Here is a 72,089-nt window from a genome sequence, read left to right on the forward strand (position 1 = left end):
TTATCAACAAATAATTTTTAAAACTATTATACGCTTAAAACTTCGCCTTGAGGATACTTTCATCGGTACTACCAATAATAAATAATAACACCAATGGCAAGACAAGGCAACACTGATTAGAAAACGTGATCATTCACAAAGAAATTTCATAAACATTTAATTAAAAATTTTCAAATCTTGTGCAATGACTAAAAAATCAGAATTGAAATGCCACGAAGATATTGAAACATTTCAATAAGAGGAGTGCAAGTGGATTCCAGCTTTTGATGTCATGAAAGCAGAAGTAGTTTTTATCAGAATCTAAAGAAAGAAATACAAAATGCTGACATTAATATTTCGAATATGTCATCTTTAAGAAAATTGTCATTCACTTCATAGAAACTAAATGAAACAAAAGTATCAACCACTTGTTATGATTACAATATATATGTTAGCCATGTTTTGCCAATAAAAGTGAAAAGAACCTGAGGAAAGAGTGTTTCGTTTCTGAGACAGCTTAAGCTAGAGATAAAGAAAAGTAACAGGAAGAGATTCTCCTACGTGAACATGGATCGGCTATTCTGTGGAGCTTCTCTCCGTTGGCTCATTTTGAAAGTATATTAGCTCCAGATTTTTTCACACTAATGGTGCCTCTTGGCTTTTGGAACATTGCTATGAGAATTATCCGGGTGTAATTTTTAGAACAGGCTGCTACGTTAAATAGGGGAAATGTGTGTAAAGTGGACCCTACGGAAAATGATGTTTTTCCCTGATATACAATCATAGATAAGTGTACGAAAAATAGATGTAGAAACAGTATACATTCTGTAGTTATAAATAATTGCACTATTATTCAGTTCCTCATTTTGCTGTAGAAAAGAGAGCTCAGGAGAAAGTCTGCAAAGAGGTCACTTTGCCTGATAGGTAGTACCAAGTGGCGAGAGACAGGGAGAACGAAAATTAAAACTGAGAAGATATGAAATCTGGATGTCTCTTCCTAAACTGTCACCCAGTCCTTGCCTGCCTTATTTTCTCTTTATTAAATGGCTGCGGTACATTATTCTGCTCATCAAGCTAATATTCTACCTGAAGTAAATCACTTACTTATATGCCATATCTTCGTTCCATGTTAAAAATATGGTTCGAAAGTTCTTCCTCTACCTCCTAGATGAAACACATGTGAAGTACCCAAGCATTTTCTTGTCATCAGTACCATCTCGTTCTTATTTTTTTATTTTTTATGAACTCTTATTTTAAGTGTGTATCTTGAGATACTGAATAGTTAGGCTGTTGTACAAATGGAACCTTTCCTTTTCTTACAGCTTCCAATACTTGTTGCACACCTTTGGAATCGCATGATTGATGAAGTGTTTTTCTTAAATAATCTAATGTCATCTTAGCTCGCACTTCTAATCAAAAGACAGCTTTTAATCAATTTTTTATACACTAATGCTTTAGTATACCTAATTTATGAAATATCTGTTTCTTATTATCAATTTATTGGCCTTGAAACAAGGTAAATGCGTTACAAATAACTGTTTAGATAAAGTGGCCACTCGGCTACTTTGCCTGTACGGCGATTAGCTACTTTGCTAGACTGGACGCGATTACGCTAGATGCCTTGTGAATACTAAATTATGTAACTCATAATCACGTGGTTTCTAAGGATAAAGTATAGAGTTTTACCAGCAGTGTAGCAGTTAACTGTCACACTACTATTTTGTTAATACATGCAAACGAATATGTCACGTGACTTACAACAGAAGAATAGAAAACACAAAATGTTTAACTGCAGAGGAACACACGCAGCTATCTCAACGAAACTAGCTGACACAACAAATTAAGTGTCTTCGAATAATTTCGAATATTAAACACTAGTCTAGAGCAGTCTCCAAGTAAATAAAACGGAATTTCCACTACACCCAGCCTGCCCATGTAGCCATCCTTCCTCTACTACAGTATTTGCGGGCAAATCTGACACCGTGGACACTGTTTATTTTAATTTCATATGTTCTTGGGAGCTACTGACAAGTTTTATAACGCTTTCGAAATAACTCCAGCACAAGGTGAATAAACATCTCACCCTTCCACTATCACTGAATAACTTGTATAAATCGAATAATCTTACAGGAACCATTTCAGTTGACTTGAGGCCAATGAAATAAACGAAAAATCAAATCTGATTCATTGCTTCCATAAGCCTTTCAGTATCTAAATCACAACAACAAGAATCGTTTTAGATGCTTTCTTCGCTAAGTCGAGTTCACGGTGAGGAGCGACCGCCACCCGCTACTATCGCCATTGGACGTGCGACGCCGCATGCTGTCTCTCCACATGACGCAAGCTTGCCATTACAGAAAAAATTATCAGCAGTGCCTGGATCTCTTTGGTTCAGTTGTAATGAGATAGTTTAGTTACGGTAACATACTTAACAAAATCGATGTCTTTCACATTCAAGAAATGTTAAAAACGAATGATTGACTTGCACCATGAACATCGAAAGGAAAATGGCGGGTCACAGTGATTCCAAAGGTTCACGCCATCAAGAACGAAGGTGAACTCTTTGGGAGTTACAAATCGTGCAGGACGTTCAGCTAGACGTCTAAATAAGGTACATAGTATCATATTGGTATAATGGGGTGATGATAACTGATGGAACGTCATGGCATGGTACCGAATGAGAAGTAGTGTGTTCTGGAGATTATCGTGAAGCAGGCTATTCTTTAATACGTACCTACAAGGAGTGTGATGATAAGTTTTATAGCCATGAAAGAAACAAGGCTGAATATGTCCAATGGTTCCAAGTGGTAAAAAATTGCAATGAGACACACTTTCCAGAAGGAATAGTTCGCACTCAAAGAGAACGATTCTTATACGCAGACTAGGAATCAAGCAAAAGCAAGTTAATTTGACGAGCTATCGGCAAAAAGCTGTGCTCATATCATAATTCTAGTTATCTTACACCAGTTTTCCCATCATTGTTTGCTGTGACGCAAATATTCCCTACTACCCTTGCAAGATCACGCACACGAGAAAGAATCGTAGTCGGCAGAGCACCTTCAACTTCTCGCAGCACAATAAATAACTTTCCAGCCAATTTACCATTCAGGTTAACAGTCGGCGTAATTGTATACGAATGCGTTAAGGCAGCGATATTAGTTGATGTTGATAAACTCACTTACTATCTCTGATTTCCACAGTTACTTTCACATGCATTTCCTCTTCATACCTCGATTGGTGGGACTTGAAACAAATTCCTTACTGAACTATGGGCTAAGTTTGTTGATCTCATCTAAAAGCTTTCTGGCCGATTCCACAGTTTGCTGTGCATTCTCAAGTTGACACTTTGTTTGAAGTTTCGTTATCTTACGTCTTGCAACTCTCTAGCAGTGTTTGATATTATACAACCATTCATTGATTCCCTTGAAATCACTGGAATTTATGTCGCGCGCAATTTCATATGCATGACGTGGTAGGTCACTATCATGCACATACTGTATATTATATCGAGCATCCTTGAAACGCCCAAACACCAGATTCTCTAACAAGTGCTCCTTGTCCTTTCTTGATTATCCGTAGTTTTTCTTATGCACTACAGGATTATATTACTCCGCACCTACAACAAATCTCTCCATAGTTGCTTTTTTATCATGCAGCGGATGTTCTTCCATGTACGTAATTACGTTTAGTACCCGCTCCTTGGACAATGATTGTCCTTTACTACGTTTCACTGGAGACAGAATTTGTTGCTCCCTGTCCGACAAAGACGATGACCTACATGGCTATACAGCTATTTCAACATTACTTTCACTTTTTAGGCTCGTATCGCCATCGTTATACTCCTAACGTACATTGTCCGCAGAGTATACGTCACTACACATTCCACTGACTCATGTTGCAGAAACGCTGATAATTCATCTGCCGTTTCTTTCATACTTTACGAAATTTCTCGGGTTCCTTTCTGATGAAATGACAACTTTGGTAACTGTTGTTGCAGATATAATACAATGTTTGCTTTGTTTATCGTTGCCATTGCCCTGCTTTGCATCAACACTACTAGCATCGTAACACTGTTGTGAGTTGCTTCTCGACTAAGCGTTTCAACTACGCTACGTAACTTCACGCTGTGCTCACCATTGGATACCTCCAGTCCAATATTGTGGTGGCACAGTAGACAATATGGGGGGCGCCGAATGCCGTAAACACCATTGGCCTTTTGCGACCTCGCACTCAAGGGTTTCCTTGTAAGTAGCTAATATACACTGAGTTAACAAAGGTCATGTGACAGCGATATGCCCATAGATGGCGATAGTACCAAGTCTCAAGGTACAGAAGGGCAGTCCGTTGGCGGAGCTGATATTAGCATTCAGGTGATTCATGTGAATGGGTTTCAAACGTGGTTATGACCTCACGACGGGAAAAAACAGGCTTTGAACGGGAGATTGTAGTTGGAGCTGGACGCATGGGTCATGCCATTTAGGAGATCGTTAGGGAATTCAGTATTCAGAGGTCCTCGTGGTCAAAAAGGGGCTCAGAATCCCAAATTTCAGGCGTTACGTCTCACCACTGACAACGCAGTGGCCGCGGCCTTCACTAAATGAAGATCTTATATTCGTCAGTTTATTGAAAGGGTGAAGGTTCAAAAACAAGCTGCATGCAGCTTGTGTGAGCGATTCTGTGGCACAAGTGGAGAAGTGGTCTTCCATCCACAATCACTTGAAATGTATTTGGAGAAGCCTACAGTTTGGAACACTTAAATTAAGGTAAAATAAATAAAGCATAAGATAATTTCCAATGGTAATTTCACGTGATTGTCGTCACTGCTGTATCACCTCAACATAGAGTCCTTGTGGCGCTCTTCCATTGCATTCAGTGAACCCAGACATAAATATAGGACAACTGTTCACCAGGAAACCTAACCATACTGTTGTGCATCATTCTTAACGTACAGATAACACTGTCCTAAAAACAAACTCGAGATAGGACTGCGGAATGGTGAATGGGAATTTGAGAACGAAGAGTGATGTCGGCATTACTGTAGACAGCAGCAAGAACTTCGAGTAAATGGAATACGTCTTCACTTTAACAAGATACATAGCACGTAAGGTCAAGATTGCATCGTTATTGAGATATTTTCAGGGCAGTAGAGAAAGAGAAAGAAAAGGTGATAAGAGATCACACTTACTTCAATGACTTTGTAACGAGACACTGGAGCATAATTGCCCTTGATACCAATATACGTTGAAAATATCCCAGAAAATACGAAGCATGTGAAAAACTCTTGCAAAGCTTGATATGTGGTTACGTTTCAGCAGTGATCACGTGTTCAGAAATGCGTTCTTTTTGTTCTTTGTACAAAAATCTGAGAAAGAAGTTGGCGAACATTCTTAGATTGGACCCTGTGAGGCACTAAAGAGAAAGATGGCGTGTTTTTGTCCAGTATTGTACAATGTAACGGCCGCATCATGGTACTACCGAATGGTTGGGGAACGATTGTTCCGGTCTGTAAGGGCGAGTAGCCATTCTCCCTTCCAGGCGTTGTGGTTTCCACGCTGGTAGTGCAGGGCGGAAACCATTTAGCAAGATGCTAACAGTTAAGGAACATTATTTATTTAACACTGTATTCCCTACCTGCCAAAAGACGACTGTGCGCTCCCGTCCTGCGCGCACAGTCAGGCACCATACTCTAGTTTGGGCTATGCAGGGCCGCGCTACGGCGCACAGCCAGGGTGCATGGTAGTGGCTTGTGTAGCTGACTCAGCTGGGCGCTGAGTGGGCAGCTGGCGGTCACGCCACCCGCGGTGCGTCTAGGGCTTGCAGCGTGGGCCACACTAATGAGAGCAACGCGGTGGCAGTGCGGCACGGGTGGCCTCGAACTCTAGACGTCAGTATAGAACTGACGGACTGATATGTCCGTGATGGGTAAAAATTACATGATCCTGGGCATGGAATCCAATGCTGCACTGTGCTATATTCCTACGAGTGTTGTAGGATATGTTATATGTCAGCGTGACTTCTTGTTGCGTTTGGAAAATCAAATGACGTATACAAAATGCTAAAAGGAATCGAAAAGTGATTTACTATTTTTCACTCATGTGTTTACTTTTTGAAGCTTACAAAGAACAAGTTTAAGGGCACAAGCCTAATCAATTCATACATATAACGATCTTCTTATACATACATCATGGAGCTGTTTCGTCCAAGCGATGGACGTTTGTCGAAAGGTGTGTGAAAAATTTCGTTCACGAACTAAGCGGCAGCGTTTTAGGAACCAGTGTTCTTCGTACGGGGGTTAGCAGACTGTTCTATACTTTCCCTTTCATGTAAGCATCGTATATGCCTCCTCTGACAGCTGCGTGCAGCAGTCATTTCCAGCCAAAGGTAGGTCCCAAAGGCCGATGTCCAGAACTATAATCTTTGGCATTAATTATTGTCTGTACAGTTCGGCAAACAAAAAAAGGAAGAGGAATTTTAATCTACAAATTGCACATTTCCATATACCTCAAAATGTTGTCCTGCATGCAGGCCTATGCTGGGTACAGGAAAACGACACCAAAAGCCTTTAAGGCGTTGTAGTGAGAGCCTTAAAGAACATACTGAAGTTGGGAAGCAATTTATAGCTACGATATCCACTACAAGCGTTCAAACCCGTTAACAGAGTAGATCATATTTCATTTCTTCCTATCTATCGCCATGTGAGTCACTATTCCTGTAGCAACTTGTGACCTGCTATAGCTATAATAGAATATTCAGCTCATCACCGTGTTGCTAGACGAGTGCCATGAAGCTTGTTCTGTGAAGTTACTGCAGTTACGAAACTCGTTGAAGCGCTGGTAATCTCCATGCCTGTTTTTGTCTTCCTTCTCCAATGCAATTGCAAAAGACAAGAACAAGATTTGGTAAAAAAAAACTTAAGAAAATTTTTGCATTCGTGCTGCATTTGTTGTACAACAAACAACAGCCTTCTGCTAGGATGTCACAGCTTCCAGTAATAAGTACCATGTTTCAGTCAATAATTGATTTATATGTCGGTCATGGTGGAGCTGGGAAATGGAAACATTGGACTTTCGCTTGACAGAGTACTCGATTGAAACGAGAGTTCTTAGCACCCAGAGAAATGCAGACCAAGCTGATTGAATTCAATAGTAAAGTACAGGTGACGAAAGTCGTGGGATACCCCCTAATATCGTGTCAGACATCCTCTTACTCAACTTAGTGGTGCAATTCTACGTAGCAGGGACTCAACAAGTCGATACAAAAATACTGAGCAATGCTGCCTCTATTGCCGTCATAAGTGCGAAAGTTTGGCCCATGCAGGCTTTTGTGCAAGAACTGACGTCTCGTTTATGTTCCATGAATGTTCGATGGGGTTTATGTCAGGCAATCTAGGTAGCCAAATCATTCCCTCAAAATTTCCGGAACCAATCATGAAAAACTGCGGACCCGTGATATGGTGCTTTGTCACCCATATAAATACCATCGTTGTTCGGGAACATGAAGTCCATGAACAGCTGCAAATGGTCTCCGAGCGGCTTACATAACTCCACTGGAAATAGTCAGTGATCGGTTCAGTTGGAGCAGAAGACACAATCCATTCCATGTAAACACTGCCACGAGTGTATTTATAAAATACCATTTTCTTGTTTGAAATTCTACTGCTTGTACTGCTGTTACGCACTGAAATTAGCATACTTAAAACATCAACATTATTTAAGCAATGCAAAATAGAGTTGAAAGTGAGAAAAAGATGAACATTTGTGACATATTGCTCAGTTTGGGATTAATCGATGGGCGAAGGCAGTGGAGGGAACTCGGAACTTCTGTACTGTGTATGGAGCCAGTGATCTTCGGGGAAAAGGCAGTAAAACTGTATCTTTCAGTGTGAAGGAAGATCGCCTTGGAATGAACGATTTTCCACATTCAGGATGTCTCGATAACTGAAATATGTGGTGAAATGTGACCAATTCACCATAGTGCAACATTTGAAGTCAATACGTGAACTTTAGAAACAATTTACGAGTACCGCCGGCTTTAATTCAAAGCAACAAAAATGAAAGTGGTAAATATTATTGCACACTCGCTGAAACGTCATCAATTCGCGCATTGAGCATTCAAATGGTTCAATTGGCTCTGAGCACTATGGGACTTAACTTCTGAGGTTATCAGTCCCCTAGAACTTAGAACTACTTAAACCTAACTAACCTAAGGACATCACACACATCCATGCCCGAGGCAGGATTCGAACCTGCGACCATAGCGGTTACGCGGTTCCAGACTGACGCGCCTAGAACGGAACGGCCACAACGGCCGGCGCACATTGAGCATTCCAATAATATATATTGTTACCGGTGAAGAGCTATTATGTGTTTATGTTAATCACTTCATAAAAAGTTACCCAAGCATAGGTCAGAGTGAGCATGATACACTGGTGTCCAAAATTTATGTAACAAACGGAAAATTGGGAAGGTTACTTTATTTTGCTACAGAACAGTATAAACAGGTGATAAGGTCGAGCATTATCGTCCATTAGTACAGCAGCTCGCAACAACCGCAAATGAAGTCCCAAGATCTCGTCAAGATACATGACAGTAGTTAAACGTTGCCGGTCCACCTTTACAATTTCATCAGCATTGGTTCCACTGGTAAACATAATCCCTGCCCACACCATTAGGGATCCTCCTTCATATCGGTCTCTTTCCACAATGTTTGGGTCCCGAAATCGTATGCCGTGTTCCCTCGATATGCGAATCCATTGAGAATCTCTCTCCAGACTAAATCGAGACTCATCTGTGAAAACCAAATTGACCCACTGTTTGACCGCCCAGGTGGCATGTTGATGTCTCCACTCTAGACGTTCCCTTCTGTGAGGACGCGGCAGAGATTGACGTACAGAATGTTTCCGACAATAAAGGCCACTCTGCCGAAGCCTTCTGCACACCGTTTGCCTCGATACAACACGTCCAGTGGATGCTGCGAGCTCACACGCCTTTAAGGCAGTACTGTCGTGCCCATAGAGCCAAATGACGGTACTGTCTGCTGAAGTCACTCGTGGTTGGTCCAGCTCTGATCTTCGGGACACAGTTTCCGTCTCTATAAACTGTCGTCACACCCGAGAAACAACATTACGATTCACACTAAGCCATATCAGTTTGCGACTGTTCTGATTCCATTCTTTCTATGGCCCTGCACCGCAGAGAGTCAGATAGGAATCCTCTCTATGCCATTCTGCACCGTCTGTGACTGTGTACACAGTGATTGTGATCGAGGGACTTCCCCTCCAAGCACTATTTCGTTTCGTACGTGACCTGGCGTCATCGTTGGCATGGTTGTTCGTCGACTGGAATGCAATCTTCTGTGCATAACAGGATCGTACAGACATGTGGTTGCCAGTTTGTATGATTACACGGTGAATTAGATACAGGACAGGGATATAAAAGTTTGTTGGTTTAATCTTGGACACCTGTGTATTTGGCATCTGGTGGGTCAAAAAGGGTATATTTATTGTGAAATCCGAAGCAAGGATGTGTCTACGGCAGCCGCTTATTGTTGCCAACAAGTGACACACATATCAGTCGCAGTGTAAGATAAACGGCCAGCGAAACATCGTCACTTGTTGATACTAACGGTAACGCACTCTGATGATTCCACAAAGAAAACAATTGAATGTTTTATTTGGGTAGTCATTCATCACGAACTTATTATTCAGATATTATGCTATCAAATGTTCACCTTTCCCGTTCCATATTGAACAACCATCAACAAAATTCCTTTCTGGACGAAAATGCAGCTCAAACCTGGTTTGACGATGTCTTTAACCGCAGGACCAGTAGGTTCCTTAAGGTGTGGCATCTGAAACTACCTGAAGATTTTCTGAATGTTTTACAAAATGTGAAAGATTTTATTATTGACGTTTACTGCTGTTTTCAACAAAAATGTTAACGCCATTAAAGTATGCACTGCGCTACCACAAATTAAATACAACGTATCACCAGAGCCTTACAGTGAAAGTATATATTAATAAAATGTAAAGTACTTGTAACACCAGTGTGCCTACATCATCATGAATTAGTAAGATATTACTTACGTTGGACTTCAGAATGATCTATGTTTACTTACTGTTTCGTGTCATATCCAGGTGGTATGGAAGTGTGGCATTTTATAAATAAAATTGTGTATATACAATTGGCAAAAATGAAGTTGAATGTTCAAATGTGTGTGAATTCCTAAGGGACCAACCTGCTGAGGTCATCGGTCCCTAGACTTACACATTTCTTTAAAATAACTTATGTTCAGAAGGACACACACACCCATGCCCGAGGGAGGACTCGAACCTCCAGCGGGCGTTGGCGCGCAATCTCTGACATGGCGCCTGGAACCGCGCGGCCACTCCGCGCGGCAATAATGTGGATGAAGCAGAAAGAGGCATTATCATTTGTGAAGTGTCATAGGTTTTCACCCTTACGCAATGGTGTACTGGAAGTAACGAGACTACTTTTGATGGAAAAATGTCCTTAACATTTCCTTATTGATTTTCTATCAGACTGCTTGGAATTCTGTTACAGAACGACTAAAATTGTGACCTTCAACCTTACCAGAAGAGGGACCAAAAGGATCTTCAATTTACAAGTTATCACGTTGCATCAGAGCTGCCTAAAAGCTACTGTATTCGTCTTATGTCCGACTAGTGGATATGATAGACAAAATGCAATGTTAAGGACGAGATGAGTAGTAACGTCCAGGTATGACGACTTTCCTCCATTCAGAATTATACATTGAGAACCAAGTGCCATACGTTAAGCGAAACACACAAATATTATTCTAAGGACATGTTACGAAAAATCAGGTAAATTTAGCATGACAATTATCTACTAACAAGGAAGAGGCTCGCAGGTTACAGAGTTGGACAATATACACTCCTGGAAATTGAAATAAGAACACCGTGAATTCATTGTCCCAGGAAGGGGAAACTTTATTGACACATTCCTGGGGTCAGATACATCACATGATCACACTGACAGAACCACAGGCACATAGACACAGGCAACAGAGCATGCACAATGTCGGCACTAGTACAGTGTATATCCACCTTTCGCAGCAATGCAGGCTGCTATTCTCCCATGGAGACGATCGTAGAGATGCTGGATGTAGTCCTGTGGAACGGCTTGCCATGCCATTTCCACCTGGCGCCTCAGTTGGACCAGCGTTCGTGCTGGACGTGCAGACCGCGTGAGACGACGCTTCATCCAGTCCCAAACATGCTCAATGGGGGATAGATCCGGAGATCTTGCAGGCCAGGGTAGTTGCCTTACACCTTCTAGAGCACGTTGGGTGGCACGGGATACATGCGGACTTGCATTGTCCTGTTGGAACAGCAAGTTCCCTTGCCGATCTAGGAATGGTAGAACGATGGGTTTGATGACGGTTTGGATGCACCGTGCACTATTCAGTGTCCCCTCGACGATCACCAGTGGTGTACGGCCAGTGTAGGAGATCGCTCCCCACACCATGATGCCGGGTGTTGGCCCTGTGTGCCTCGGTCGTATGCAGTCCTGATTGTGGCGCTCACCTGCACGGCGCAAAACACGCATACGACCATCATTGCCACCATGGCAGAAGCGACTCTCATCGCTGAAGACGACACGTCTCCATTCGTCCCTCCATTCACGCCTGTCGCGACACCACTGGAGGCGGGCTGCACGATGTTGGGGCGTGAGCGGAAGACGGCCTAACGGTGTGCGGGACCGTAGCCCAGCTTCATGGAGACGGTTGCGAATGGTCCTCGCCGATACCCCAGGAGCAAGAGTGTCCCTAATTTGCTGGGAAGTGGTGGTGCGGTCCCCTACGGCACTGCGTAGCATCCTACGGTCTTGGCGTGCATCCGTGCGTCGCTGCGGTCCGGTCCCAGGTCGACGGGCACGTGCACCTTCCGCCGACCACTGGCGACAACATCGATGTACTGTGGAGACCTCACGCCCCACGTGTTGAGCAATTCGGCGGTACGTCCACCCGGCCTTCCGCATGCCCACTATACGCCCTCGCTCAAAGTCCGTCAACTGCACATACGGTTCACGTCCACGCTGTCGTGGCATGCTATCAGTGTTAAAGACTGCGATGGAGCTCCGTATGCCACGGCAAACTGGCTGACACTGACGGCGGCGGTGCACAAATGCTGCGCAGCTAGCGCCATTCGACGGCCAACACCGCGGTTCCTGTTGTGTCCGCTGTGCCGTGCGTGTGATCATTGCTTGTACAGCCCTCTCGCAGTGTCCGGAGCAAGTATGGTGGGTCTGACACACCGGTGTCAATGTGTTCTTTTTTCCATTTCCAGGAGTGTATTTTGCGTTGTGGCCAAGATTTAGTTATACTACCAGCAGGAAGAATACCAGCTGATATGTTCGCTGAGTGACCTGGAAGTTACTATTGCTTGTGCCTCAAAGATGGAGTTGCCGAGTGTCGGAATACCAAAAGAATAAGACAGGGAGTTTTACTCCCAATTCTGTAACTAGGTTTACGGACTAGAGCATAGTTACTAATTCGACTCAGATATAATGCCTGCAAAATGAACATCATATATCAATAAATGTCACCGCTACTTGTATTTTTCTGTGTTAAGTTTGCTGAAAACTGAAAAGTTTGTTCACCAAGAAGACCGAAATTGTTGGAGCGATCCAAGGACATACTGTAAACATTACAAGCAGGCCACAGGAGTTTTGGCCATTAAAGATTTAGAAACAATTTTTCTTCAGAACGCTGTCATTGCACGTATCCCCAACACACAGGAATACAAATGAGCAGGTAACAACACAGCATTGACTGCTGAACGTGAATATCCACAGAGAGAGTTCCTAAGTTATGAAGAACTTAAAGCTACAAATGAAGGAAATTTACTGTGGACGGCAGCCATACACCATGGCCGAAAATGTGAGCTGAAAACGGAGTGGGGGAAATCAAACAAGCTAACATGAAATAAGAACCAGTGGCCACTAGAATGTGAAACAAGGAACACAGAACTCTGAAAGTAGTAATTACAATAAGTTACCCTTAAGCAAAACTCTCACTCAGCCCAAGAGAGCCAATAATTATCTAACGCTTTGTAAATAAAAGCAAATGGTTCCTGTGGTGCAGAGCTTTTCTACTTATATTTTAGACAGAGGGAACTAAGCTGAGTTGGTTGATTTGGGGGAGGGGACTGAACAGCGAGGTCATTGGTGCCATCGGATTAGGGAAGGAAGGGGGAGGAAGTCGGCCGTGCCCTTTCAAAGTAATCGTTCCTGGATTTTCCTGAAGCGATTTAGGGAAATCACGGGAAACCTAAATCAGGATGGCCAGCCGCGGGTTTGAACCGAATCCATTGTGCTGACCACTGCACCACCTCGCTCGGTAAGCAAGCTGAGTGTGGTGCTAATTTTTTATTCATTGCTTCATACTCGGCGCAAAGTGTTATTAATTTAGTTGGTTGGTTGGTTTGTGGGATTAAAGGGACCAGACTGCTATGGTCATCGGTCCTATTAATTTAGTTCACTAAGTTTTCGTACGAACTATAACTCTAGAATACCTCAATATTCATATGAGAATCATCGAGGTATTACGACACATGTTGCAGTAAGTTGTATTCTCTCACGATCCTGATGGGAGCAGTATCATGTCAGGGAGTGGTGACATTGCCGTATATTGTAACCTCCCCCTTACAACTCGGCCTATCCTGGTTGCGATATAAAATAAGACCGTGGATCGCTTCTATAACTAATGGATTTTTACTAATTGGATAAGGCTACCTTTCCAGAGGAAATAATGCCGATAAGTAGGAGGAGAGTGTACAACAGACCGTTCTGATGGAAAAGTCTACTAAAAATAAAAAGTAATTGAACCGAACATGATTATAATTTGGAAAAATAAAAGTATTTTCTGCATTCACTCAATAACAACACAGTACAGAAAAGGGGGTACCATTGATCATGAATCCAAAAGTTACACTAATGAACAAAAAGGAAATAATTAATGGTCGCCATCACACTAGGATAATTTACATCCAAAATCCTGTACAAGATGATGGGAAAGAAAAACATGTGTTATTAAACACTGACATGACTGCTGAAGCTTGTCACTTTTTTTGACACTAACCTTAAGTAAGTATGTAATGATAAAAAAAACTGAGAAGTCACTCTTACGTTATGTTTGTCATTAAATTTTGAAAAAAGAAAAACAATCGAGTAATTATTTGAAAATATGCAATTAAACTGTATGTTAGTATTGAACTTCGTTACATGAACAATGACTTTCAGTGGACTCAACGTAACGTCATCAAAGAAATTTAGAAAAAACCAAGCACTTATACTTTGCAGTTACTTATTTGGCAAATTGGATATCAGATTATTGTCTGAATAACTGAGCCTTTTGTACTGACTTGAACAGAAATAAATAATAAAATACGTACCAAACCGAATAGCTATGTGCTCCAAGCGATATGTAAAATAAATAAAAATTCCACACTCTTAATTTGAGCATTTCTTTAGATTTGGATTTTTTCCAGTGATTGCTTCTCATATTTTAAAAATGAAATTGCTTTACTTTACTCATATACTGAAGCCTATGTTGTACAACAGTTAATTGAATGTAGACTGAGGCTAAAATTCTTAAAAGTGAAATTATCCATAAATAAGCTGGCTGTAACTGTTCAGTTTGTTCCTTATGACACTTTGTTAGCATATAAGGAAAAAAAAAAGGAACAAGGACCCTGCTTGGTAACAATGTCTGAGGACAATGAGGACGCAATCGACTTGAGTTTAACTGATTATTATTTACATAGATTTTTTCAATCAAATCACATTCAGCTCTGCTGGTGGGTTAGCCATTAATACTTTTATACCAATGAACAGTCTTACTTCAGTGGTGTGCATACGACGAAACTCGGAGATGACGACGAATCTGTGTTGCTGGAACACGGCTTGTGGAGCACGGCTAATTACATGAACGGGCAATCGTAATTAATACAGCCTCTTCCGCCCGTCCACAGTCCTTACTCCTGCTACTAGATCTCTAGCCCACGCGCATGCATGATACCGCCAAAATTGTACACTCTATTACGAGAGCATTAACACCACACTTCCGCACACTACACGTGCTGAGACCCGTCTCCCTCCCTCCGCGCGCTCCGGGCAATAACTCCCTACCCAAAGATTTTACAACACACAAGCACTGCTATTATCGTTGCTACTCGATGCAAATAACAATTCTTTTGGCTTTTCCCCAGAGCTTGTAAGTTCCACATTAAAACACAGATAAATACAATGAAATGTCAACAGACTTCTACCTAAATTTACACATACAGTGAAGCAGTTTTCAAAAACTATGACAAGGCGAACAGCAAGAATTACAGGCCTAATAGTCGTTTACTTATATTTTATGAACGGCTAACCAAAGTGTTACGTATCGCCTCAGTCAGAAATTTTACTTTTGTCAGACAGTGGAAAAGGTGGAATTCAGGGAAAGATTCAGTCCTACCGATCACGTCCAAGCAATACGCACACTGATAAATAATTGTGCCCCACGCCGCATGGTTACCATAAATTACCAGAAGAGCTTCGGCACAATCGAAATCTGGGCCATACTGAGGACGACGAAAAGAGCTCACTGTGTATACAGATACACCAAATTTATCCGCTGCATTGACGAGACTGCTACTCTGCTTGTAAAAATAAAGGAAGAGTTGATCACTGGACAACTTCTAGTGACAAGAGGCGTCAGACAAGGAGACATAAACCTACCTAAGCTATTCATCTTGCATCTAGAGGCTATTTTAAAGTGTTTATCCTGCACACGGAAAATTATCAGCATGGGAAGCAGTGACACAAACGGTCAGTCAAAAATGATCGGAGAACTCAAAGACGCTTCCCAACGTCTAAGTAAGCGTCCAAAGTCAAGAACCCTGTCAGTATTACGGCCTGCATCGAAAAATCACGCTCTGGAAGTAGAAAAGGCATGTTTTGGGCTTTTGAATTTATTCCTGACCACGTGTATTGCCCAACGTCCCTCCAGTCTCGCTAAGATTATAGACCCCCGTTCTTCTCCTAATCTCTTAATTCATCATCGTGTCTCTACTCACTCCAAACATTCCCCCCTCTATTACCCTTCGAAGATTGGGAGGTGATTCGCTCTGATTTTGTAACTATTATAGTTTCGTGCCAGTATGTGGCAACTGGCAGGAGGCATGTGTAATATAACTTCCTTTTTGATGTGATTCTTCAGTTTCCCCTGGCGTATTTCTTGCTCGAACTGTTCACAGATGTACTGCTGGTCCACAGTGTCCCACGGGCACAATATTTCGGTGATCAGGCATGTCGCCATCGTCTGGTGCGCTGACGAGCTGAGCTTGCTAAATGACGAATCTTACAGGAAGATTAACGCTGACCCTACAAAGAAGGTGGAGAGCAAGACTAGAGCTCTTCAAAGACCTTACTGAAGATGGAGGTGAGGCAGATGGGACAATAGGAAGAGATGGCAGAAGGGGGTTTTTTGGGTTTGAGGAATAAGATGACATGGGAGGTCTTCCACAGGTCAGGGTAGAAGCCGGTAGAGAGGATGATGTTATAGAGATGGGTGACGACAGTCAGGAAGGAATAGGGGCTTTCTCAAAGGTGGCGGTAGGTGACACAGTCATGACCAGGGGCCGTGTTGTGTTTGGACTGGGGCAACTGCCCCAAGTACTGGAGACTAGGAGCAAGTGGAGCGACCGAGGTATCGGCACGTTCCATGACAGTGGGGAAAAGAGAATAATCATACTGGGGATCATCTGGGATGGAGAAGATCTCGGAAAGGTAGGAAGCGAAGCAGTTGGCCTTACTGAGATTATCAGGAAGGTGGCGATCGTTATGGAGAAGGGGGAGTGAGGAGCGGAAAGGGAACCAATAAGGCGATGGAACACGGACTAGTACTTGGACTAGTTGATAGGGAGGGTGGCGTTGATTCGTGTGCAGGTCTGGCGCCAGTCTCACCGTTTCGCTGCTGTTATAAGGTCCCGTACGTGTAGCGGCATTTACAGGTGGCATAGGAGTGTATCCCTGTCACGAGTGTGCAGGAAGGAGCGATAGAGGCGGCGGGATTCATGGAGGACGAAGACAGCCCACAGAGGGAGAGTGGGATGGTGGGGATGGAGGGTTTTAGTAGGAACACAGGCCTCCAGGGCGTCAGTAAGTACCTTCTGAAGGAAGGACGAGGCGTGGATGATGTCGTCAGGGTGGCGATAGGTAAGAGGGTGGCTTTCGAACTGGGTCGTGATGGATCCCCAGTAGTCATCCCAGTCAGCACGGTGGTAGTCATGGACGACCTTGGGAGGGGGTGCAGGGTGGGGAGCCGGAGGGTTGCGGTGAGCATACGTTATGGTGAGAAGGTCGGGGAGGTGATCGCTACCTGTGGGGTGGCGACAGCGATACATCCAAGGAGGTTGGCGGAGGCAATGACAACATCTGGGGTTGTGTCACTTTCTGGTCGGGTGTGCTGGGGAAGGGGAACAAGGTCACCTTGGATCATGGAGAGGAACTGATGCCACTGCCAAATGGCGGCAGGATGTTGAGGTCAGCGGCAATCACGTAGGAGGAGAAGGTGCGGTCAATGTGTGAGATGAAGTCATAAGGAAGAGGAGCGGACATAGATGGTGGCACAGGTAATGGTGAGGGAGGGGAAGAAGACACTGCGGATAAGGTGTTCAGTGGGGTTATTGAGGAGAGATTGTGGCTGGATGGGGATATGCTTAAGGTGGCCATTCACGACTCCACCCTACGCACGAGGACCAGGAGCGTCAGTTTGATGGAGGATATAGGGAGAGGAGTGGATAGAATGATGGGGCTGGAGAAAAGTTTCGTTCAAGAGGAAGGTGTCGACCTGGTGGTGGGAGAGGGTGTGCATGAGTGTGCATCTGTTGGAGCAGACAGAGCGTATGTTCTGGAAAAGGATGCGATCCTCGTGGCACGTCATGGCGGGAAGAGAGGGGGGAAGAGAGGGAAGACGCTTAAACTAGGGTGTCAAGACGGGTGAAGGTGAAGTGGACTTGGTTGTGTGTGTAAGTTGCAAAGGTGTTCAGGTGGAAAACGGAGCGAGCGGCAAGGGAGATTTGATGGAAGGTGTGGGGGCACTGAAAAGGGTGAATGTTTTGGAGTCCAACGGAAAGGAACCCAATGATGTCCTTGGCCGTGGGAGGGTGAATGGAGGGAATTGTTGGGGTGGACAGGAGGATCAATGGGATGGACATGGACTGTAATCTCAGGGGTGGCTCGAGGGGTTTGGCTTTACACTTGTGGGATTAAGTGGGATGGGGGCCATTTCAGATGTTACAGGAAGGAGGAGCAGCGAGGTTGCAGCAGTTCTTAAGAAAGTGGGAGGCCTTACAATGGGGACAGGTTGGGCGGGATTGCAGTTGAGGATCAGGTAGTCATTGCACATCAGGCACCGCTGGCAGTGCTAGGACTCGGGAGGGGTTTGGAGGATTCAAGAGGGTGGCGACGGTGGTAAATCAGGGCACCCTGAGTGAGGAGATGGTCAACGGAGGGGGCGGACTCAGAGAAGACCCGCATGAAGTAGGTGGGACCACAGACATTGTGGATATGGTGGGCAGAGTGGATTTCTAGGTCTGGGTGTGAGTTCAGTTCTGGCAACACCTCATCCACCATAATCACTGGGCTGATCTAGGTGATCACACCGGTGTAGGTGGGGGGGAGGGCGACGGGGAGGCTGGGGCTGATGAGGAGTGGAAGAGGAAAAGAAGGGTGTCAGAGACGGCAGGGGGCCAAATATAACTCGTGGGAGTTTACAGAAGTGGTCCGTGTGAAAGGAGAGGGACTGAGTCCCTGCGAGGAATGAGCTGGGAGTTGAGAGCACCAGGTAAATACTTTCGTATCTCCATGGTGAGGGTACAGGCATCAAGGAACTTAGGATCAGGATTTCACAGGACAAACGTGTGGAGAGTGGGGGCCAGGGTATGGGTGGCTGGAGGAGGAGTTGTGTCCATGGAGACGACAGGAGGAGGGGAAGTGGTGTTGACTATTTGTGGTAAGTGGTGGGAGCAGAGTCAATAATGACACGCTTACAGCGTGTTTTGGAGACTGGTGGCTGGGAGGAGGGGAGAGGCGTGGGGAGGAGAGGGAGGTGGTGGGTGGCAGATCCCTGTGGCATAGAGGAGGTACCAGGAGAGGTAGCCGGTTCAGTGGTGGCGATGGTGACTCGATGTGACATGATGTGTGTGGGGGATGCAGATGATGAACTGATGGGGTGGGTGAGAAAGGGGAAGCTGACCACCTGAGGGGTGGCAGCAGAGGCGGCAACAGATTCGTATGTGATGGCCAGGATAGTGGTGGGAGCTGTTGAGGGTGTGGAGGCTGGAGAAAAGGTGTTGATGTGGGGGTATACAGCAGGGGTGGAGATAGGGGAATGGGTAAGTGGGGGAAGGGTAGGTGAGGTGTAAGGAGGAAGGCCAGAGGTGGCACTCCTGGAAGTGACTGTGGAAGATGGGGAGGGAGAGGTGTAGATGACAGTGGAGGTGGAGTGCTCATGGTGTACGATCGGCGACAGACGGACGGAGAGTAGGCGGCGTCGGCGGCGATGGACGATGGCGGTCGGACGGCAACGGATGGACAGCAGGCAGCGGCGGCGATGGACGGCGACGAACTGACGGACAGACAGCAGGAAGCGGCGACAACGACGACGATGGATGGCGAGCAGGCAGGCAGACAGGCAGGCAGATGGACAGACATCAACAGCAGCAGCAGGCGACAGACAGACAGACAGACAGTCAGACACTAAACGTAACAGCAGCAGCAACAGCAACAGCAACTAGCGCTTCGAAGACATAGATTACACCCTGAGGGTATCCTAGGCTGTGGAATCTTGTGCCTTCGAAGGAGGGAATCCAACCCTCTATATCTCCTATAATGCACTCATTCATTGTTTTTCAGTTGAGAATATGATGATCGTACACATTTACGTAGTTAAAAATATTTAAAATACTTCACAATGCTATAAACGAGGTATGTACGCATGTGTGGCTTTTAGTGATACTGTAAGAATGGACATCATTCAACAGTTAATATATTTTCAATTGAAGACATGCGGAGAAAAACGGGCTAACAACCAAGTGTAATAACTTAAAGATAAATGTTGCCATCTGTTGCTGGGTACGGTAAGTATCAAATTGCCACTGGTCTTACCCCTAAGTGATATTTACAGCTCAGACCAGTCTAAGTTTTGATAGTTCCAACAGCAAGCCACGGTGGCCGGGCAGTTCTGCTGCAGTCCAGAACCGCGGGACTGGTACGGTCACAGGTTTGAATCCTGCCTCGGGCATGGGTGTGTGTGATGTCCTTAGGTTAGTTAGTTTTAAGTAGTTCTAAGTTCAAGGGAACTTATGACCACAGATGTTAAGTCCCATAGTGCTCAGAGCCATTTGAACCATTAGATTTGTGCTGCAGTGGAGGATCGCAACTAAACTACTTCATGGTAGCCATATTTCACCCCTGATGTTCTGCAAACCCAACAAGCCTCTGTCTGATGCCTCTTCCTATCGTCCTATCTGTCTCACATCAGTGTTCAGCAAGCTCTTGGAATCCATCCTTTCCCGGCGCATCCATCACCACCTCCGCTAAAACCACCTCCTCCCCAGCACCCAATGTGGCTTTCGACCTTCCTTCTCTGCCAATGACCAACTCCTCTGCCTCACTCATCTCCTCTCCCTCCAGCTTAATTCCCGTCGCTCTGCCATTTTTGTCTTCCTCGACCTCGAAAAGGCCTACGACCGTGTCTGGCATCCCAGTCTCCTGTTTAAACTCCAAACCTTTGCCCTTCCCATCAACTACATCCGTCTGATGGCCTCCTTCCTCTCCCACCGCCCCTCCTATGTTACCATCCATAATGCCAATTCCCGCAGCTTCTACCACTCTGCAGGTGTGTCCCAGGGCTCTGTCCTCTCCCCTTTCCTCTACCTCCTGTACACAGCAGATATGCCCCAACCCCCCCCCCCTCCAGTACACCTCTTGCAATATGCCAATGACACTGCATTCCTCGCTCTCACTCCTACCCTCCAAAGATCCCAATGCCTTCTCCAGAATCACCTTGAGCCGTTTACCACATGGTGTAACCAGTGGCTCCTGAAAATCAATCCTTCCAAGTCCCAGGAAATCATCGTAGGTCGTACCACTCGCTCCTTCTGGCTCCTGGATTTCTCCCTTACTGTCTGCACCCGTCCTGTCCACCTCACCCCACCCTCACCTACCTTGGCCGCACTATTGACCGTCACCTCACCTGGATCCCTCATCTCCGCTCCATCCAATCCAAATCCCACAACTGCCTCCGACTCCTGAAACTCCTCTCTGGCCGGACATGGGGGTTGCACCCCTCTACCATCCTCCACACCTACAAATCCTTAATCCATCCCATCCTCTGTTATGTCAGTCCCACAAGGATAACTGCCTCCCCCCCAAATTCTATAAGTCCCTCCAGATCCTTGAGCGTCATGCACTCCGCCTCGCCTTCCATATACACCTCCCATCCCCCACACGGATCCTCAATGACCTCATTCCTTTTCCCCATCTTCTCCTGTTCCTTGAACATATCTGTATACTCTACATCTCCCGCCACCTTGATCCCCCTCACCCCCTGGTTGCTCCTCTCCTCTCCCATCCCCATCCCCTGCCATGCCTTCACTGTTGTGTCTCCCCTACCCTCCATCTCTACACCCTTCATCTGCTTTACCAAGGTGGCTTCCATCAACTCCCCCTCTCGGATGATACCCTCTCTTCCTCCATCTATCTCTCCTATCAACTCTGATCCCCTCCTGCCCTCCTTTCCTCCATCCTTTCCCTGGGCTCCCTCTTCCCCCCCTTCCATCATGTATTCTCCCCACCAAACCTCTTCCTATCTCCCTTCCCCCCCTGAGTCCTTTTGTGTATCCCTCCTCTGCCTTCCTCACTCTCTGTTGCATCTTCCCAGTACCCCCCACCCCTCTTATGGGTCCTCATCCTCCATTGGCTCCTTTCTCGCCTCCCCCCTTCGCTTTTCCTCTCCCTCCCCTTTTTTATTTTCCCATCATCTGTCCAGTTACCCCCCCCCCCCTACTAGCTCTCGGCTGTGGTATGTCATATTTGCCAACATTTTAGTGCAGTGTTTCAGTGATTGTTCAGTGTTGTTCGTCTTTCTCGTGTTGCGAACAGAAAACATGCTGTCGCTAGGTGTGAATTTTATATCTTTTGCGAACAGAAACCAGACTGTCGCCGTGTTTTTTATTTGTCTGTCTATTGTTTTACCTGTCTGCTTTGTATGTAATTTATCATCCCTCTGTTCTTTGTTTTAAGTTCCACGATTTTCTTTTTGCCATGTTACCCGTTAAGTATCCGCTTTTATCGCCTGTTTTTATTATTTATTCTTTTCATCTTTTTAACAAAGTCTGTAGGCTGAAGAGCGGCATACTAAGCTGCTGTCAGCCCGTCCCCTTCGGGGGGAATTGAAATTGAATAAAGAAAAAAAAACATATTTCACCATTTTGCGACGCCGCAATTTTAAAATTTGCTCTCACACCATATCAGGCTTTCTGCCGACTATCCTCATGCGTCAACTCTTGCTTCCTGGGGGTCCTGCCGTCGGGTCCTCGCTTGTCGAGGACCGCGTGGCTAGCTGTGAAAGCCTTGGCTATCAGCCTTCACCCCAGCCCCTTCAGCCGAACCTTCACTTAAATTCTAAATATCATCAGTCTGATACCTCACCAGCATATTCGTTTCGTTACAATTCCCTAAAGAAAGACCGTTGAGGTTCTGACTTTAATCAGCAGGAGACTTTAGTTTTCACATTCACAGAGTCCCAAATTCATCATTATCTGCAATTCGACGTTCAAGACGCCCGTTGTGCCGACAACTATTGACCTGTGTGCAATAATAAGGCCGTTTTCTGAGTTATCTGGCTTATTAGGCTTGGAATTTCATTTACTGGAGTATAATTGTCTTCAATGATAAACCTCGCTTCAAACTGAGCGCCAGTGACCAGTGGAGACGTGTCTGAAGACGCTCCGAACTGCTGTTGGGTATGAACCGTACTGTCGCCCGCCGTAAAGTCCGAAAACCAGCAGTGATGGTCTTGGCTGCCATTTCGTTTCCTAGCAGAATCCCTTTGATCGGCATTCTTGGCACCCTTGCAGCACAGCGATACGTCGAAAATATTCTGTGCTCCGTTTTGTCGGATTTCATCACAAACATTCCTGGACTTACATTTCAACTACATATTGCCCACTCACGCATAGCGAGAGTTTCTATTGCTTGTCTTCGTGCTTCCCAAACCCTACGTTGACCAGCAGGGTCTCTGGATCTCTCCTCAGTTAAGAACTTTTGGAGCAATATTGGCAGGCTCCTCCAACCAGCTTGAGATTTTGACGATCTAACGCGACGATTGGGCAGAATTTGGCACGATAATCCTCAGGTGGACATAAAAAAACTCTTCTAATCACTGGCAAGCTGAATAACTGCTTGCATAAGCTCAAGACGTGGACCAACACATTATCGGCTTGTTCTGTTTGTGTATCTCTTTAAGTCGAAAAATCATCCATTTTTTCTGAAATTTTAATCACTTGTTTGTCTGTATGTGTAAATGACATCTAGGGATTTCCGTCATATTCGGATAATTCCTTCGTGGTTCGGCGATTTTTTTTTAGAGTTCATTTACCTTGTCTAAGCGAATCCAACTTTATCAGCATGGTGTTTCCTATTGAGTTGAAGCACGTGTACACATTCCAGCAGCAAAATAAATGCGTCGCTATTAATGTGTACAGTATCCAGTATTCTGATTATGTAGAACTGGTTGCTGGGGAGGAAGAAAAGGAAGAGGAGGAGGAAGAAGTGCAGGATCGTGAACAGAACTTGAGAACCGAGAAGGGACCGACAATACAAAGGGCATCATGGTTGTTCCATTATATACCACAAAATATAAACTTGGATAACATGTAAGAATGCGAACGCTAGAAACTGCTAATAGACATATCTGTCGTTTCTATTACATAAGGATTTTCGAGGTTCATGCATTTTAGATTCACTGTTAATCATAAGTCTGTCATAGTATGTCAGTGTTGTCTTCGTTGCTTTCGTTCAAAAGAGAAGTTCACAGATCACCTAACTGACGGTTTACAGTTTATACCAGTTAATAGTATAATAACTGGTGCGAAAAACGTATATGTTTCAGAAACAAGTTAAAGGTGCCCTTTGTAATGAATGAAGACCCTATTAAACTTTGAAATCAGAGGCCAATTCTGCCATAATTCAAATTACTGTTCGTATCTTGCCCAAGTACATGAAGATACACCTTTCAGTATAGCGTATTACTTGCATTGTAGCTGTTGTGGTTGGCAGAAGTGCCAACACAGTGTTACTAGAGGAGGCCGAAATGCACGCGTTTTAGCTCACGCACGCTGGCGTGAGGTCTGGAACATGACAAAGAAATTAGAATTTTGAAAAACGGAAGTAGCTGATGGAATACTTAACTTTAATCCATTAATGATGAACGTTGTTCTTCACGGTGCATGATTCACAGTACCAATAGTAACGGAATATGGCACCGTGCTAGGTCGTAGGAAATGACGTAGCTGAAGGCTATGCTAAACTAACGTCTCGGCAAATGACAGCGTATCTTGTCAGTGAACCATCGCTAGCAAAGTCGGTTGTACAACTGGCGCGAGTACTAGGAAGTCTCTCTAGACCTGCCGTGTGGCGGCGTTCGGTCTGCAATCAGTGATAGTGGCGACACGCGGGTCCGACGTATACTACCGGACCGCGGCCGATTTAAAGGCTACCACCTAGCAAGTGTGGTGTCTGGCGGTGACACCACATTCCTCCCCCGCAAATCGGCGCACGGTTATGTTATAAGGCTTCCGCCCGTCGTGAGGAGGACCCCATGTTGACGTATGCGACGAGGTGGGGAGCCTAACAACAGGCGAGGCTGTGCCACCCGCACCCTGCCATTCGGACCGCGGGGAGCTAGGAAACGCCTGAAAACCTGCTCGAGGGTGCACGCCAACATGCAGTGTACGCGCCCGCAGAGAGGCGGGAGGGGCCGAAGGGTCGACCTACATCGGGCCGGGGCACCCGACGGGCGAAGACGACATACGACCGTATGTCGTCTTCGCCCGTCACACAACGCAATGAGCGGGCAAGAGTTCCATGTCGGAGGACAACTGGTCACGGTAAGCGATCGGCGGCGCGTGGCCCAGGGAGGCAGCCGGCGGTTGCAGCGACGCGTCCACTGCGGGCGTCACCGGCGGGAGAACAGGCGGCGGTGGGGGTGGCGGAATGCAAAATGGAAGGCAGCATCGGTAACACCTGGGGCTGAGGCGAGCCAGTAGATGGGTCCCCAGGGCGCTGACCGGACGGCACCATCGCTGAAAGCAGACGGGGAGCGGCAGATCCCGTGCGACGACAGAGGCGCAGCTGAATGAGATGCCGACACACCTCACCAGAAGCCGCAAAAACCAGATACATAGCGCGTCCGAGGTAGCGAAGAATGCGCCCTTCGAGCCAACGCCGTGAACCTCGATAGTGGCGATAGTAGACAACGTCGCCTGGAGCAAAAGCAGGTGTCTGCCGCTGCACTGGAACCTGATGTGGCGGATGTAGCGAAGATATCAAGGTTCGATGATGACGACCGTGGAGCAACTCAGCCGGCGAGCGACCATCTCGGAGCTGAGAGCGATACGAGGACAAAAAGAGAAAGAACGCGTCCTCCCGAGAATGCGACTCTTTCAACTTCAACATCTGTGACCTGAAAGTCCTGACCAATCGTTCAGCGGCACCGTTTGACTGTGGCGAAAACGGCGCGGACGTCAAATGTTGAATACCGTTGGCCTTGCAGAATGACTGAAATTCTGCGGACATGAATTGTGGGCCATTGTCGGAAACAATAGTCTGTGGAAGACCTTCAATGCAAAAGATAGCGGATAACGCTTGGATGGTGGCAGATGATGTCGTGGAAGACATCTGGACAACAAAAGGAAAAATACTGAGTGAATGTATCACCACCAACCATCGAGCATTCCAGAATGGACCAGCAAAATCGATGTGTAAGCGTGGCCAAGGGGAAGTGGCTTTTGGCCATGCAAAGAATTTCCGCAGTGGTGCTGATTGTTGTTCGGCACACACCATGCAAGAAGAGCACATATTCGTAATCGAGGCATCGATTCCGAACCAAGTACAGTGCTGACGAGCAAGTTGTTTCGTTCTCACTATACCCCAATGTCCTTGGTGCAGAAGCTGTAAGACAGAGGACTGTAACGAACGTAGTGCCACGACCTGGGACTGATCATTATCAGAACGCAACAGCAAAACACCACGTCGTACAAACGTCTCTCCTGGTGAGCAAAAAATCGGCCAACCAACGGATCCCTGATCTGTGACTTTGACAAAGGCCATTGCGTAGCAACAAAACCCAGAACTGTAGCAAGGACAGGGTCGGCAACTGTGGCTGCAGCTACACGAAGAAAATCAATCGGAAACGATTCGACCACATCATCGGTTTCCGAATCAATGAACATGCGAGCAAGTTCGGAGAAATCGAATGCTCTATCCTCAGCAACAGGCAAGCAGAACCACGCATCGGTGTTTCCGTGCTTAGCAGTGGACCGATACAAGATATCGTAGCGGTACTGCGAGAGGAAAATAGACCAGCGAATGAATTTCTGCGCTGCACATGGAGGGACAGGCTTGGTCGGATGAGAAAGCGATGTCAAAGGTTTGAAGTCTGTGACTATGGTAAAGTGACGACCATACAAGAAATCATGAAACTTTGTAACACCAAATACGAGAGCGAATGCTTCTTTCTCGATCTGTGAATAATTTCTTTTCGCAGACGAGAGCAATCTGGACGCAAAGGCAATAGGGCGATCGTGCGATCCATCTTTGTGCGCAAGCACAGCACCGATCCTGCAATCCGATGCATCCATCATCAACAAAAGGGGCTTCTGGGGAGCGAATGGCGTAAGGCAAGTATTGGAAAGCAACGCCGATTTCAACTGGCGAAAGGCGCGTTCGCATTCCGTCGTCCAGACGAACGGCACACCTTTACGGCGTAAGCGAAGAAGCGGAGCTGAAATGGAAGAGGCATGTGGTACATTTCTGTTATAGTAATTTATTTTTCCCAGCACACTCCGTAGATGCTTCAAATTCTGCGGCGAAGGCAAGTCTTGTAGGGCATGAAGGTGCGTGCCACAGGGATGTATGTCTTGTGCGTTAAGTACATGTCCCAGGTATGGCAAATCACGAGCAAAAAAAACACATTTGTCCTTCCGCAAGCGAAGACCATTTTGTCACAAGACCTGAAATAATGTTCTGAGATTGGCTAAACGTTCTTCTTCCGTAATTCCGGATATCACAATATCGTCCTGATAGTTTGCTGCAGTAGGGACCGAAGCACAAACAGTTTGTAGATATTGCTGAAACAATGCAGGGGCAGATGCACATCCGAAAGGCAGTAGTTTGAATTTATACAAACCAAGATGCGTGTTAACCACCAAAACGCGCTGGGATTCTTCGTACACCGGTATTTGCAACTACGCAGCTGCGAGGTCCAACTTCGAAAAATATTTACCCGGGCACAGTTTGTCAAAAAGATCTTCCATGCGGGGTAAAGGAAAAGTTGCAATCACTAGTTGTAGATTCACTGTTGCCTTGAAGTCCACACAAAATCTCAATTTTCCCAAAGGTTTAGGCAAAATTACTAAGGGTGATGCCAAGAGAGAAGCCTGCATGCGTTGAATTACACCTTGTGATTCCAAATCGGTAATGTTTTTGCGACCTCATTACACAATGCATGGGGAACATTGCGCGCTCTGAAAAATTTCGGTTGCGCGTATACCTTAAGTTCCAAATGTGCTTTATAGTTCTTAGCGCAACCAAGGCCCAGTGCCAAAATGTGTGCAAATTCTTCACATAGACGGTATACGCTGTTGGAAGGCACAGTCTGGTTCACTGATAGGACCTGATTTACTATAGACAAGTTAAACAACTGAAATAAATCGAAACCAAACAAGTTCACTGCAGAAGAAGATCGAAGGACTTAAAAGGACACAAGTATTGTTTGTCCCTTGTATGTTGCAAGATTGCTGCACTGTCCTAACATAGGGATATCTTGACCTGACTTAACATTTGCGGCCCGCACCGGAGGTGTGCCCAGCTGTTTGTACGTGTCTTGACTGATCAGTGAAACTGCAGCTCCGGTATCGAGCTGGAATGGTATCACTTTGCCGTTAATGTCCAAGTCTACAAAAAGTTTATTCTCCTGCTGACGACAAGAGCGATGGTCTCACACAACGTGAACTGACACTGGTACATAATCACTTGCGACTTGACGGGATTTCCGGCGATGTCGACGCACACTATTGGTGGGACGAACACAGTCACTGTTAGAGAGAGTGGCACTGAGCGGAGTGCAATGAATTACATGAATTTCCATGGGCGAAGTTTCACGAGCCTGAGTATCCTTGGTTCGAATCTGGTGTGAAGCAAAGGGCCTGGAATGGTTGTGAGATTCCGATCTGAGCTTCTTCTGGCAAACACTCTGAATATGTCCTTTTTTATTACAGAAAAAGCAAATAGCTTGGCGTGATGGGCAATTCTCATGCAAATGTCTAGCAGCGCACCAAGGGCATGATTTTAGCACTGCATTTGCTTGCCGGCGTGGCACACGTGGCTGGGAGCCTGGCGGCAGTGGCGTGGCCGGGCGCGAGGACTGTTTACTGTTCAGTGCAGCTCGCCCGGTGGGCCGGTTAACCTGACACATGGGTGGCGAAGTTTCAAATGATTCCTAAGCAAAGTCAAGTGTGTCCTGGCGACCCAATATGTCCATCACTTGTTGAAGGGAGGGATTGACTAGTTTCAAAATCTGTTCCCTTATACGAACATCAGAAACGTTCTGTGCAATTGCATCACGTACCATAGTATCTGAATAAGGGCGTCCACATTGACACTCAAAAGCACAATCCCTCGTAAGTCCTTGCAAGGTTGCAACCCACTCCTGATTAGTTTGACCTGCCGTATATTTTGTACGAAAGAAGGTATACCGTTTCGCTACTACATTGACTATTTCTTTGAAATATGCATCCAATGCAGACAAAATTTCTTCGTAGGACAGAGTTGCTACGTCGCGTCAGGGAAATAATTTGACTATCACATGGTACGTGTTCACCCCGACTGACGATAACAAAAAAGGCTGCAGCTCGTTACCTTGGATTCTGTAGCCGGCGAGATGGAATCCAAATTGGCGTGACCACTCCGTCCAGCTTTCCAGTGCAGCATCAAAAGGTCGAAAAGTTGGTGCTACTGCGTGTTGTGGCTGCGTTAGTGGTGGAGCGGCTGCTGCAGCATCGTTTTGCATTGCACGTTGACACTGGATGAGCTGTCCAAGGGCAACCAGAAAGGCCTGCGTCTGCTGATTCTGTAAGCGATAAAATTCGGACAGTACATCTGGAGATTGTGGCGAAGCCATTACACAAGTAAATCAGGGCAATATCGATAAGAACGCGGTTTTGCATCGTCGCCAAAGTTGTGGTTGGCAGAAGTGCCCACACAGTGTTACTAGAAAAGGCCGAGATGCACGCGTTTTAGCTCACGCACGCTGGCGTGAGGTCTGGAACATGACAAAGAAATTAGAATTCAGAAAAACGGACGTATCTGGTGGAATACTTAACTTTAATCCATTAATGATGAACGTCGTTCTTGACGGTACATGATTCACAATATCAATAGTAATGAATATGGCGCCGTGCTAGGCGTAGCAAATGACGTAGCTGAAGGCTATGCTAAACTATCGTCTCGGCAAATGAGAGCGTATTTTGTCAGTGAATCATCGCTAGCAAAGTCGGTTGTACAACTGGCGCGAGTGTTAGGTAGTCTTTCTAGACCTGCCGTGGGATGGCGCTCAGTCTGCGATCACTGATAGTGGCGCCACGCGGGTACGACGTATACTACCGGACCGCGGCCGATTTAAAGGCTACCACCTAGCAAGTGTGGTGTCTGGCGGTAACACGACAGTAGCTACGATGATGAATATTCAGATTTTAAAATATACTGAGGTATTGATTGTATAGTATGGTTCACATAATTGCTAAGGCTGTGAATCGACTCTTGATGAAGAATAAAAAGATGGACATAGATGGTGAAGAATACCTAGAACTTCAGTCATCGAAGCTTTGTCATATTTGCTATCAGAGGTTTCAAAATGACAAAATAACACACAGAGATCGCAGCCTTTTTATTACTGCATGTGGAGGAGCAGCACATGTTCCCTGTAACTGGAACTACATACGTTTTGAACTACCCACTGTATTTAAACATGTATGTAGCTGTGACGATAGATTGTAATGAAGAAGTGAAAATAAATGAGGGTTGTGTTTCGTTGGTACCATAGAGCATGGTGTAGCGTAAGTCATTAAAAAAAAAAAAAGATTCTCACAGTACATCAGAATGGTAACTGTGGTGTAACGTTCCAAAGCCTGCCTAGACTCGTGTCATTTTTCTGTACAACACTGTGGATTTTACGCAAAAGCAGATGATGATCTTAGGATAATAAGGAAATATTTTCCAAATGAAAGACAGGTTATTCCAGTTAATTAGTAATGCTTATTTCCATACAATTGCGTGAGTAATGGGTCTGTTTCACTAGAAGAGGATTTATCTTCAATTGCGAAATGTAAAAGTTTATTAGCAAGTGAAACTGTCACAGAAAGTAAATACCAAGTTTCATGCAGTGTATCTACGGCATTCATTCAAGAGCAAAGTAATAGGAGAATACTCTGACCTTTATTGCTGATGTATTCAAAACATGTATGGCCTGTGTCTTAAAACATATGAAGTAAATCCTACTCATTACATTACTTCACTTGGCTCAGCATGGACTACTCTTCAGAAAACGGCTAGAGCAGTGTTACAGTTTATTACTGACATTAAAGTATTTCGGTTTATTGAAAGAGACATTGTAGGTGGTGTTGTTTATTGCCCATATAGATATGCTGTTGCAAAAAATTGGTTCATGGCTACTTATGACGATTAATGCACAGAAACATAAGAACGAAGTATCATGATTATGAGAAGATTTTTCATACATATGAATAATAGTGTGTTTCGTAAGACAATGCAGACTGTATTAAAATGATTGATTTCAGACTTGTAGCATCATCAGAGGATTACTATGTTGCTGCTGCATTGATTAATGAACTAAAATTTAAATGTAGTATTATAGTTAAGAAAAATCTTGCTGCTGTGAAATCAGTTAAAGTTAACGTTGTGTTTCATAAGCCAATAGTAATAGGTACGCTTAATTGACAAGTTGCAAAGACTCATTTAGTAGATTTTCACTATGACTATACATTGAAAAGTTCTATTGATCTATATTGAAATGTATGGTACTGACAATGACTACTTATCATTTTACAATTCCAGATAATTATGAGGATATTATGAATGCCACACTCAAGAGGTTTGATACTTCAGGTTTCACTGAAAACGCCTAATATAACATTCGCCTTATAAATAAAACGATAGTGGTGTTAATGACTGAAGCGCTATATTCAGAATTTACAGCTGAATTTATTGGACTAAGAGTTGAAATACACTGGTGTCCAAAATTAAAGTAACAAAATGCTATTTCTCCGTCCTGTGTGTAATTCGCGATATAATTATACAAACTCTCAACAGACGTCACTACGATCGTGTTCTGCACGGAAGATGGCATTTTGTTCAGCGGCCAATCAAACCAACAATAACGTTAGGGTACCAATCAAGCGAGGTAGTGTTTTCAAGTAAGTCCAACATCCACAAGCGCCGTGTAGACTGTCAGAGACGGTGCAGAATCTCACATAGAAGACGCCTACTGACTCTCTGCTGTGGAGGGTCATATGATGTGTTGTATCCTGCCTAGTTTTCAATGATGGGGTGTCTAAGAGACCTGTTTCTTAGATCGCTAGACAACAATTCAAGCAAGTCGTAATAAAGAGTTTATTACAGAAGATAAATGAGTATACCTAACTTTGAGAAATACATAGACGTGTCGCAAGCAAAGGGCGAAATCCAACATAATCAATTCCAATACAAGTGAAGTAATACAGTGGATGCTTCTATACAGGTCGCTGGGATTGACGCTTCTGTAGAAGTGGGCAGTGACCAATCTCGAGCAGCGCTCATGTTCTCTTCGCCTAGAATCCTCAACTGTCGTGTTGTCGTCCTAGAGGGGGAGGGGGGCTCATTCAGCGTGTTATTGGTTGACGTCGTCTCACAGCCCTCTGTGCTCTAACGTTCATGACCGGCTTGCTGGAGCTTGACTTTACGCCGGAACGGGAAGAAAGGAAGCTGAAGAGTCGCAAACTAATGTCGGCTGATGGCTAATTGTGAATTGTTCTGTTGTCTCATTGATGAGGCGACAGTTTATAGAGAGCGGAATTGTATCCCTGAGATCAGGAGAGGGCCAGCCAAATGTAACATAACAAGGAGTTGACCGTTATTTGGCTGTAAGGGCATGACGATACTGCTTTAGTACTGCACCGCAACAGGCATCCGACCTTACAGCATCCCTGGACATGTTACATCGAGGCCACCGGTGTACAGAGGGCTTCATCAGAATGGCCTTTATCGTTGGAGACCTGATGTTTGTTTAACTCTGAAGTGTATTCAGAGAAGTGGAAGTCTAGAGTGGAGTTAGTGGAGTTGTCAACATCCCACCTGGTCAGGCGAATAGTGAGTCAATATTCTTTTCACAGATGAGACCCCATTTGGTCTGGAGAGAGATTATCGACGGATTCGCATCTGGAGGACACGTGCTACACGATTTTGGGTTCCTAACATTGCGGAAAGAAACTGGTATCTAGGAAGATCTCTAGGAAGATCTCTAGGAACACCTCTTCGTGAAATTGCACGTATGAGTCAGCAAAGTGTAAGTGCGGTCCATGCGCGGTCGTTGCGAGGTGCTGTTGCGCATACTGCGTATTGATGGAAAATAATCTTCGATCTCATAGAGCAAGGGTGGATGAGGACTTTTTTCTGTACTCTGTACATTGTTTCTGCTTTAATATCACCTGTTTAAACTGCTTTGTAGCAAAATAAAAGCAAACTTGCTAAATTTCTGTTTGTTTCTTCGATTTAGGACACGAGTGTATATTCACTGGAGACTGAATCGTATCATGTAATGCAGACAGCAAAAGAAGTGTCATGAAGTTCTATAAAAGACCTCACCATTGAAGATTATAATGACTGCGGATTAAAAGAAAATGTTAAAACTGCTTCCCAGTATGTTATTTAGTTGAAGAGACATGTAGGTGTCACTGTGTGACAGTGCAAGATAGCATAGTTAGAGGAAGATGACGGACATATTTTACTGGAAAATAAAGTCAATAATGTAGCATGAGGCCACTAAACAGGTATATATCATATGGATGGTAGTTATTTTCATTACGATAAAATAAATAAACTCATAACGATTAATGTTGTTCTTTTATTTTCAACAAAATATCGCTTTTACATTCTGTACAGTGATTGTTAATAGGAGGTGAGCCATCACTATGACACCGCACAATCATGATTTACGAAATTCCAGCATCCGGGAATAATAGAATTTCAGTCATCGAAGCTTTGTCATATTTGCCATGAGACGTTTCAAAATGACAAAATAACGCACAGAGATAGCAGCCTTTTTATTACTGCATATGGAGGAGCTGCACATGTTAGCTGTAACTGGAACTACATACGTTTTAAATTACCCACTGTATTTAAACATGTATGTAGCTGTGACTATAGATTGTGATGAAGAAGTGAAAATAAATGAGAGTTGTGTTTCGTTGGTACCATAGTGCATGGTGTAGAGTAAGTCATTAAAAAAAAAAAGATTCTCACAGTACATCAGAAGGGTATAAATAAACTCATAACGATTAACGTTGTTCTTTTATTACCAACAAAATATCGCTTTTACATTCTGTACAGTGATTTTTTAATAGGAGGTGAGCCATCACTATGACACCGCACAGTCATGATTTACGAAATTCGAGCATGCTGGAATAATTGTAGGTCAGCAACTTCTGTTAACCAATACAATGGATAGCCAGGAAAAGTGGCAAATTCACTTTTTTTTATTCACTCTATCATTAGTTTCGGGGTGGGACCGATTTGGAAATCATAGTAACAGTCAGCCAAACTGCTACTTCCGAAAATGTAGAAACCATGACATAAACGAGGAAATACCAATTCCACTGTCTGTTCCAATGACTTGAAAATGGATCCCGGCCCAAAACTAGTCATCAGGTGAATAAAATAAGTGAAATTTGAAACTTTGGCTGACTTTACATTGTACTGATCGCATTTTCATGTTGTAATCCTCATCACAGCGCTGATGTTGAGAAATAAAGTCATCAGTATAAAAACCTAAGAGCAACTTGCGAAAGTTTAGTGAAATGTTGTTTATGTTGATGATCATCCAGCTTTAGGGCACTCAACATCGGGGACATCAGCGCCCATACATTGACTGCATGAGAGGAATGGGATATATAATGCGATACCCCACACGTCGAGAATTGTTACAGAGTGGCTCCACAAACACTCTTGTTCACCAAATTCCCCAGACATGAACATTATTGAATATATCTGGTATTTCTTACGACGTGCTGTTCAGAAGAAATCTCCACCCTCTCGTATTCTTACGGATTTATGGACAATCCTTCAGGATTCATGGTGTCAATTCCTTCCAGCACTACTCCAGACATTAGCCGAGTCCAGGCACGTCGTGTTGCAGCACATCTGCGTACTCACGGGGGCCCTACATGATATTAGGCAGGTGTACCAGTTTCTTTGGCTCTTCAGTGTAGTTTACGAATGGAAGGATGCTCTCTCATCCACAGATGTACCATCTCGTTGTACAGTGAGTGAGTGTCGTGTTTGATCTACTGTGAATAGCTGCACTGGGTAGACCCGTAAAGGTTGCAGCACCAACCGGCAACTCACATATGATTCCTAGGTAATATTTTATATCCGATACGTCAATTAGAATACGATACGTAAGCTGCAATTCACCCACTTTGTTCCCGTATACCCTTGTGAAATTGGACGAATTATTTCGAACCGCCTGAAAGCCCTGTGATAATTCTCCTCTATCGAAACAGATGCTTTTCAGTATTATGATTTTTACGAAGAAAATTGAATTCTGCTAGAGAACTTTTAGTTCGATAGATGAAATTCTGCGCACCGACTTAGATAAGCAGACAGTTACGGTAAATTGAAAATCCATAGCCACTCCCGAGAGTAGAATTAAACCACAGAAATTCCATTTAGGATGGCGTGATGCTTCTGAGAACAGGAAGTTAAGCAGTTTGTGTTGAAATACAACTGAGTATCAATTCCTTTTATGAAGGGTGTCGAAGGGGAAGTGGGCACGAGTATTAGCCAGAGCTAAGAAGAGCAGCTGGGCCTCACAGTCGAACGTGGAAGGTTACCTGCTGCTGACTGAAAAGCGAATCATCACGTTATTGTCGCAACTGGCTGGAATAAGTCAATATCTCCAATTTGAGTGGCACAGCTAAGATAGGGCCAGTGTTCTGGTCTTTATCTTAAAACACAGACCCAGGTTATTCTTCCATAAAACAAAGGCAATACATACAGTGTTTGGACCTAAATGTGGAAACACTGAAAAAAATACTAGAACCCAAGTGCAGACGCTACTTTGTGTGTGATTGAGTTTATGGGCTATGGGTGTTTAACGACGCGATTATCAGCGCCCTTACGAACTTATTACAAGCTAATGCTGTTATAATGGAGGAGATGCAAGAAATTTGTTAAAACTCACTCTGAGATAAAACGACACTCTCTCACCGATGTTAATCTGCACTGTCACTCGAGCTCACATCACGAAAGAAATCGTTCTATTGTCTGTCACTTCCAGCCACTCTTCTTCCCATCAATGCTTGACTCTGTACCTCAACAGTGAGGCGACCTCATCATGCAGAGGGATGGCACACTGAACTAACTGAGGATTGTGACACACCTCCTTGGTTGCTACATCCGCCCTTTTCTTCCCTGCATTACCCATGTGCCGTGGCACCCAGCAGGAAGATGCCACCTTCTCCAGCCTCTGTAGTTGTTGAAGGGTGTTTTGGATATTCTGGACTATGTGCTAGGTACAAGCATTGTAGAAACTGAAGGGAACTAAAGGAATCGGAACAGACAATGAATTTGGCACACAAACACATCTCTTCTGCTACAGTGCCCGCAAGATCCCGTATAACTCCTCGCCAAGGGCAGCGAAGTCTAGAGGCAGTGGGACCTAGAGGACACGCTCAGCGAAACAGCGGAGCAACCAGCGGGGTCCCGCTGTTTAGACCAATCCAATAATACAGTTATGGAGTTGTGGTGCTAAGCTACAATGTCAAAAAATAATGTATAGAAAACAGATGCTGGAGTGCAGCCTCTCCTGTACTGCACTAAATCTAAAATTACTCAAGGCCTCTGCACTAGCCAGGGGGGTGGGTAGCTAAAAACCTGGAGCTGGGATTGTACTTACTCTACAAAGTGTGACTCCAGCACGTACTACTTGCGAATCCCAAACGGCTTTGTCGGTCGTGGACGTAGGAGAAAAGGCGTTCCAAAGACTGACAGGTGACAGTATAATAGGCAGGTGAATTCGGAGCAATGAGGAACTTACATGCATGAAGCACCACGGAGAGCTGCCGCCGAATAGTCAGTGACGGTTCCCCAGCATCAGTTCAGAGACTGAGTAGAAGGCTAGTCCTGTCCGTGGCCAGCCTAATCCCCCCATGTCAGCATCAGTACTCTCCAGATAAGCCCTCGCTGATCCATATGTTGTAAAACCATAGTCTTACCGCGAGACCATGGAAGACCTGTAAAACTGGAAAAGACGCCCCTGTCCGCTTCCCAAGACATGTGTCTCAGGCACTTTAAGATGTACAATGGCTTCTGTGTCTTGGCTTTCAGCTGTGGTAACCATAACAATTTGGGTCGAAATGAGTTCCAGAATCACTGAGTAATATGAAATAGTGTCCCACATTGGCAAATCAGGTATATTTAAAATACGACGAAAGCGATGACAATAAGAACACACACTTATGCAGGAATCGGTAAACCCGTTTTTGTAGACCATTCGTCTTAACCTTGCAACTGACGAGTCGTTGTTCCAATAATAGAGGAGGAATAGAAAACTGCACAATCATCCACAAATAAGGAGCATAGTACCATGTGAGCGACATGTGGGTGCTATTCTGTCATTCTGCCCAACGGATTAATCTGAGATGTACCCTTTACCCTGTGACTCCTGCAAGATGCAATTTCCGCCCACACACTACTACAGAAGTCAGACAGACGCTCCTAACATTCTAAAGAGAAATGCCTGAAAAACTTTCAGTATTAAATATCTTCTGGAGTAGTCCATTGTAAGGAAATGACACAAAAATTCACAAAATTTCTTACGTAGCGAGTGGGATACTTGGGTACTGGAGTAGTGCTAGTTAGCGTAAGAAAAACATGAAACTAACGAAAATTATTTTTTTTTGCAAAAATTATGAGAAATCACAATGGCACTTTTAGTTATGAGCTGAACAAGTTATTTCCGGGTTCTTTTCGGAATGTGAAGTTACCTCTTAAGGATAGGATTCGCTAATGGAATTTCTATACAAAGTTTAAGATTTTTATTGACTTGGCAGGATGGCTTAGAGTCATGCCTACTCAACTTGAATAATTATCCGTTAGAATGTTGATAGGTATGGTTGAGGCTGTCGCGTGTGAAATGCAGTGAAGTTTACTGTTGTGGGGGAATTATGGGGCTCACAAGAGCTGTAGCGCACAGTACCTTAAGCTGCGATGACTGCTGTCTGCGCATCTGGCTGCTGACAAATAAGATAACTCTCCTTCTATCTGGATTGACCTTCGCCAATCAAACTCTATCTATACCTTGATGAAGTCAAGGACTCCTATTCGCCCCTAGTCTAACTATTTGGGTGGTACACCGGTCAGATAACCAGTCTACCGCAATGCCATTAAAAAATTCGCTTGCAGGCGTTTAACTATAACTCTGTCCGTTCACACCGCACAATAAGTGTGGCGGCCAACACAGTGAGCAATGCTTAATCGCAAGAACTCAACACAGAGTCGCACTCCGATTCACTCTCGACACAGGTGCTCTCCCAGTGAGGTACTGAGGAGAGACTTGTTCTTCGCTCTTTGCGTACATGTATGAGCGCACACGCTCTCATTACACGTTCTCGCTCCAAGAGCGACAGTTAAATGGCCCCTCTCCACACCAGACGTGAAGGGGTATATCTTTCGGCCTCTTCCATTACTCCTTCAGCTCAAGGCGTCAGGAATATCGTGTGCCAATCGGCATTGCTCTTCTAAAATGGGAGAATGACGTTTCGTTTAAGGCGACCAATCCCGAAATCTGTAGCATTCGCGTTTGGCATTTGCTGTCTCCCTGTGAAAACCTCTGAAACTGCGTGCTATGTTTGTAAAGAATGCGTAGGCTGGGTGCTCCCACACAATGTAGCGGAATTTGCTTTTAAGCCGAACACGGGATCATTCTCCCTTTCACTTGGGCAAATGCTGTCTGCTCTACGGCTTGTCACCGGCCGACGTAGATAGGTTGACTCATCCTCTGAAGGGACCGGCCTCCGGGCGTGTGGTTGGCCTCTCCCGAACTAAAAGCTTTTGTTACCATCATGTCTTGAATGTGTGTGTGTATGCCAGCCTCGAGTATTTCACCCTCGGTGCGCACTTGCGATTTACTTGTTATTTGCATATCGTTTACATGAATTCATACAACATTAACTTTATCTTATCGAGTTTGGGTTCGAATGAAGCGTCTTGATGTGCAGAATATGATCGTGAGGGCGGAATATGTAAGCAATGAAGGTCAGGAGTCTGCGACGTCTTACAACTGCCTATCACAGATGTGACAGTGTTTTTGGCTGTAGCAGGAGGGTAACACATAAAACACTTCCTTGAGTAACATCAATCTCCTGCCCGGGACTGAAAAAAGCGATTATATAAGAAGACTGTATGAAGATGTGAAAGTGGCGACAAAAACCGAAGTGGTGGGCACCCTTAGAATACCGTGTTTCCAAGTAGTGTAGTACATCTTATCGATGTTAAAGAATATACTGAGACAGTTATGATTACATAGGATAGCCTGCTCAGCAGCTGCCTCTAGAAGGGTCATGTTGTCGTCAGTAGACCGAAATCTCTCGACTCCACAAAGATACCGACTAAGGAGTTGCCTGATCTCTAACATTTAGACCAGATGACGGGGCTCCATTCGTTCCAGGGTCTTTCCTACACAGGTCGTGAAGGGGACGTTCCGGCAACTACTGGGAAACGTTTAGTCGTTACCTGACTTTAGGAGAGGTATCAAAATTGCCTTTCTCCGCGAGTTGAGAAAGTGGCCTGTCTGCCACATCATATTAAAATATTCGAGGAGCACTTCCTTTGATACTGATGCCGAATGTCGAAGCATGCTGTGCCTGATTTGATCTTGATGGGGCGCAGTATTGCGGGCCTCAAAAAGCGCTGGATCCATCTCCCACATGCAGAAATAGCATGTGTAAGACCGTGAACTGTCGCATCTGAAGTCCAAATGGTCCTCCCTAGGGAGGCATGGTAGTGGCAAATTGCCGAATCATGGCTAGCGGTGGCAGTAGAAGATGCAAAACACTCTGTCACTGTCTGGGCCATGTCCCAGGGTGTTATTTGGAGACGCTCTTGTTTCAGCACTGTTCCTTTGGGTAAACAACTGTATTTCTCGGACTTTTGTAGAACAATGCGACGGTTGACAAAGTCCACGAACACTTCCCATGACCTCTCCTTGTTCTCCTTCATCATGTGTCGAGCCTTGGCTTTTGTTACTCGAATGACTGTGAAGCTGTCAACTGTTGGGTGGTATTTAAACCATTGTAGACCCACATGCCTGACTCAGAGTGCTGAGTGGCACTTATCAGTCACCAAAGGTACAGGTGGCCTCCTAAGATGACCTGAGGGCTGTGGTATGAATAAGTCAATGACATGGTGTATTAATTGTATATATGGTCCACCCATTCCTGGATGCTACCTCAGTGTCTGAAGATACCAGCTGGTAGAATGGAGTCCAGTTAGTACTGCTCACAATCCATACTGGTCGCTCCCTTTCCTGTTTTCTTCAGGTGGTACTTGGATCCACAGTAAGAAGTGGTTACTGGAATGAAAGTCATCCGTTGCTTCCCACTGAGCAGAGTCTGCGAGATCTTGAGAGCAGCTAGAAGGAACGATAGATGAGGACAGCCCAACAGCAGCCAAGAAATGAATAGCAATACCCTTGTCAGGATTCACATTCCCTGATATATCATGAGTTTCTTCAAACCTCGACCCGAAGGGGAAGTTCTTTTCGATATTCATAATGTATTGTGGGCACTGATTTCACCCTGTAGGGAAAGGGGTGGGAGAGGTGTTCAACAAGGTAAGTGAGGGACTCAAAGTCTACGCAATCCGTGGAGGTAAATGCTGTGAACAGATAGAGATTTTTTCACTCACACGGGTTTCAGCAGCTGCTTTTTGTAGGTAAGTAAGCAAGGGAAGAGCAGAGGAGTGGTGTGCGTTATTTACAGACACAGAAACCCCTCCCCAGCCGGCTATCCTTGCAGTTGGGGGTATAGCCCCATACCACAATAGCGCCAGTGCCTTTAAAATGTTTCTCCTGTGAACACAAGAATAGTGGGTTTGCCTGTACATGGAGTTTCATTTCCTCCTCATGAGTCCTGAACCCAGTCATGTACAAGTATTGTAAGGGACTAATTCATTATTGGGGCACCATTTTCATCCTGTCACTGGGCTGTCGTGATCAGCCTGCGATATGTGTAGGTTCAGTCTTGGGGACAGACGACTGCGGCGAGCAGATTTCGCTTTATATTAGCTCCAAAGCAGAAGCAGTAGAACCGCCAGGTCGAATGACGTCAGTCACTTCTGACAGTTTACTGATTGTTTTCAGCAGCTGTGCAAGTATCTCGTTTGCTTTATCCACCTGGGAAGGCTTCGTAGGAACTACAGCAGCAGTGGTAGAGGGAGTGCCAGATTTTTTACCAGAATCTGCTTTTGGAGGTACTAGGAGCTCTGCAAAGTTGACAACTGTGGCTTTATCTGATGTTCTCAAGAGCCACATTGGCTCTGAAACAACTGAAACTTTACACATGCACTGACAGCTTAGGTAGTTCTGATGACACAAGTAAGTTCCGTCAGAGGCCACATCTGGTAGAATAGGATATTTAAGGGCTGCAACAAAATTTTTAGTAGATGTGGGACGTTGCATTGCCTTATACGTCTTTTGGCCTCGCCATATGGGCCACGCCTTGTTGTTTCTGCTCCTGCATCTTTCGTTCATCAAGGAAGATACTTTAGACCCTATTCTAGACAGTGTCATCCCCACAGCCACGGACGTACTTCTGCGCTCATAGCACTGGGAATTTAATGAGTGCACTAGGTTGGGGAGATAAAGTAGCATGCTTACGCGGAGGAAACCTGTTTTGACGTGTATGGAAGCTACGTTCTGTTAAAGGTAAGGATAAACGAGTCTGACTTGATCAGATCGACATCCACCCTTTTCATTATATTTTTCACGTCAACAATGCCTTCTTAGTCCCACTCCGGTTTGAGTTCCCCTTTGGGTACATATGCAAAATCTCTGCACGACACGAAACTTTTGCTGTAGCTCAGGGTGTTGTGGAGTTCCGATGCAATTGCTTATTCCCTGAGGCATTTAGCTTACTTGCGGTTCTTTACTTGTTAGGAACCAACAGTGTTCCACTGCGTAAGCGCTTGACTAATTTTAAAGCACCAGCAAATAACTGTAAACATTCTTGATTGCATAAAGGATAAACTTTCTCAGAGTCACACTGCTTCCCTTTAAGAATCAAAACCACATTCTGTCCAGCAGCATGCGTTCTGTTATAAGAAACTGACGAACTCTGAATAATCTGAGCAGAAGGAGTAGCTATCCGAGCCCTCTTGTTAGACTGGGTGTTGGTGCCTACCACCATCCCATCCATTCCGCAGGGAGGAGGAGGAGAAAAGTCGGAAGGTTCCATCTCAGTCCCACGAGCAGTTAGAGAAATGAGAGCCCACCTAGATATAATTCTGAGTGCCTGAGTAAGGTTATAGAACTCAGAGGTTGTCCGTTAACGACTACTCCATCTCAACAACCATTCATCTCATCGGCACTCTGCACACTTTGAGATTGAGAATTTTTCTACTGAAGTTTTTACCAACCGCAAGTCAAGATCCTAGTTCCCTGCGTCCCACAACTTTCCGCCGCTGCGCCATACGGTGGCCACTGAAGTATGCTCAGAGCTTATGATGGCAGAGGACTGGCGGCGCTTACCAGTCCCCAGCAAAGGAAACACAAGCCCGTAGCCAGCAAACGAATGCTGAGCCCCCGAGGGGTGCTGATGCTAGCGAAGTCTGCAGGTTATGCTGTTCTGTTTGACCACGAATGATACCTGTGCAATATGCTCAATACTTTACATGTGTCAGTCGTAGCCTGAACAGTTTTCTGTGTAGTTGTGAGTGCACTAAGTTAATTCGAACGTGGGTAATCTGTTGGACCCTGTATGATGGGTGTTTCAGTTACCAAGGTAGCTGAAGTCTTAGGTACTTCAAGCGTCACCTTATGGAAGATTTATACCGTGCAGGGGAAAGCGGAGAAGCATTGTCAACTAGATCTACGCGTGGAGGAAAACGTATTGAGTGATCGTAATAGACAGGCATAGAAGAAAATTGTGATGGAAAAAATAGGACAACAGCTGCAAAAGTAGCTGCAGAACTGAACAGAGCATACGCGAACCTTGTCAGCACCAATATAATATGATGGGGCACCATAAGCATGAAATTGCAGGTAGAGATGGAGTTCCAAAAGCATTCGTCTGTGATGCATATGCCCGTAACGTTATGCCGAAGCTATGAAACCTGTATTAGGGAGCATTGAAAGAAATATTTTTGCTCGGATGAGTCTTGTGAACACTGTTTTCAACTTCTGGCCGCGTTTATGTCCCATAGTGAAACACGGCAGGGCTTCGGTGATGATTTGGGCAGCCATATACTGGTATTCTAAGGACACCATGGCTAATCTGCAAGGTGTCAGTATTTCCTAGGATTATGCAACCTTTTACTCTGATCGGATCCATCCCACGGTGCAAAGTTTGATGCCAAATGGTAGTGTTGCGTTCCGAAACGACAGAACACCTGTTCATAAGGCTTGCACTGTACAGGACTGTTTTTATGAGCACCAAGATGAATTGTCACATCTCCCCTGTTCACCACAATCACCAGATCTCTATATTATTGAGGCCTTGTTGTCTACTTGAGGCGGGAGGAGGCGGGGGAGAGGGGTGGCGGAGGGGAAGGTTCCATGTTTGTTATGCACTTCCAACTTCGCTGGCTGAAGTAGACACAGCTTGTGGAAAGAATGGTCTAACTTAACCTTGTAAACCACCCAGATCCTGTATTTATACATTCCGAGACGAAGCTGTTTTGAATGGCAGCAAGTTGCCTACACTGTTTTAGGCGTGGCAATGTGCTGTGTTTTTGATGTTTCCGAATTTTTGTCCACCCTTGTATGTGTTTCTGCTGTAACAGCACTGTATCTCACTGATCAAATGTATCATTACATCCTCAGTACTTCTTCATTCGCGGAAACCGGCTCGATTATTAGGGAATAGGTCACGGTGGTTAAACCATCACTTTAGCCATACTCTGACTATTCTTTCCAGTATCTTGTAGAACCATTGTAGAAATTTTGTTGGTCCTTGCAGTGCCACTAAACCAGGATAATCTTCCGTGTCAGCACAGACATTTGCTGCCTGTATTGAGGTTCTCAGTAGTGGAACATTCTGTCCACATTTTTCCAGTTACCGAGTAAGTATCTTTGTCCTTCATAGAGCAGAAATGTTAACACGTTGTTTGTCAGTTTTTTCCCGAGGAGGGAGCTCTCTGCATATCGACCACTGAGAACGACTGCAGAATGAGGGACTTTCAGTGGGATTTGTATACTCTGTGAGGCAGGTGTTTCATGGAGGTGTGTATCTGTTTTTGTAACATATTATCCATAACACAAATAGTAGGCAGGAAATGCGACGATGAGATATCACGTGTATCTCGAGGCTCTTACCTTCCTCCACAAGCTTGACATTGTAGTGTCCTAGTTTATGGTGTTGTAGAACCTTTTTCCTACGCTTCCACTTATTCTTTATAAAATCCTCTAGGTCTTATTTGCAGTTTATTGAATGCTGAAACAGTTTTGATGGGCAATAAATCTCTTACGATTAATCAGCCTACCTCTGCAACTGCTGATAGCTGTCAGCCATTCTCTTCCCACCAATCCCTTAAGCGGTACCTATCATTAAGTTAAGTTTCATTGTCCGGTAAATTGTGGGCCGCTGCTCTTGACCAGTGAATGGAAACAGCAGCGCAATCCTCAGACATATCCATCACGCCTTCCATTGTGGCGCCACTTGTGGTTGCAAACAGACGTGAAACGAAGACGAAATGATGTGTCGTCGCGACGCCACACCCGTACGCCTTGTTACATTTATTAGAACGTGGGTAACTGCTGTGGCGACTGGCAGAAATGAGAAGATGATCTGAACAGAATTCAGGACCCTCGGAGACAGGGTTTTTTTGTCAGGAGATGGCACTCAGCTGATTCAATTCGAAACCTAGAACTATATGGGCTACATGACGGCTTATAGCTGAGCGGCTTCACCTATTTTTTGGATCTTATTGGTTGAGGATGGACTAACGTGGTCATACATTCGGCCAATGAATGGCGTATGGGCTGTGGTGGTCGAATGTATGACTCCGTAGAAATGTTACTACCAGCTGAGCTGAGAGTTCAAATGGTTCAAATGGCTCTGAGCACTATGGGACTTAACTTCTGTTGTCATCCGTCGCCTAGAACTTAGATCTAATTAAACCTAACTAACCTAAGGACATCACACACACCCATGCCCGAGGCAGGATTCGAACCTGCGACCGTAGCGATCGCTCGGCTCCAGACTGTACCGCCTAGAACCGCAAGGCCACTCCGGCCGGCAGAGCTGAGAGTATTCTTACTCCCTCCAGCCAGATGTGTTATGACACGTCGTAGACTCCTGTCACGTACTCGACTGTGGGAACATCACGATGTGCTTATCACTTAACAAAAAGTCACATACTTATGGGAGACTACCCTGTTGTAGAGTGCTTCTCCAGTGATATTCCAGCATACAACTGAAGAAATAAGTTGGTGACTAACCCCAAAATTCCTTGCCTGGTTTCATAGTACTGCGTAAAGCTTACGCCACTCGTCTCGTTCGACCATTAACCGAACCCTTAGAAACGTGCCTGAGCATATGGGGTCATCGGATCCTGCCGTCCACCCCTTCCTCTGGTTTTAGTTCTGTGGCCAAAACGGATAAAGTGGTTGCGTCATAGGTATAGCGGCAGGAGGCATTGAAGAGAAGGATAGTCTGAACTAAAATCACAGTCTCTGCGATATTAAGCTGAATCATCATGAAATAAATTCGTATTGGTTTGTAAATCTTCGGAATTTGCCGTTTCATCAACATTAACTACATGTTATTACTTAGTAACTGATTTTGAAGGCATTTTGATCATAGCTTCCGGTCTACTGAGGTTCAACAAGCCCCGCTAATCCTATAACTTGTTTTAACACAAAACAGAAAATAAAGTGTAGCTCCAACAAATACTGGCAATAACATGGGAGATATTAAATATCTCAGTTGTGATGCTGAAGCGTTTCAGCTTGCACGCTTCGGAGAAGAACGGGACCATTCATGTTATTTTGTACCGTGTACATAATCAGAATTTATGTACCTGGATATCGAATTAAAGGAAATATCCATTAGGGTAATAGCGCACTACTGGGGCCACGGCCACATCCAAACTTGCGGCTGGTCGGATGCGGCCAGGTTTGCATGGAAAGGTGTCGCGCAACGCGCACTGAGCCGGCTACGGCCAGCCGCCCGTGCGGCCTGCACTTTGTCTTGCGCCCAGCCTCCGGCCAGCGCGCCGCTGCGGCCAAACTTAGGCGCAAATTGAGAAGCGTATAGCACGTGTGACGTGACACGACACTACAGCGCGACACGCACGTGCCGCACGGGTCGCGCGGGTCCAGCGCATATTGCGACGCGTACACCATACTTCGCACGCGCTGACTGGCGACGCTCGTCGCTGACTGAACCGAAGCGCGCGCAACCTTTTATCTTTCTCAAACGATTTTACAGAAACTATTCTCTGAAAATATATGATTTTTGCCTTACTTGTAGTGTTATACGTCAGCTTCGTGACAATGTGCCCATCACCTCGCTAATGACCATTCTTATTGTGATGTACACATTTTAGTTAGACACTACGCAAAACTCAAAAAGTTTGCAACGAAAATTAGGGGTCGTTATGATTTTGCGTTTGGTGCGTATTACACCATATGCTGCTGCGTAAGAAATTTAGTTAACATGCTGAATTTTTGTTTAGATTTGGGAGGAGATCTCTATTTGCCTCCGATCTCGAGAAAATGGATCCCATTTAGCGCACTCACTTCCGATCTCACGCCCGCGAGAATGAAATACTCGCAACATCTCTCATATCTCCTAAACCGCTCTAGACATCGAAACGAAAGTTTGGCGAATGATAGCACACAAGGAGGAGAGTGTTTTGCCAATTATTAAACACACGGAACTTTCTTATCTATGGCGATATATCACTACTTATACTTCTTTTTTTATTTATTTCACTCTAGTACTGTAAATTTTTAAGAGTTATCGACAGCTAGCGAAACAAGAGCTTCCTAGTACGAAAATAAACATGAAATTTCTTGTTTTATGTTACTGCAAACCGATACTATGAGGTTTTTCGTAAGCTATTGAGCTCTGTGATTGCCAATTACTTGTTTAATGAGGCCCTCTGCTTCGGAATTCTGTCTCAATAGCTGCTGTGAGATGAGTTTGGAAAATTACATTGTGACAAAGGAAGTACAATTAAACCAGTCACCAAGAGAAATGTGGCCTTTACTCATAACTGGTGATGCTTCTTCGAATGAGAAAAGGTTAACAACTGACACAAAAACAGATTGGCAATTCTGTTGGAATTTTGGTGGAATCCCCGTAACCCATCGTATTTTTAACACTGGGAGATTGGAATGGAAACTTACCAAAGGATTTTATTCCTTCCCTTGATCTGAGCAGTATTAAAATAATGACGAGCGTTCCTTCAGGCGGAATGATAGGCACATGCCAGATACTGTTTACTCACCTAGGGCTTGCCAAACTGACAATGCGTGATCGCGAATAAAATAGTTGTTATTGAGAAAAATAAACAATTGATCTGTCGCACAACACAATGGTCAGTGTATTGTCAGCAGCGAAGGATAATGCGCGCGACAGGAATGCACAAGCTAGCCATGTGTGCCTTGTGAGATGGAGTTCGAAAAACATTGACATGAAAGTGGTTCAAATGGTTCAAATGGCTCTGAGCACTATGGGACTTAACAGCTGTGGTCATCAGTCCCCCAGAACTTAGAACTACTTAAACCTAACTAACCTAAGGACATCACACATATCCATGCCCGAGGCAGGATTCGAACCTGCGACCGTAGCAGTCGCGCGGTTCCGGACTGCGCGCCTAGAACCGCGAGACGACATGAAAGTAGATCTGCCTTTGTCAGCAGCACATTTCCACAAATTAAATATATCTAATCATAACACTCTTTCAGGATATTCCTACTTTCGTAATAATACCGACCACTTTCTTCATTTGTGTAGCCTGTTGTTGTATAATTAGTTTATTAATGCTGATAAAGTCCATGCAACAACTGAAATGCTTTTTCTCATCACGGCGAACCAACTGCTTTTCGGCTGTTTCTAGCTTGCAGTGGAAATATGTTGTTCACATGCATGTAGTACAGTGTGTCGTATTACACTATTACACACATATCAGAGTAATCACAGTGAAACTTCTGTACTTCAGCTCTTGGACCCTTTATATCACAAGCACAGAGGGATCACACCTGTGGAGATTATCGCTTTCTAAATTTTTGTAACAGATCGTACAGATACAGTAGCTTACTAGGCAGCGAGAATATAACCTTGCTTTTCTTTCCTGCCTTGATCCTTAATCACATGATTTTATAATATTCCTTGCTTCCTTATTCACTACCCTCTGTCCCTTTTTGCGATCTGAAAACATCGCGTAGGCATATGGTGCAATTCCAGCGGCCAATGGCTCATCAGTTACTGAAGTATGCATTTATCTTGACAGAAGAAAAACAAAAGAAAACTATGCAGATATAAATAACAGAAAAGTATAATGTGCTAACGAAGAAAGCTGGAGCGTTTAAATGGCGAAAAACGAAATACTAGCCAAAGGCGATAAAATTCAGTACACAGTAAGGCAAAATATATCGTATTGGCAATACTACCACTGCTGATATGCGTCGTTCAGATGTGAGCATATGCCCGGGCTACTTTTCTGCTCCCCGCCTCAAATTTCCCACGGTGCTAGCGAGGCAAGCGCGATGCGCGGCGCGAGAAACTGTGCCTCAACCACAACGCCGCGCGACCTGGCGCAGGCGCGTGTCGCGTCCCAGTCGCGTCACGTAGCGATTTGCGCGGTCCCATTTGAACCTGTGATGTTACAAAAACGCGCGCTGCGCTGCGTCGCGCCACATGCCCTATACGCACCTTTTATACGCAGCTGAATGGGGCAGCGCGCACGTTTCATTGCCAGTGTGCGGCCAGCCGTCGATGCGGTTCCAGCTGTGGAGATATTTTACATTTTATTATTCGTTTGCTGCAGCGTGTCTGCAGATGGATCTTCCTGTCATCATGGACTTTTATACGGAGAAATTTATTATAAACACAAGGGGAGGCCTGCTTAGTGGGACTTGTCATCTGAAGAATATGCTGACAAAATGTGAAAAAGAGAATGTGGGAGGAAGTTACTATGATGTTCGGGGCCAGAGAATGTGCAACACTGCAGGAACAGAACACGCTGTGTAAGTTTATTATTTTTATTTATCATTATTAACACAACATGTGCATATAGTTCAGACTTCAGTGAATGTAATCCAAGTGCCATGGGAGAGCGCCTTCATGCACGAAGTAATCGGCAAAAACGTTTTTGTAGTGTGAACTGGATGCACGTCTACGTGTCGTTCTGGAATATCCTCATGAACTGAAGGATATCCATACAGTGTATCTAAATATTAAACATCATCATTCTTTCGTACATAGTTGTGTAAAACACAACATGCCTTAACAATGTCTATGGCGAAATCGACGTCCACATTCAGGGGTCTGTAAAAGATTCTCCACTTAATTGCCATTATCCGAACGTGTTCTCTACGAGACGTCTTGCTCGAGAATGACGATAGTTGAATACTTTTTTTCTTTTGTATCAAGTCGAAGACCTACGTATGGACACACAGTTCTGTGTGACAGCGAAAACGCGTCGTCAGCAACAAATAAATAAGGCATTGGCGTTTTTTTAATGCCTGAAATGTGTTTGTCTTCGGGAATGTCCAAGTTATTTGACAGTATTCGCTTATAGAACAGTGATTGTTGAAACACCGTTGACTCAGCACATTTACCATACGATCCCACAAGTACAGCGGCAAATTTATAGTCTGCATCACAAACTGCAATTAATACAATACAGAAATATTTCATATAGTTGAAGAACATTGATGCACTGATTGCTGGTTTCACCAGTCGCACATGCTTTCCATCAACGGAGCTGAGACAATTAGGAAAATTGGCCTCTGTTTCAAAATCTTTTGCTATTTGCAGCCAATCGTCCTTTTAGGTTCTGACAAACATTAATCTGTTAAGATAATGCAGATTGATGAACATACTCTTCTTACAATTCCTCTGATTGTTGTTACTCCAAGTCGGAAAGCATGATGCAAATCAACGAACGAATTTCCCGTTCCCAAATATCTGAAAGGGAGAAATTATTGAATTATCTCACACTTTTGCAAGATAGATTAGTTTTAAGGCAACTTTTTTCTGAACAAAATGTCTTGAAATATATTTCTAATATAATCTAATAAACAGAGTTATTCTATTCATTTTCTGTAAATTAACGTATGTCCTATTAGTTCCTTCCACATATAGCATGCTGAAACTCATCTAACATAACACTTTTTATAGCGTCCCTTTGCAAAGAATAGACGTTGTTGGTAGCTAAGATAATATTTCATTTTTACAGGTATCTCATTACAGAAGAAATAGCGTAACATTAAAGATTCATACTGCCGAGAAAATCGGGGATTAACAGGTAAAAGTTATTCTGCAGCTGCGAGAAAGACGTCATATCTGTATTTTGATCTCCTATCACTTCTGAATATTACCAATCCACCTTCGCATACACATAGCAGCGTGTCACCTGAGAATGCTGAGAATCAGGCCACAGGAGAAAGTAAAGTTCCAAGTGGACCATACCAGGATAGGGCGCTTGGTAGGAAAAGCAAAGCACAAGACGAATTTGGAAGACAACTAATCGATGTTCCGCAAAAATCTGAAGAAGCCAGGCAGCAACTCAACACACAAATGAAGACAGATAAGGACAGATTTTTTATCTTTTCTTTGGTCAGCGACTTTAAAAAATACCTCAGCATCTGAAGTTGTCTGTAAAACGACGAATCTTAAGTATTATTGAAGAAACTCAGCCACATCCTAACTGTCCAAACACATCTTCCTTCAAACCTTATCCAGCGTACATTTTTAACCGTCCACAATCATCTGCCGGATATTCCTCACAATACCAGCCTCTATCTACATCGTTATCTTGTGATGGAACAGGAAATTATAAGGAAACGTATCCCACGCAGTCTAGTTTTTCTTCTTCTTCTTCTTCTTCTTCTTCAGAAAATAATAATTCACCATAGCCTCCACCAGAAACCACCGATGAAGAGAGTATTGATAATTGTGTTATATCATCACTTCTTATATGTTTCGGTGAATCATAAAGTTAATATTACTTACTGCATAATTTAACATTAACAATTTCACTATTGGCAAAAATTTTCTTCAATAAAACTTACCTTAATGTGATTAAAAATTTCTCTTCATTTCCTATGCATTGTCGCATTGCTTTGTCTGTACCTTTTATGCCGGTTCCAATTTTCTTTAATATTCCATCAAAAGATTTTATAGACATTCTAGTGAAATTGAAGAATTGATCTTCGTGTTCACGAAGTTCACAAAAAAAGTAACAAACGTTCCGTTTGTAGAGCAGGATGGCAAATATGATGTACCCAGTATATTTCTTTCTTTCGTTTCGCCTAACGATGCCAGAGGTACACAGCCATTGCTATCTCCGTAATCTCCATCGTGCGACTGAGCTGCGGCCACGGCCAGCCGTTGGTCGTGGCCGTGGCCGCACTAGTGCGCTATTGCCCCTACTAGACAGACATTCTTGTACTGAGTAAAAGGCTTTGCTGAAGCTTAGAAGGTTCTTTTAAAAAACGCTATTCTGTTCCTTGGAATTCTCTTGTATTAGCCTTAGCACCGAAATTCCTGCCCATTGGACATGGCTATTGCCATTTAACGGTAAGTAAGAAGGCTATCTTTCGGCGAGATGTTTCCATATATTCGAAATTAATTCACGCACAGCAAGAATGATTATATAATTTATCACCTGCACAAGCAATTAGCAAGTTTTTCTTCATCACAGAAGAGATCCATGTACTGTAATTTCGTTGACAGTGAATATCTTGTTTACAATGTCTTCAAGGGACAAGGTATCTCTTTCATTAGGATGTTATGCAACACAATATAAATGTTATATTCATCGGAAGGAAACTTTTAAAATGACTGGAAGTCTGCGTATGTTGAACTGCGAAACAGTTTGGTAGTACTGCATAACGAAGCCGAAGGTAAGACACTACATCTATGAAAATAACTGGAGATATACTTCCATAAAATCTAAAAACCAGTATCTAAGTTAAACGAACAGACAGGTTTCGCAAGCTACAGTTATTCCAGTAATTTTAAAGACCTATTCTTAAGTTACTCCCTGCACGTGTCAATTGGTTAATAATTAGATCTCTGGCACTAAGAATAAATTCATCTTTTATCACACCACGTACAACATCTGTGAGGTGTTTACAAAAATGTGTATGCAAATGTTCCTCTTGAGTGTACTAATATGCACTAGCAGGATGGACAAATCAATGTATGATGACGTTAAAAAGTTAAGAACACTTTTGTTAGATTATATGGTAAGTTTACAACGTTCATTTTTTTTCCACTATTTCGCACATATTTTCCGCATTTGACTTACAAAATTCATAACTTAACGTCAAACTTTCATCACAGCAGCATGTATTTAACCTGATTCAAGAATAAAATTAACTCTTTTCTAAAGTAAATTTACACCTATTGATGGATCCACGCGGTCCGGAATACATCGTGTATTAGTAAAGCACGAAAATTTGTGACTGGAGGCTTTTTTTTAATTCATACTTCCTGTGTACTGAATACAATCACCTTACCTGTAGCAAAAGTTGATACAGGACTGAGGACAGAAATTTCTAGTGAGAAATCTTCCAGCGCCTGAGGGAAACAATACTACGCGATAGTTATTGCAATAGTTCCTGTCGCCCTTATAAGGATGATCGCTATTAAATCACTCGAAGAGTATCTCGGAACTTTTCGGCATTCCGCAGTAATAAGTACATCCAGATGGTCAGTTATAACCGCATTCTCCATCCTTGAGAAGTACTGGACGAAGATGATTTTAACCAGATAGCCACTTTTTTTTTTGCTACCTATATGAATTTTTGGTTTCTCGTATGGAAGAAACGTCGTGATGATATTTAAGCTTCGCAGAAATATTTTTGAATCATTCTTCACCTGCATAGATGGCGACACTTAAGAATACAGATAATTATCTCCAACGCTCGTTGATTGGGAAGCTATCTTGAAAACTGCTGAGCCATTCTTGGGTTTCAAAGGGTTCTCGGAATTGGTTGACAGGACGGACACAGTTCTACTAACATTGAATGTAGCTGTACATTAGTAGTGCTGACGTATAATTTCCTCTTTTTATCTGCCAAGACATCAGAGTATGGTTTGAACGAGCTCTTCAAACCATTTTTATGTTTTCATTATGTGTAACCAACGAATTCTTCACCCACTTTCGAGACTGCAGACAGCGTGGTTCAGTAGTGTTCAGCGCCTTCATGGCAGAATATGGAAATATTACTCTAATGAGCGAATGATAATTTGCTTTATAATCATTACCTGTGAGGCACTCTTCCTTCAGTGTGTGTCTTACTTTTTTTTCAACTTTTTCAGATTTGAGTTAATATGGAGAAACATTACTGATCTTACTGTTCAGCTCAGTGATCATTGGGGGGCATCAGGTCTTTGCTTATGAACACAACAAACGTACTGTGATCACACTCACTCACATAAGCTATTCAGTACCAATGTTTCAATATGGAATTTATCAGGATGTATATTTGAGATTCCGATGCAGTGATTCACTGATATTGTTAGAAAAAGAATTCTGTTATTAATTCCACCATCAGGGAAGTATGTTGTACACAGGAGTGTTAGAGCGAGCTCCATTCTCAGCCTCTGCGTCGAAAATACAGAGCCACCTCTATACATTCGACAGCAAATACTCATGGTGCGATCAGCGTTGGAAATATAATCTTATTTCGTACCCAAGGTGTTTGCATGCCCAGGGTGCTAGTTCAGTAATTTTCCGCGAGTGATGACGCCCTTTTGGATCCATACAAAGATCAGCACTTACACAATAAGTCTGTGAAACATAAAGGTTTACTACAAGATTGGAGTTAAACAACACCTTGTCTTCTTACGTAGTCAAGAATTGTAGAAATATGACGGCATAGTGAACATCTCATTCTGGAAACATCCTCCAGGCTGCGGCTAAGCCATGTCTCCGCAGTATCCTTTCTTTCACGAGTGCTAGTTCCGCTTGGTTCGCAGGAGAGCTTCTGTAAAGCTTGGAAGGTAGGAGACGAGATACTGGCAAAAGTAAAGCTGTGAGGACGGGGCGTGAGTCGCGCTTCGGTAGCTCAGGTGGTAGAGCACTTGCCCGCGAAAAGCAAAGGCCCCGAGTTCGAATCTCGGTCGGGCACACAGTTTTAATCTGCCAGGAAGTTTCATATCAGCGCACACTCCGCTGCGGACTGAAAATCTCATTCTGGAAAGGAAGTGTTGCTACAAGTGAGTGACAACAGGCTGCATCCTGTGAAACCAATTATCCGTCGGTGGTGTTCATCTTCCGCTCACAAAGGTGATATGAAGCCGCACCCGTAAGTCTTAGTGTAGGGCATTGACCCTTAACATTCGTTTTTAGCGCCAATGACGTACCCATTTCACTATGACATATTAAAAATAGTGCATTTTGTACTCTGTTGACGGGGTAGCAATAAGTTTCTGGAGGACTGCACCCTAATTTAGCAGACGATGAGACGAGTGTGGAATACATTTGAATATTGTGTGATATTCGAGATTACATTCTTAAATCGCAGACTGAGTGTTTTACAATGTACCACACTGGCTTCCTCATCCTATTTTGGTCCTGTGATCAGTTATCTATATTTTTTGCTATGTTGTACTTCATCTTCCGTTTTAATTAAAGAACAATATATTGTGCCTTTCTGAACCACAAGTTCTCACTACTGGTGCTAAATCATAACAAACATATCATTTTCCACTAGGTTTTCTGTGGTCTGTTTCATTTTTGTCTACTATAATAGCCCACACTGCTCATCCAGTGCCAATTTGAACATTTATGCGCCCAAAATAATCGCATTTTATGGCTAAAAACATGCACCAGAGTCACTAATCAGATTTTAACGTAAATCTCAAGGAGGAGCATATATTCCGGTAGTGGCAGCAGAAGTGAAACGTTTAGTATTCTTATATTATTCTTCTTCCCAAAAAGATGTAATTTATTATTGCAGTCAATATGTGAAAGACTCTTATAAAGTAATTTTAAATAGGAATCCTTCAGCTGAGACACGGTGGACTATATGAGCAACATATTAAAACAATGTCTACACGTTGTTGTTTATTCTGGACGAAAGAGCAGTAGAAACTTAATCTGAGTAAAGGACAGCCTTGTGTCAGTAGTGTAGCAGTGAATATTCTAGCTAAAAACGCTGACCCAGCATTCGTTAGCACTTTTGTATGATGTCACTTTACAGCTGATGCAGTTGCGTGCGTTATATTCACAGTTAACTCGGAAAGGGGGTTGGGAGGGGAGAGGATAGGAAAGAGTGGGAAGGGAGGGGAGGTCGGATAATCGTGTTATGAAGCTGTCAGGTCAGAGCCAGTCACAATTCGGCACGTGTTGTTCCTCTTAGCCAATCGTAATCAAGCTGCCATTCACCTTTACTCTTATTATAAGGATCCACTTGCCCTCATGCGGGGTCTATATGCTATAGTAAAGCGCCATAGAATCTCTTCTCTCATGGATTCCACTGATGACACACTCGTGTTGAACAAAGAAGATTTCAACATCTGCATTTCTTGCAAAAACATTTGGTCCCTTTCATCCCTAAACCAACCAACCAACCAAAAACATCCATTAGAGACATGTATTCAAAGCATTCTACATCAAGAATGAAAAGCCATAGTAATGAAAAAGCGCATGACACTTTATTCAGATCCCCCAACAATCAAGATTTGTACATACAGGAATACTTTTCAGCAAGTAACAACAGTGCATAAGAATGATATGAAGATGTGTTACATGACTGAGCCCCCCAGGACAGTGAAATGCATTTTCTGTATTGGTCTCCCATTTTTGAAATCTCTGTCGAGTTTACTTATTCTGCTGTTCAAATAGCAGCAGTGACTTGCACAAGGCGTTCTACAACAAGAATGAAAGAGCACATTACTGGTTAATCAGACTACCTAGCAGTGAAGAGATGTAAATGCATGATTATAATGGCAATGCGGTAAAATGGCGTGAAGATGCAGGGTCTCTCCAAGACAATGAGCTGCATTTTTTGGAACTACCTTTCACTTTTGAAACGAGTAAGCTTCGCAAGTCGAGCAGCAGTTCCTAGTCGCATCTGGAAAGCAGGTAGCTCTCTACCCATCATTAATAATGATTGTTAGTTATATATTCTCTCATTATCACGTTATAGTTATTTTGTAGCTGAACTAAGGGTAAGGACGCACATCAGCGCAGGAGCTATTCCAGTGATCACCACTCATCAGTGAAAAAAGAACCAGGAGATTTATTTTAAAAAGGAGAAATTACTTCAGCCAATGAATAGTCTACTAATATAATAAAAAATTGTAATTAATATAGTTTTCACAAAACATTGTCTTATTTTGGCCCACCCTATCCTGTAGACGTGCAGACACAGTAGCTATGTGAGTGAGATACTTGTTTGTAAATAATAAAAATGATTTAAGAGAATCGTTAATGATAAATGAAAAACCTTGTATAAGTTGACCTATTTGCAGCAGTGAAAAAATTTTCTTTGTACGTTAAACAAAATAACCTCATACATTTCTTCTTATTTCAAACTAATACTAATACAGCTCAGCGTTAATCTTTAGTGCAGTATGTACCTCATGATCTAATGACCAAAAGACCACTTTACATACCACTAGACGGTGCATGTGAACAGCAGTGCTGGCACTCCATGTAGCCTTGGATCATGAGAGCCAGTGAGTTCAAAAATTGTTCAAATGGCTTTGAATACTATGGGACTTAACATCGGAAGTCATCAATCCGCTAGGACTTAGTACTACTTAAATCTAACTAACCTAAGGACATCACACACAACCATGCCGGCGGCCGGCGCCAATGATTTAACACAATGACACCTGCATGTTTATGGTATGCATAATTTTACATTTGAACCCAGCGATCTGTAGGCTATTCGTCTCGTCTTTCATCAGGCCGATAACCCTATTTTTCTTGGATGTTATGTCGTTATAATTATTACTTGCATATCAAGACGTGTCGAATTCCTCGGGATCGTACGTAATTACTTCATGTGGAATGCAGTCCTTAACACAATAGATGACACTCCTGTAGGCATTAAAGTAACTGGCGATCATCAAAGTTTTTTTTCCGAATTCATGCTGGAATAGGTACTTGCGAGGTCTGCAATATTTAGCGAACAATTGCTTCGTATAAGTCTTAAGTTCAATGGGGGAGGTGGAGGCATGGGCTGCCATTTTTGGACCACAAATTATTGTAATTGACACAACTCTGACATACATATAGAGACAGTCATAATGCGTCATAAATTACGCTAATAAATACTAATAAATGCTAAGGATAAATACGCAGGTGGCCGCTTAGAGTGTTAAATTATAGTAATTCAACTATATTGAGTTATAAATTTTAGCCATTAAGGTAAGGCAATTGTGCAGATGGCACCAACTACCCCTCAGCAGAACGTTAACACATCTTTGAATTTCCTCCCATTTACTAATATACAACACCCAGTTGGCCTAGAAGGAGCGGGAGTGCGTAAGAAAGTCTTTGAAAGTAACAGATGATGTTGGATTATGTAATGGTCATGAATCATTTGCCCCATTCACTCTCAGATGTACTACTATTACGGTCCCTAATTCCTCATTACTTAGTGTTCTATTATGCCCATGTTGATTGCACCTATAACACTTACGTGTTTTACAGCCATGTGCTGGAGGTCTACGTCTTTTTCACTTTTAACAATTGGGTATTCTTTTAGGTTTATCATCCGTGTGCCCTGGTTTTTCGTAGCGATATCAAAAATTCTGGAACCTCATGGATTCTTCTGCCTTCCTGGGTGTCACTACCCGTCGTATCCTTGTGCTCTGCTTCCACTTCAGAAGTCTCTAGCCATTTGACCCCGATGCCCACGGTTACATTTTCCTTCTTTATTACCTCAGTATTCGATTTCCTTACGAACCATTTTCAGGAACTGACCCTTTACCTTCATGGATAATAGCACACCTCCCTCTTGTGACATTACTTCCACTGAGTCACCCTCACTAATTTTATACGTGGTTTCTGTTCTGTCTAAGATGTCCGAAAGAGCACACACATTTTTGATCCTGCAGCAACTCTGAATCGAGACACAAAGGAAATAAAGATATAAGCTGTCAGGGTGCGTTGATTTAAATCAAAGGATAAAGTTTAATATTTGTGCTGGCGTGGGATTAGAACCTGAATTTTCCGCTTATTTGATAGTGCACTGACCACTACGACATCCAGACATGTCGGCCAATGAGACTGCACATACGAACCCTAGAACGACTCCAGTCAGACACAAATTTCAACTTATCCATACGCTACTGTTATAGTGCCACTTCCCCATTATCCACTTTATTCGGGGAATTTCGCCGTGTCTCGTAAGAGTGCGATCTTGGTGTGTATCTACACCGAAGTAATTATTCCATGTCCGAAATAACAGATTACACATACATAATTCAGAGGAGGAGGGCAAATGATGCTTTCAGTGCAGATGCGCACGAAGCTCTAACTGTTATTAAAATCTGTGAAATGCCGCGAGTATTGAGGATAATGGACAAGGGGAGCTACACAAGTAGTGTGTGGATAAGTCGAGATTTTGAGTCTGACGGGAGGCGTACTAGGGTACACTGTTCAGTTGCGATGACCACTGTGTCCGGATGATGAATTGGTCAGCACATCTGCCTATACTGAGGATAACGGGTAAGGGCATCTTCACCAGTGGTATGGGGATAAGTTGGGAATTTTGATCTGACGTGAGACGAGCTAGGGTAGTCCGTGCACCTGCGATGGCCACCGTCAGCAGAAGATGCAGTGGTCAACATATCTGCCTAGTAAGCAGAAGATCCAGTTCCGAATCCTTGTCTGGTACAAATTTTCAACTTTCCGCATTGAGTTAAACCAGTACCCACTGGCAGCTAATGTCTTTAACTTCTTTGTGTCTTAAGCTAATTTGTTCACACTAGCTTTCTTCGGTTTTTTAAATCTCGTCGTTTACTAGGCCCTATATAAAGCAAGCCCATTATAATGAATTCTCCCGATCTAATGCACTTTGGAATTGCGCTGTCTCTGTCACTTCAGTGACTGCCTCTCTGAATGATTTCAATAATACATGTAATCGATTTTCCCATGTTGCACTTGCTTCCCCTGGGCGTTGTTTGGCCTAAGATATCTCTCAGGCATAATTGTCAATGGATAGTCAGTGATGTGCTTTTATGAATAACTTTCTTCCATGCGTACCTTCACTTGATCGTAGTTATTAGCTCTACAGCAGATATTTAATTTCACTCTGGCTTCTACTGTAATGTTAGACTTGATGTACCGTAACAGCAATTGTTTATCATGTATTGCGACTACTTCTTGCACCAGGTTCACATTCTCAGTGATCTCTCTAAGTTCAGACTAAGCCCCGCTGAATGGCTTATTTACTAATACAAGAGCATCCTATGCAGTGATGCTTCTGACGTCTCAGCTTCTAGCTGCAGTCATCTTACGTTGATGCAATGTCATACACAAAGTCTTAAAACTATTGATGTTATCGCTTGCCTGAATTCTCTGCACTGAAGCTTTTGAAGTTCTGCTGCCTCCCTCGCAGTCCCTTCTACAAGCATTTTTTCCTCTGCTTGGCTCTCCTGCAACTCGTCTGTCCTGGAAAAATTCGCCAAGCTTCTGCTAGGCTCCTGGGATGGCTTTTACTTGCTTTTACCTGTTCCACACGACTGGTATTCCTTTCTGTATACGGACTGAGAGACTCATTGATATAGTATTCCTACTTCCCCCTCGATATTCTGTCACGTGATTCCCAGGTTTGGAATGGGTATACACAATTCAGCCCACACACTTCACACCAAATCTTTATTGTCGCATTTGCCGAATATTTGGCCTATCTAGCCCCATCAGGGCGTTGACGATAATACTTTACCATGGGCTGAGATATGTTAAGTCATCTTTAACGGATTAAGAGAGCGGAAGTCTCCTAGGCAGTGTAGCACGAGCGATTCTGGAATCGGGATGAGAAGTTGTGATTCATAGGACGTGAATAAGGTGCAAACACTTAAGGATTCAATTTGAGAACAATTTTTTTCCCCAGTAATTTAACCATATTCGGAGAGGTGTGGTATAGTGGCTGTATATCTTTGCATATTAATGAGTACAGCCTACCACTCAATATGTTGGCCTTTTCCGGTACCTCCCGGTTCCTGAGTTTTACCTTTCGCTTACAGAGACGACAGCTTCGTTTGCAACCCGTTCCATTAGTACACAATCAAATACCTTATCCACAACTGTATACAAGTACGAGAAGCACCTGCTCCTCCCTACATCCTAACAGACAGGAAGATCAACAATTACTTGTTGGTCGACAGCTATGACTATACCCATGATGTGAAGACAGCGATGGTTCAAGTGCTATGCCATTCGCATACCCCTAGCTGGTGGGGCTTTGAAGACGTTAGTACAGTTGAGGGAATATGCCAGACTACTAGTCGCAATGAACAGGAAGTCCCACCCACAACTTTTCACCTCTGTATTACTACAGTGTTGGGCTGAGTGAGTCACAGTACACCCTACAAATTTGATGCATATCGCCCCCAGATTTTGTAGTCTCAACGTGTTCCAAATGGAGAAACCCACCTATGAGTGTCCACAGAAAGGACCAAAATAATTCCACGGGAAAGGCTACAACTGTCCCTTCTTAGGTGTTGACACAGGTAATTCTGATCTACTCAACCTACGACCAGGGACACGTAAGTAACATGCAACGATTACAGCTATAAGGACAAGGTCCAATAATAAATTTCACCGGTTGTGATATATCTGGTTCATACACACATCAAAAAAAGGTTTTGCATCACCTCGGTTCTGAGAGTTCCGGAACCTGTACAAAAGACTGGATTAGAGATCAACACAAATATTACTTTCGCACATTTAATTGCTCGTGAAAACCACACATTTCATGTTTTACCACCATACAGCGAGACCTTCAGAGGTGGAGGTCCAGATTGCTGTACACATCGGTATCTCTAATACCCAGTAGCACTTCTTCTTGCATTGATCGGTGACTGAATTCGTCATGGCATACTACCCAAAAGTTCATGAAGGCATTGTTGGTCCAGATTGTCTCACTCCACAACGGCTAATCGGCATAGGTGCCTCAGAGTGGTTGGTAGGTAATGTCGTGCATAAACAGCCAAATGGTCGAAATAGCTCCGAGCACTATGGGACTTAACATCTGAGGTCATCAGTCCCCTAAGCCCATAGACTTAGTACTACTTCAACCTAACTAACCTAAGGATATCACAGACATCCATGTCCAAGGCAGGATTCGATCCTGCGACCGTAGCAGCAGCGTGGTTCCGGACTGAAGCGCCTAGAAACGCTCGGGCACACGGCCGGCCATAAATAGCCCTTTTGAATCTATCCCAAGCATATTCGATAGGGTTCATGTCTGGAGATCATGCTGGCCACTCAAGTCGAGCGATGTCTTTATCCTGAAGGAAGTCATTCACAAGATGTGCACGATGGGGGCGCGAATTCTCGTCCATGAAGACGAATGCCTGGCGAATACGCTGCCGATATGGTTGCACTATCGGTCGAAGGATGGCATTCACGTATCGTACAGCCGTTACGGCGCCTTCCATGACCACCAGCGACGTACGTCGGCCCCTCATCATGACGTCCCAAAACAGCAGGGAACCTCCAGTTTGCTGCACTCGCTGCACAGAGGGTCTAAGGCGTTCAGCCTGACCGGGTTGCCTCCAAAAATGTCTCCCACGATTGTCTTGCTGAAGGCTTATGCGACACTCATCGGTGAAGAGAATGTGATGCCAATCCTGAGCGGTCCGTTCGTCATGTTTTTGGACTCATCTGTATCGCGGTGCATGGTGTCGTGGTTGCATAGGTGGACCTCGCCATGGACGTCGCGAGTGAATTTGCGCATCATGTAGCCTATTGATCACAGTTTGAGTCGTAACACGACATCCTGTGGCTGAACGAAACTCATGATTCAACATGGTCGCTTTGCTGTCAGTGTCCCACCGAGCCATAATCCGTAGGTAACGGTAACGGTAATCCACTGCAGTGGTAGCCTTGGGCGGCCTGAGCGAGGCATCTCATCGACAGTTCCTGTCTCTTTGCATCTCCTCCATGTCCTAACAACATCGCTTTGGCTCACTCCGAGACGTCTGGACACTTCCCTTGTTGAGAGTCCTTCGTGTCGCGAAGTAACATTGCGGACGCGATCGAACCGCGCTATTGACCGGTTGAACTACAGACAACACGAGCCGTGTACCTCCTTCCTGATGGAAGGACTGAAACTGATGGGCTGTCGAAGCTCCTCCGTCTAATTGGCGCTGCTCATGCGTGGTTGCTTACGTCCTTGGGCGGGTTTGGTGACATCTCTGAACATTCAGAGGGACTGTGCCTGTGATACAATACCCACAGTCCACGTCTGTCTTCAGGAGTTCTTGGTGATGCATTTTTTTTTTATGTGCGTACTTTCGGCTACCTACTACCATTGCCTTAAACAATAACTTCAATACCAACTGTTCTCTCCTTCCCTTACCTTGTCATCCTTTAAAAATTATTTGTAATTCAATTCGGACCTACCTGAATGATACGCATTACTTCTTGCCACCCTGGACGAAGTGCTACTGTGCGAGAATGGTCGTAGTTGAATGTAGTAACTATTTGAACATATTAGGCAATACCATAACGAAAATCAGCATAGACTCATCGCATTGGCAACCTTCGCGTCAGTACAACTCCTAATCCGGTTGATAACATACTTCATGTATTTCTTTCGTAAGATTAGTTTCACACGGAATCCACCCCTACCAACCTTCCTCCTACGGGTCTATACTAATAGCGTTGACACACACGAGGAAACGGCTTAGCTTTTGAAAGTTGTGAGTGAGTGAACTATAGAAATATGTAAGCCAAAAGCTCAGCAGACTGTGACGAAGAAGAACAGCACTACAGTGGACTATACTCAGAAAGACTATGCAAAGAATTTCGTGGGCTAAACTCTTCCTAAGAGGGAAAGGGGGCGGGGTGTAATGCCGAAAGCCAAGGCAAAGGCTCACTGTGGTATTCATACTACTCACTGCAACTTGCTGGCACAACATTACGCTACATCACCTACTCAAGAGCCAAAGCATAACTGTCAATGACAAACAAGGTTACCATAACCTCAGACACCTTGACAGTGTTATGGCAAATGGCGTAGATGACAACTGTCGCGACTTCTCAACAATAGGCCCATCCTGGCTCAGGTAAATACTGGTCACTCAGTCAGACTGGGCATTGAATTGATCAGTCAGTGAGTCGGTGCCCTATCGCCATGAGGCTGACAATGCCAAACGCCATCCTTACCAGCGAGTCCAGCTACAGCATCATTGAGCCGAGTGTCGAACTGAAGTCCTCCCAGTCTCTGATCCACAGGACGACCACTGACCCAAAATGCTGCTACCTGGACATCGGCACTGTGGTTACCACCTATGCATGTCTACACTCCTGACAATTACCATGATTAGGGAGGTTCAAAAAATTGGCTCTGAGCACTATGGGACTCAACTGCTGTGGTCATCAGTCCCCTAGAACTTAGAACTACTTAAACCTAACTAACCTAAGGACAACACACACATCCATGCCCGAGGCAGGATTCGAACCTGCGACCGTAGCAGTCGCACGGTTCCGGACTGCGCGCCCAGAACCGCGAGACCGCCGCGGCCGGCTAGGGAGGTTCTCCATGCACCTTACTAGCAATACATCCGGGCCAGATTTCCACCTCTGCACCTACCACTGCACGGATGATACTGCCCTGGAATGCACACTACGTAAGGTCTCTCCACTTCCAAACTGCAATGAGTGTAGAGTCCGCAAGAATCTTCGCGACTACACAATGGGCACCACGTTCCTGTGATTCGATGTCCATTACCCTGTTTCTGCCTGGTATGGGAAAGAGTGTACATTAAAAAACTGTCTGAAAACAAATGACGTTTTTCATTGCCCTCGAGCAGCTGTCTGGTACTTGTGCTGCTAGCCTACCTCCACAAGAGAACAACCCCACCAGTGTTGAAGGTTCTCTCAAGTGGAGACTGATGAGACGGGGCCAGTCAAAAGCAGCTCACTGTTAGCAGTAGATTTAGTTTATTTCCAAGTGTATTTACTGGAGGTTTGTGCCAATGTCAGTAAGTTGATGGGTGGCGGATGTTTTGCTCTCGGCGGTTACTGATGATGTAGCATTTCTATTGCCATGTCTAGCTCAGCACAGCAGCACATGACCCTGAGACGTTTGCATACTCTGGCTGTTGATTCTGGTCTAGCTACAGCGCAAGGTGGCACAGATGGTCTTCGCCGTTGGTGAATCTGGCTGGTTTTTGGGATCTGGTGCTGGCAGGCTCCGAGTGACTGGGTGGGTGGCAGAGTTTTAGTTCCACTTTCAATCCTTCCGTGATGTGGCTGGATCCAATTGCAAGCAGTTCAGTCAGGAAGGCGGTCGAGCGGCAAATGCCTAATGGTGGAATCCAACACTACAGCTGATACCGACTTAATGACTCCCTTATTCAATGGCCAGCCTGAAAAAAAACATTATATATAACAGACAAAGTAAGATTGTTGTGTGGTGGCTGCCACAGATGTCATATACAGCGTGTACCGAAAAGCAGTTGGTTTCAGTAACCGTCACTATGCTACACCGCCATACTGCGTGAAGCGGTGGCCTGCCCTTTTAAAGTAGACTTGCGGCGTTACATACCTTAGTATTGCATTACTGGAGCTAATGGTAAAGTAGGTATATATTCATTATATAGATCCAATTTCGTGTATTGAATATATTGTACGACCTGCTTTGGGCGCACAAGAGGCAGAATTTCATAAAGCAACATATGAATATGTTGTGGTCTTCAGTCCAGAGACTGGTTTGGTGCAGCTCTCCATGCTACTGTATCCTGTGCAAGCTTCTTCATCTCCCAGTACCTACTGCTGTCTACATCCTTCTGAATCTGCTTAGTGTGTTCATCTCTTGGTCTCCCTCTACGATTTGTACCCTCCATGCTGCCCTCCAATACTAAATTGGTGATCCCTTGATGCCTCAGATCTTGTCCTACCAACCGATCCCTTCTTCTAGTCAAGTTGTGCCACAAACTTCTCTTCTCCCCAATCCTGTTCAATACCTCTTCGTTAGTTATGTGATCTACCCATCTAATCTTCAGCTTTCTTCTGTAGCACCACATTTCGAAAGCTTCAACTCTCTTCTTGTCCAAACTATTTATCGTCCATGTTTCACTTCCATACATGGATGGCTATACTCCATACAAATACTTTCAGAAACGAAGTTCCTGACACCTAAATCTATAATTGATGTTAACAAATTTATCTTCTTCAGAAACGCTTTCCTAGCCATTGCCAGTCTACATTTTATATCCTCTCTACTTCGACCATCATAATTTATTTTGCTCCCCAAATAGCAAAACTCCTTTACTACTTTAAGTATCTGATTTCCTAACAAATTAATAAATAAATTATATTACTTGTCACACTATACAGTGACTGTACTATAATGCTAGGACCTAATTCCTTTGTTAATCGGTTTACCACGAATTTCAGACAAAGATTCATCGGGCCATGTATTGTGGTGACAAAGTATTCCACCAACATTTCAGGCTTCGTAACAATCGACTTAACCGTAACCCCCCGCCCCCCCCCCCTTATTTTCTGTTCCCTGAATGAAATATTTGCCCTTCACCATAACCCCAGAAAGTGCCTCTCACAGTTACGAAAACACTCCTTATACGTCTACCTACTAATTTGTCACAATGGATTTTCAATAGGCAATATATTTCTTAAATTTTTTATGTCTGATTCTAATGTAGTTTTTTTTCCGTGGCTTGCCGATGAAAACCACAATTACTTGATCTTTGTGACCCAGTAAAGTCATGACGTATTTGTTGAGGAAACTATCAGATTTTTCGGAACTGAAAACACTGAGAGAAGACATTCGGTCTAGATTTCAATTCCTAAACGTAGTAAAATATGCAGGTACAACTGATGAAAAAGTTGTTCGTTGGGTATTTTGGAAAAAATCTAAAATATTTAGTGATTAACTTCTAATAGTTACAGTACGTAAGTAGTTATGCTGGTACGAAACAATGATCCTACTTTTGTTATTACAATGGGTATTTTGGGGTAATTCTTACGAAGGCGTGGATCAGTGTGCATTTAAACTGTGGATATGTCCACATGCAGATGACCTATCGTATTACAAAAGCATCCCACGAATCTCAAGCAGTGATTTTCATTAAAGCTGTATATCTCAATTAATGGCGAGAAATTAGCCTGACGCCATACATTAAAACATAAAATAAAACGATAATTCAGTACGAAGTACTTAGTGATTTAACGGTGAGGCTGATATCACCAGTTATGACTTGATGACAGCAAGATGGTGAGCTAAACCTCATTTGGAGGAAGTAAATTACGAGTATATTACTAACCAACCGAAACTTTTTATGTTGGCGCAGGTAAATGTTCTGATTTTAGATTCATTACTAGTTTACAAAGTCAAACATAAAGTCACTCATTTGGCAAGTACACAATTAACAGTCAGCTGATAACAATGTTCAAAATGTTCAAATATGTGTGAAATCTTATCGGACTTAACTGCTAAGGTCATCAGTCCCTAAGCTTACTCACTACTTAACCTAAATTATACTAAGGACAGACACATACACCCATGCCCGAGGGAGGACTCGAACCTCCGCCGGGACCAGCCGTGATAACTATGACAGTGAGGTTAACTGATATGTGTAAACCGCTGAGTGGCCGTGTGGTTCTAGGCGCTGCAGTCCGGAACCGCGGGACTGGTACGGTCGCAGGTTCGAATCCTGCCTCGCGCATGGATGTGTGTGATGTCCTTAGGTTAGTTAGGTTTAAGTAGTTCTAAGTTCTAGGGGACTGATGACCTAAGATGTTAAGTCCCATAGTGCTCAGAGCCATTTGAACCATTTAAACCACTGAATCGGCAGGCAGATCGATTTACTATGGATCCGCATTAAAAGCACTGCATGTCACCTTGGGAAATGCATTTAACATTCGTCAATATAACTGAAATATCGTAAATGTTAGCTCTACCCCCGTACTAGTAGAAAGTAGAAAGCCTGTGTTTTATCAATTGGTATATATATATATATATTTGGTGACCATTTATTTCCACTGAGTATAACTGCAAATTGAGCCGTGAATTAATGTGAACCCGAGCAATAACACTTAAAACATCTTTCGTTCATGAAAGTAGTGGTAGTGCTGGTAGAATGAGAATCTAAAACAATAAAATATAGGAGACGCAATCAGAAAAAGGGGAGACCTATATAGCTGTAGTAAACTGCTGCAAAATGTAGCGCATCGTATTTTCTACCTTTCCCGGTTGTAAATAACTCTAGTCATACCAAAAGGGAAGCAATCGTTCAGTAACAGAATTACCAAGTTCTAGATATGTCAAGATAATAAAGTAAATGAATGCACGACAACCATAAAAGTCCGACGATGTAGACGTAGAAATAAGTATGATGTGATGAACGGGGACTATACTTTATAGAAATGTATATAAATCCTTCGTTAACTTTAATAATTTACATTCCCCCTAACAAAGAAGAAAAAGAAAAATGCATGATATGTTTGAATTTTACCACTGGGGTCAACTGAATATTCTAGAAATTTCATCTCAGCAAAGAAACTTGCGTTACACACAAGCGTGGCTGTTCACACAAAAATAGCAAGTCTTCGTGGTTTTTTCCCTTCATCCTTTGCTTTGTTACGTGAGACGTGAGTTAACTTTGCATAATATTGCTGTAACCCTTTTTACATAGACACTGATGTGTTCAAATGGTATCTAAACTGTAACACGTATTCAAGTTACTTGAAACCGAAAAGGTATGTTGTTAAATTTTAGTTGTCTCTGTGGGTGTGTATCTATTCATTAAAACAAAAAAGTTTTGGTAAATCATCGTACAATTCGGGAAATAAAGAAGATCCTGATGAGGATGAGGCAGCTGAGTCGCAACATGTTCGAAGCATGAGAGATACTCAGTTTGAAATGACGTATTACTTACCAATAAACATCCATCGGTTTATATGTGAATTTAGTCAGATCCCTAGTCAGTTACTACAATGTCGGTATACGTTTACTTGCTTTGAAGTAATTACCCTGGCTTCGAGTCAATTACTTTTCTATCAGTTGGTGGTTAACGCGTCTCGGCCCGAATAACATGCCAATCGGTAGCCGCCTGCTCTGCCATTAACTCTGTGCTCTCATTAAAATCCTGTCAGCTAGAATTAATTCATTTCGTCATGTGTGTAGATGTTTTAACCCGATGACGTATTACTGGTTGGCAAAACTCAGATAGACTCAAAGCCAAGCTGAACCTGAGAACATTTCTAGGGTGACTTGTTAATTTACCCGATGTCAGAGACTAATTAGAACTGGAACACATCTGTTTCCTCTGGCGTTAGCAGGAAACAGCAAACAAATTTCTCTCCAGGAGGTTCTGACCGGCTGTAGGGCGCTAAAAAACCTTGGGTTCGTAATTGGAGTCAGAGTGGCAGCGAACGTTTACGAGTGACTAGAGGAAATTTCCGAAGGCGGTAAAGAAATGGAAACGGAACAGCAAACTCTATTATTCAAAGCAACAGCTCTGCCTAGTGAAATGAAACAGACAATTAAATTACACGAGGAACAGTTTTAACACACACCAAGACTAACACAAGGGAAATGCTCAACAACGAAAGGTGACATAAGCAGCGTGTAAGAAAAGTAAGTGCACTAAACTTTATGTTCTTTAGAAGAGACAGATAGTTAACCTTTTTCTTTTATCTGAGAAAAAAGTCACATGTCCACCGTATTCCTACTAGGACTCCCTAAAGATTGTGACGCTGCTGACGATCGGGAACAATGCCAAAACCGCCGCGTGATAAACATTGTTTTAAAGATGGTTCTGAAGATGTCGTCCGTTTACATAAATACACAACTGGCATCTACGTGTTACTGATTACCTATCACGCTCGGATCAGCCAGGTGTTTTACGGATAATGACTGCAACTTCAGCCAAACAGGCAATAATGTCTTCTGGTGCGCCTATCGGTGTCACTTACAGAAAGTGCTTCATGTTTTGCCATAAAAAGTGATTTTTAAGGGCTCAACAACATCTATAAAGCAACAGTCATCGCAAAACAGCTCTAAAATCACCTGCAGCATCGCTAGGTTTAAAACATTCATGGACACCTAACTGACAAACGATGAAATTTTTTACACATGTATATAGTGTTTCTCTGTAACTCCTCTAATCCCTATGCAATAATGTATATGTAGTTTTCTTACCCAATAGATATTACTCTCCAAAGTTTTGCAAAGTGTGTTTATCATTTGACAAATTCTGAAAACTATCAATATTAAAGTAAATATGAAATAGTTCTCCACATTTAATCTTTTTAATGCTGTGAAACTAGACAGTGCCGTACACTGGCTTCACCTTCAGGAATATACGTTCAGAAACTTGACGTGTGCTAGCTCAGCCATCCAGTGTGCGGTGTTTGAACATCTTAGGTGCTCGGAGTGTGTGTATGGGTTTCTTGGAAATCTATCCATAAGCGTACAAAGCTTATCCATCAGAGCATTTGACATGAAGACTTTAATACAAATTTAAATGCAAGTTGTGATTCAGTGTGCAGTATGTATGATGCATCGTCATCATCACTATTTCTCGTTGCTACACCGTTATGTTCATATTTGTACTTATTTGTGTGCCCTACTGTATTTTTCCCAAGGCTGTCCGGTCTTTGAGACCATGGACCGCAGGACTAAGTGTTTAATTTACGCTAAGAGTAATGTCCCGACTACATCTCTCAGATGCCTGTATCCTTGTGGGGTTCACAAGATTCAGCGAGATATGGTGGTGATTCCACGGTTACCAGGTATCAGGAGCCCATTTTTCCTGCAGTCATTGCGCATGTGTTGTTCGCAGTTTGAATCACGTTGGCAGTAGGTTAATTGTAATGATTGGTCTTTGAAGAATATGCTTATTATTATGTGTCAACTCAGCAACTCTCTTTAAGATCACATTTTTGTATCTCATAGCGAGAGTGGTGTAGTGATCTCTGAGTCTACGATTTTCTACATAGAAAGAATTTAATTTTGCTGAGCTATGGCCATTGTACAGTCTTATATGCATGTCACGAGGATGTATATAGTTCGGATTACGTTCACATCTATTTACGAGGCTTATTGTGACGTCACACACTAATATTAAGAGAATTATATAATATTTTATACTGCCTGGAAGCCCTAGTGTATCATGTGCACAGAGTGTGTACTTGCAGGATGGTTTTTACGAGTCTTATAGCAACAAGGTAATGATTTAACAGAGTTAATTCTTTATAAATTTCATGTTTTGGTAGGTTATTAGTGATTCCTTAGCTTATCACTATTAAAACAATGCGTATGTATGGGATGCCACTCATTATTAATGCACAGATAAGTTTACGTAAGTACATCCGTTTTTTTTTTTTTTTTTTTTTTTAAATACTGTGGTGTACTAGCAGTCCAGCGTATGTCTTCGGAATTATAAAGATCAGTCGAAACTACGATAATAGCAATGACTATACTCGAATTTTCCTTTAGTTAATACACAAGGCTAATAGTAATGTGAAATATACTAATAACATTGAAGTACTTGTTTATTCATTTATTTCATTCTAAGTATCGTAATTATGATTACACTACTGGCCATTAAAATTGCTACACCAAGAAGAAATGCAAATGATAAACGGGTATTCATTGAACAAATATATTATACGAGAATTGATATGTGATTACATTTTCACGCAATTTGGGTGCATAGATCCTGAGAAATCAGTACCCAGAACAACCACCGCTGGCCGTAATAACGGCCTTTATACGCCTGGACATTGAGTCAAACAGAGCTTGGATGGCGTGTACTGGTACAGCTGCCCATGCAGCTTCAACACGATACCACAGTTCATCAAGAGTAGTGACTGGCGTATTGTGACGAGCCAGTTGCTCAGCCACCATTACCACTGACCAGATGTTTACAATTGGTGAGAGATCTGGAGCATGTGCTGGCCAGGGCAGCAGTCGAACCTTTTCTGTATCCAGAAAGGCCAGTACAGGACCTGCACCATGCGGTCGTGCATTATCATGCTGAAATGTAGGGTTTCTCAGGGATCGAATGAAGAGTAGAGCCACGGGTCGTAATACATCTGAAATATAACGTCCACCGTTCAAAGTGCCGTCAATGCGAACAAGAGGTGACCGAGACGTGTAACCAACGACAACCCATACCATAACGCCTGGTAATACGCCAGTATGGCGATGACGAATACACGCTTCCAATGTGCATTCACCGCGATGTCGCCAAACATGGATGCGACCATCATGATGCTGTAAACAGAACCTGAATTCATCCGAAAAAAAAGACGTTTTGCCATTCGTGCACCCATGTTCGTCGTTGAGTACTCCATCGCAGGCGGTCCTGTCTGTGATGCAGCGTCAAGGGTAGCCTCAGCCATGGTCTCCGAGCTGATAGTCCATGCTGCTGCAAACGTCGTCAAACTGTTCGTGCAGATGGCTGTTGTCTTGCAAACGTCCCCGTCTGTTAACTCAGGGATCGAGACATGGCTGCACGATCCGTTGCAGCGATGCGGATAAGATGCCTGTCATCTCGACTGCTAGTGATACGATGCCGTTGGGATCCAGCACGGTGTTCCGTATCACCTTCCTGAACCCACCGATTCCATATTCTGCTAATAGTAATTGGATCTCGACCAACGCGAGGACCAATGTCGCCATATGATAAACCGCAATCGCGATAGGCTTCAATCCGACCTTTATCAAAGTCGGAAACGTGATGGCACGCGTTTCTCCTCCATACACGAGGCATCACAACAACGTATCACCAGGCAACGCCGGTAAACTGCTGTTTGTGTATGAGAAATCGGTTGTGAACTTTCGTCATGTCAGCACGTTGTAGGTGTCGCCACCGGCGCCAACCTTGTGTGAATGCTCTAAAAAGG

This window comes from Schistocerca serialis, chromosome 3, assembly GCF_023864345.2.
Source record: "Schistocerca serialis cubense isolate TAMUIC-IGC-003099 chromosome 3, iqSchSeri2.2, whole genome shotgun sequence".
Taxonomy (NCBI): domain Eukaryota; kingdom Metazoa; phylum Arthropoda; class Insecta; order Orthoptera; family Acrididae; genus Schistocerca; species Schistocerca serialis.